Source organism: Mesoplodon bidens, assembly GCF_964165515.1.
Source record: "Mesoplodon bidens genome assembly, chromosome: 19".
NCBI lineage: Eukaryota > Metazoa > Chordata > Mammalia > Artiodactyla > Ziphiidae > Mesoplodon > Mesoplodon bidens.
Window position 1 is genome coordinate 5,053,300 of NC_138179.1, and position 60,948 is coordinate 5,114,247.

The following is a 60,948-nucleotide window of genomic DNA, read 5'->3' on the forward strand; positions in this document are numbered from 1 at the left end:
GCAACGATATGAAGAAATTGGGACACTCATACACTGCTGGTGGGAATATAAAATAGTGCAGCTGCTTTGGAAAACAGTGGAATTTCCTCAACATGTTAAACATAAAGTTACCATATGATGCAGAACTTCCACTCTTCGGTATTTACATGGAGAATTGAAAACATATATCCACATAAAAACAGCTAACTTCATATTTGGTGATAAAATATTGAACACTTTCCCGATGATTGGAAATCAAGAAGAATATTTGGTATCACAACTTCTATTTAACTTTATACTAGAAGGTCTGTCCAGTGAAATAAGGCAAAAAAACAAAAATGAAAAGCATAATTTGACAGGAAGAAGTAAAACTATCCTTATCTAGAAATAAAAGCAAAAATAAACAAATTGAACCTAATCAAACTTTTAAGTTTTGCACAGCAAACGAAACCATAAACAAAATGAAAAGACAGCCTACAGCCTGGGAGAAAATATTTGCAAATGATGTGACCAACAAGGGTTTAATTTCTAAAATATATAAACAGCCCATACAACTAAATATCAAAAAAGCAAACAATGCAATCAAAAAATGGGCAGAGGGCTTCTCTCATGGCACAGTGGTTGAGAGTCCGCCTGCCAATGCAGGGAGACATGGGTTCGTGCCCTGGTCCGCGAAGATCCCACATGCCGCGGAGCGGCTGGGCCCGTGAGCCATGGCTGCTGAGCCTGCACACCCGGAGCCTGTGCTCTGCAATGGGAGAGGCCACAACAGTGAGAGGCCCGCGTACCGCAAAAACAAAAAAACAAACAAAAATGGGCAGAAAACCTAAATAGACATTTCTCCAGAGAAGGCATATGGATGGCCAATAGGTACATGAAAATATGCTCAACATCACTAATTATTAGAGAAATGCAAATCAAAACTACAATGAAGTATCACCTCACACCAGTCAGGATGGCCATTATTTAAAAATCCACAAATAACAATTGCTGGAGAGAGTTTGGGGAAAAGGGAACCCTCCTACACTGTTGGTGGGAAGGTAAATTGGTGCAGCCGTATGGAAAAGAGGATGGAAGTTCCTTAAAAAATTAAAAATAGAGTTACCATATGATCCAGCACTCCCACTCCTGGGTATATATCCAGAAAAGATGAAAACTCTAATTCAAAAAGATACATACACTCCAATGTTCACAGCAGGACTCTTTACAATAGCCAAGACATGGAAGCAGCCTAAATGTCCAAAACAGATTAATGGATAAAGAATACGTGTTTTATATATATGTATATATATATATATATATATATATATATATATATATATATATATATATATAAAACATATATAAATGTTGATAGATAAACTGGGACTCATGAATTTACTAGTAGGAGTACAAAATGGTACAGCTGCTTTGGAAAAATGGACACTTATAAAAGCAAAACATTTACACACACACACAAAGAACCGGACTGGAAAAAAAGTATTTGCAAAACACATATCTGATAAAAGTATTTGCAAAACACAGGACTTATATCCAGAAAAACAAAGAATTTTTACAACTCAGTGATCATCAGACAAACAATCTTACATTTTTTTAACATCTTTATTGGAGTATAATTGCTTTACAATGGTGTGTTAGTTTCTGCTGTATAACAAAGTGAATCAGCTATACATATACATATATCCTCATATCTCCTCCTCTTGCGTCTCCCTCCCACCCTCCCTATCCCACCCCTCTAGATGGACACAAAGCACCAAGCTGATCTCCCTGTGCTATGCGGCTGCTTCCCACTAGCTATTTTACGTTTGGTAGTGTATATACGTGCGTGCCACTCTCTCACTTTGTCCCAGCTTACACTTCCCCCTCCCCGTGTCCTCCAGTTCATTCTCTATGTCTGCGTCTTTATTCCTGTCCTGCCCCTAGGTTCTTCAGAACCTTTTTTTTTTCTAGATTCCATATATATGTGTTAGCATACGGTATTTGTTTTTCTCTTTCTGACTTACTTCACTCTGTATGACAGACTCTAGGTCCATCCACCTCACTACAAGTAACTCAATTTCATTTCTTTTCATGGCTGAGTATATTCCATTGTATATATGTGCCACATCTTCCTTATCCATTCATCTGTTGATGGACACTTAGGTTGCTTCCATGTCCTGGCTATTGTAAACAGAGTTGCAATGAACATTGTGGTACATGACTCTTTTTGAATTATGGTTTTCTCAGGGTAAATGCCCAGTAGTGGGATTGCTGGGCCGTATGGTAGTTCTATTTTTAGTTTTTAAGGAATCTCCATACTGTTCTCCATAGTGGCTGTATCAATTAACATTCCCACCAAAAGTGCAAGAGGTTTCCCTTTTCTCCACACCCTCTCCAGCATTTATTGTTTGTAGATTTTTTGATGATAACCATTCTGACTGGTGTGAGATGATACCTCATGGTAGTTTTGATTTGCATTTCTCTAATGATTAGTGATGTTGAGCATTCTTTCATGTGTTTGTTGGCAATCTGTATATCTTCTTTGGAGAAATGTCTGTTTAGGTCATCTGCCCATTTTTGGATTCGGTTATTTGTTTTTTTGATATTTAGCTGCATGAGCTGCTTGTAAATTTTGGAGATTAATCCTTTGTCAGTTGCTTCATTTGCAAATACTTTCTCCCATTCTGAGGGTTGTCTTTTCGTCTTGTTTATGGTTTCCTTTGCTGTGTAAAAGCTTTTAAGTTCCATTAGGTCCCATTTGTTTATTTTTGTTTTTATTTACATTTCTCTAGGAGGTGGGTCAGAAAGGATCTTGATGTGATTTATGTCATAGAGTGTTCTGCCTATGTTCTCCTCTAACATTTTTATAGTGTCGGGCCTTACATATAGGTATTTAATCCATTTTGAGTTTATTTTTGTGTATGGTGTTAGGGAGTGTTCTAATTTCATCTTTGTCATGCAGCTGGCCAGTTTCCCCAGCACCACTTATTGAAGAGACTTTTCTCCATTGTGTATTCTTGCCTCCTTTATCAAAGATAAGGTGACCATATGTGCATGGGTTTATCTCTGGGCTTTCTATCCTGTTCCATTGATCTATATTTCTGTTTTTGTGCCAGTACCATACTGTCTTGATTATTGTAGCTTTCTAGTATAGACTGAAGTCAGGGAGCCTGATTTCTCCAGCTCCGTTTTTCTTTCTCAAGAGTGCTTTGGCTATTTGGGGTCTTTTGTGTTTCCATACACATTGTGAAATTTTGAGTTCTAGTTCTGTGAAAAATGCCATTGGTAGTTTGATAGGAATTGCATTGAATCTGTAGATTGCTTTGGGTAGTAGAGTCATTTTCACAATGTTGGTTCTTCCAGTCCAAGAACATGGTATATCTCTCCACCTGTTTGTATCATCTTTAATTTCTTTCATCAGTGTCTTATACTTTTCTGCATACAGGTCTTTTGTCTCCTTAGGTAGGTTTATTCCTAGGTATTTTATTCTTTTTGTTGCAGTGGTAAATGGGAGTGTTTCCTTGATTACACTTTCAGATTTTTCATCATTAGTGTATAGGACTGCAAGTGATTTCTGTGTCTTAATTTTGTATCCTGCTACTTTACCAAATTCATTGATTAGCTCTAGTAGTTTTCTGGTAGCAGTTTTAGTATTCTCTATGTATAGTATCATGTCATCTGCAAACAGTGACAGTTTTCCTTCTTCTTTTCCGATTTGGATTTCTTTTATTTCTTTTTCGTCTCTGATTGCTGTGGCTAAAACTTCCAAACCTATGTTGAATAATAGTGGTGAGAGTGGGCAACCTTGTCTTGTTCCTGATCTTAGTGGGAATGGTTTCAGTTTTTCACCATTGAGAATGATGTTGGCTGTGGGTTTGTCATGTATGGCATTTTTTATGTTGAGGTAAGTTCCCTCTATGCCTACTTTCTGAATGGTTTTTATCATAAATGGGTGTTAAATTTTGTCAAAAGCTTTCTCTGCATCTATTGAGATGATCATGTGGTTTTTCTCCTTCAGTTTGTTAATATGGTGCATCACATTGATTGATTTGTGTATATCAAAGAATCCTTGCATTCCTGGGATAAACCCCTTCATCCTTTTAATGTGCTGTTGGATTCTGTTTGCTAGTATTTTGTTGAGGGTTCTTGCATCTATATTCATCAGTGATATTGGTCTGTAATTTTCTTTTTTCGTAGTATCTTTGCCTGGTTTTGGTATCAGGGTGATGGTGGCCTCATAGAATGAGTTTGGGAGTGTTCCTCCCTCTGCTATATTTTGGAAGAGTTTGAGAAGGATAGGTGTTAGCTCTTCTCTAAAGTTTGATAGAATTCACCTGTGAAGCCATCTGGTCCTGGGCTTTTGTTTGTTGGAAGATTTTTAATCACAGTTTCAATTTCAGTGCTTGTGATTGGTCTGTTTATATTTTCTATTTCTTCCTGCTTCAGTCTTGGAATGTTGTGCATTTCTAAGAATTAGTCCATTTCTTCCAGGTTGTCCAATTTATTGGCATATTGTTGCTTGTAGTAATCTCTCATGATCCTTTGTATTTGTGCAGTGTCAATTGTTACTTCTCCTCTTTCATTTCTAATTCTATTGATCTGAGTCTTCTCCCTTTTTTTCTTGATGAGTCTGGCTAATGGTTTAACAATTTTGTTTATCTTCTCAAAGACCCAGCTTTTAGTTTTATTGATCTTTGCTATCATTTCCTTCATTTCTTTTTTATTTATTTCTGATCTGCTCTTTATGATTTCTTTCCTACTATTAACTTTGGGGGTTTTTTGTTCTTCTTTCTCTAATTGCTTTAGGTGTAAGTTTAGGTTGTTTATTTGAGTTGTTTCTTGAGGTAGGATTATATTGCTATAAACTTCCCTCTTAGAACTGTTCTTGCTTCATCCCATAGGTTTTGGGTTGTTGTGTTTTCATTGTCACTTGTTTCTAGGTATTTTTTGACTTCCTTTTTGATTTCTTCAGTGAGCTCTTGATTATTTACTAGTGTATTGCTTAGCCTCCATGTGTTTGTATTTTTTCACAGATTTTTTTCCTGTAATTTATATCTAGTCTCATAGCGTTGTGGTCACAAAAGATACTTGATACAATTTCAGTTTTCTTAAATTTACCAAGGCTTGACTTGTGACCCAAGATATGATCTATCCTGGAGAATGTTCCATGAGCACTTGAGAAGAAAGTGTAATCTGCTGTTTTTCGATGGAATGTCCTATAAATATCAATTAAGTCCATCTTGTTGAACGTATCATTTAAAGCTTGTGTTTCCTTATTTATTTTCATGTTGGATGATCTGTCCATTGGTGAAGGTGGGGTGTTAAATTCCCCTACTATGATTGTGTTACTGTCGATTTCCCCTTTTATGGCTGTTGGCATTTGCCTTATTGCGGTGCTCCTATGTTGGGTGCATAAATATTTACAATTGTTATAGCTTCTTCTTGGATTGACCCTTTGATCATTATGTAGTGTCCTTCTTTGTCTCTTGTAATAGTCTTTATTTTAAAGTCTATTTTGTCTGATAGAATTGCTACTCCAGCTTTCTTTTGATTTCCATTTGCATGGAATGTATTTTTCCATCCCCCCTACTTTCAATCTGTATGTGTCCCTAGGTCTGAAGTGGGTCTCTTGTAGACAGCATATATATGGGTTTGTTTTTGTATCCACTCAGCCCATCTATATCTTTTGGTTGGAGCATTTAATCCATTTACATTTAAGGTAGTTATCAATATGTATGTTCCTATTACCATGTTCTTAATTGTTTTGGGTTTGTTACTGTAATCTTTTCCTTCTCTTGTGTTTCCTGCCTAGAGAAGTTCCTTTAGCATTTGTTGTAAAGCTGGTTTGGTGGTGCTGAATTCTCTTGGCTTTTGCTTGTCTGTAAAGGTTTTAATTTCTCCATCGAATCTGAATGAGATCCTTGCTGGGCAGAGTAATCTTGGTTGTAGGTTTTTCCCTTTCATCACTTTAAATATGTCCTGCCACTCCCTTCTAGGTTGCAGAGTTTCTGCTGAGAGGTCATCTGTTAACCTTATGGGGATTCCCTTGTATTTTATTTGTTGCTTTTCCCTTGCCGCTCTTAATATTTTTTCTTTGTGTTTAATTTTTGATAGTTTGATTAGTATGTGTCTTGGCGTGTTTCTCCTTGGATTTATCCTGTATGGGACTCTCTGCACTTCCTGGACTTGACTATTTCCTTACCCAGACTAGTGAAGTTTTCAGCCATAATATCTTCAAATACTTTCTCAGTCCCATTTTTTTCCTCTTCTTCTTCTAGGACCCCTATAATTTGAATGTTGGTGCATTTAATGTTGTCCCAGAGCTCTCTGAGATTGTCCTCAATTCTTCTCATTCTTTTTTCTTTATTCTGCTATGTGGTAGTTATTTCCACTATCTTATCTTCTAGATCACTTATCCGTTCTTCTGCCTCAATTATTCTGCTATTGATTCCTTCTAGAGAATTTTTAATTTCATTTATTGTGTTGTTCATCATTGTTTGCTCTTTAGTTCTTCTAGGTCCTTGTTAAACGTTTCTTGTATTTGCTCCATTCTATTTCCAAGACTTTGTATCATCTTTACTATTATTATTCTGAATTCTTTTTCAGGTAGACTGCCTATTTCCTCTTCATTCGTTTGGTCTGGTGGGTTTTTACCTTGCTCCTTCATCTGCTGTGTATTTCTCTGTCTTCTCATTTTGCTTAACTTACTGTGTTTGGGGTCTCCTTTTTGCAGGCTGCAGGTTCATAGTTCCCATTGTTTTTGGTGTCTGCTCCCAGTGGGTAAGGTTGTTCAGTGGGTTGTGTAGGTTTCCTGGTGGAGGGGACTGGTGCCTGTGTTCTGGCAGATGAGGCTGGATCTTGTCTTTCTGGTGGGCAGGTCCACATCTGGTGGTGTGTTTTGGGGTGTCTGTGACCTTATTAAGAGTTTAGGCAGCCTCTCTGCTAATGGGTGGGGTTGTGTTCCTGTCTTGCTAGTTGTTTGGCATAGGGTGTCCAGCACTGTAGCTTGCCTGTCATTGAGTGGAGCTGGGTCTTAGCATTGAGATGAGATCTCTGGGAGAGGTTTCACCGTTTGATATTACATGGAGCTGGGAGGTCCCTGGTGGACCAGTGTCCTGAACTCGGCTCTCCCAACTCAGAGGCTCAGGCTTGACACTTGGCCGGAGCACCAAGACCAGAATGCAGACTATGACAAAGGAATCTAACTGTGTTACAAACAATTTACATAACCACACTGAAGGGATTGAGGAAGTAAGGAGCCAACCAAAATAACTCTGGAAAGCAGTGTTTTGATGGAAACTGAAAGCTAAAGACAAAAAGAACTGTCCACAAACACTGTACTCTGGTTGGTAAATTCATTTCTCAGAGGGGTATGGATTAGCAATTCTGAAACTACTTTATATGTATACTAAGGTTGAAGAGATAAGTAATCATACTGTAGAGAACAAGAGCAATGTTTCTCACTGTCTGAGAAAGAAGTTACAAAAAGGAAAGGAGGTAAAGTTGAGAATGAACCCTGTGGTGCTGGATCAGAGTTGGAGTTAATGATAAAACTCCTGGGTGTTTTTTAAGATATGTATAAAGACAGAGTCAGACATGAATAGAGGTATGTAAGTATGTGTGTATGTATGCATGAGTACTATCCATACATACAGTTCCCAGCTCTGTCCACCGAGAGAGTCCAGAAGCAGTCACTCTCCAGGAGAAATGAGCATTCCCAGTACCCAGACTTGGTTTGTAAATATCATCCTTCATTATAAGGGATCAGGCTGCTTGAGGAATTGTTTTATTTCCTGGAAGAAACAGAATGGAACCTCTTAGAAACCGCTGGGCTAGCTAGCTTCTGTTAGCCAAGGGCAACCCTGAGATGGGTGTACCTATGAGCTCTTAACAGTCAACATGCTCAGCAGCCCGTCAAGGGGACCTGGGCAGGGCACCAACAGCATCTGCTGCAAGTATCCTTTGGAGAGGTGATCCCAGGAAATACTTGTATAACAGTGTTATTTACAGGCCAGCTTACTCAGGACACAAAGACCATAAGCATCCTCACTTTTATCCAGCCCCTTCCAGGCAGTATGTCAACAGGTAGAACAGGTGGGACCACATGGGTATTACCACACGAATATTACCAGAATCAGTAGGAGAATAAAACAGGTCAGCAGTACTCAGAAACTCAGCCTCTGAAGCAGTTGATTTGTATGTCCTAACCAGATCTCAAATGCCTTTTCTCAAGAAACATACTCAGCTTTTGATAATTAATTGCTTTTATCTTGGGCAGCCCCATTTTCCCTGCAATGTGTCCCAACGAGTTAGCCCAGGTTTTCAGTGACACCTCAAGACTTGGAGCAGTAGGAGTGTTCTAAATGGTAGGACTCTGATGACATTGGCTCCTATGGTCCCTCCTCCTCCAAGAAGAGGTTTCAATTTTTGGAAACATGGGGACTTTAAAATTTATCTTTCATGCTCCTCCCTTTCTTGGTATTCTCCTGGAAATATGAAGAAATTCATCTCTTCAATAAATTCTAATAAATGCCAGCACTTTCTGCCAACTGCAAGATTCTTTCAAGTTTAATCTCATTAAAGTCCATTGACTCTCCCCAAATCAGCAATGACCTTTTGAAAGTCTATATCTATATCTACACAATAATTGTGAATCAAGTTTTTGGCTATTGCCTCAAAAGAATCATTTGGCTACAGTTATTAGGGTTGAAATTAAGTGGCATAGAAAGTATTTTGAGTAAGGATTCTCAGCAATCCTCTCTGAGCCCCTACCATACTAAGATATGGTAGTTATGAGTTTTCTCCACAATTTATTAATTAATTCACCTAGTTCAACAAATATTTATTGCTGGTCTTCTGTGTGGGGGCCACTGTGTAAGTCCCGCAGATATGTGATATATACTAAACATTCTCTGACCTCATGAAATTTACATTCTAGGTAGATAGGTAGACAGTAAACAAATAAAAAAGTAAAACATGGTACAATATTTGGTGGTCAGTTCCATAAAACAAGGAAGGATAATAAGAATTGTGGGAGGAGAAGAGCTTGAATTTTTTTTAAGGGAAATCAGGAAACACTCAATGAGACTGTGAAATTTAAGTAAACACCTGAAGATGATGAGGAAGCAAGGCATGTGGAGATCTGGAGAGTGAGCATTCCAGGCAGAGGATTCAGCCATTACAAAGCAGGGTCGTGGGGCATGGGACATTATATTTATTCTCAACTGTATTATAACTTATGTGAATAATTATAGTAATAGATATTGCTAAATTAAAACGAACTCCAAGCTTCCACTCAGCAAAGCTGATGAGATGTCCAGTGTCAGTCATTACTGAGCATCCTTCCCACTCCCTACACTCAGGAAAGAGTCCCTGTGCCCTGGAAAGGGGCCTCCAGTCCACTGTGGTCATTGCTGGAATGGTCATGGCCTGAGCTCACTGCAGAGTAAGCTGCTCTCTGCTCATCACGTCCATCTTCCTCATGACCAACTTGGCCCCCCAAGACTGTAGCCTCAGGGATCAGTGCCCAGTATGCATGTGCCACCCCATCAGAGGTCCTGCCCCATCTAGGAATGCTACATGGGAGCTGAAGTTCCCTGCTTCTTGGACCTACATCTCGGAACAATCCTTCTATCAACACAGGCTTCAGGAATCAAACTACTAGTCTCCTGTCTTAAGCCCTGGGGATATGTTGTATACAAAATAGTCTCTGACCTCATGAAATTTACTTTTTTTTTCCTGTGTAAAAATGTTTATTTGTACTAATGCTTAGAATACAAGAACTGAAAAAAGAAAGACCCCTCAACTTCAAAGGGACAGTGAATTAGGGCCTGCCTGCAGCCAAGAGGGAGCACACTCCAGGGTGTCCTGGTATGGACTGTCCACCCTACTACTTAGGTCACCAGGCAGAAAATTGAAGAATCAGGGTGTGAAGACCTTACCAGCTGCTAGCAAGTGTTGAAAGAACGAAAGGGAAGCCAGGATACACAGAGCAGGAAGCAAAGGCTCCCAATTCAGTTCAGGGCAGGAGCTGAATGTCCAGGTCCAAGAAGAACAAAAGGAGATTTTGAAGGTACACTTCCATTCCTCACCCCCCAATACCTCAACGGAGCTCCCCAGGCCCTGTGAGCTAGGTTTGTTTGTCCGTTATGCTGTTGGTGGCGGTGGTGGTGGTAGGCTGGTTGGCTGCTTGGTTGGTTGGTTGGTTGGTTGTTTGGTTGTTTGGTTTATTATTTCTTAGTTGTTTAAAGCAAAGGCTTATTAATTTCCTGGGAGGCAAGGAAAATCCAGCCCTCCAGGACACAAAGCTTTTAACTGCTCTCTTGAGGGAGGGTGGAGGGAAAAGTATTTTTATCCTTTCAACAGAAGAAAATGAGTTAAGATCTCAATCAGGTTAATCTACCACATAAACATCTCTGGAGTCTTCTCCAAGCTCTCCATCTCCAGGACCACCAGTCACTACCTTGTTCCAGGTTATTGTTATTTCTTACCTAAATGATTGCAACAGGTTCCCTCCTGATCTCTCTGTCTCCAGTCTTGTCCCCTTTAACTGTTCTCCATACTGATACCAAAGTGACCTTTCTAAGGCAATAATCTGATGAGGCTTAAAATTTCTTTGCCAGTTAAGAACTGAGAAAAGATTCACCAGGATTTCTGGGAAAACTGTTCTTTCTCTTCTGTGAGATTCTCTGCCTTCCTACGAAGGTGGTTGTGTGCCCTCTTGCCTCCAAAGCAGCTTGGAGGAGGCTTGGCAGGGAGAACTGCAGGGTAAAGAAATCCAGAACCACTGAATTAAATCAACCCTGAAGTCTGCCCTATCTCTGGACTTCTTGTTAGAGTTTTCTTTTTGTTTCTAATACTTCAGATGATCAAAAATATGGAACAGAGATTGCACAGCAATGTGAATATACTTAATACTGAACTGTACACTTAAAATGGTTAAGGTGTTCGATTTTATGTTGTGTATTTTACCACAATTTTTAAAAAACATTACAAAAATGACAACAAAAATATGGAGAAATAGTATAATGACAGCCTATATTGTATATGTGGATATTACAGTATCGAACTTGAAAATTTCCATTAGTTAAGCCAATCCAAGCTGAGTCCAGCAGCAGAAGCCGAAAAAGAAACTTTCCCTACTCCCCCCTCCTCTCCCAGCCTGTGAAATGCAGCCCAGCAAGGAGAACATGGGCCTTAGTTTTAGCTTCTGGCCTCCTCGGTAACTAGAGACTCAGAGGAGGCTGAGAGCAGACAGCGTGGTGTCTCAAGAACAAGTTCATGCAGAAGTAGCTGCTCACCTCCCATGACTAAGAATTCATCTCCATCCTCATCTCCTACCTGTGACTCATGCTTTCCACGTCTGCATACAGGACCTCAAGTGGCCCTGACAGAGCCCTGTGATACAGGCTGATGATATTGTTCCCATTGGCCAGAAAAGGAAGCCAAGGCTCAGAGACTGAGTGACTGTCTGGGGCCACACAGTGACTGAGCAGGGTTATCAGGACCCAGGGAGATGATCTGACCCCACTCCAAGCTCACTCTCCGCAACTCATGCTGCCCAAGCTGGCTGGACACCTCCTGGGGGAGCAGGAGTAACGCAGAGAACACAGGGCGCTGGCCAAACATGGCTCATGTTCCTTGGGATGTCCGTTTTAGCTTGATGTTAAGTAAATTTAAAATTTTTATTTAGTAAAACACACACAGATGAGTTCTGCAGTAGCACACAAAAGTGTGACTTGTTAAGTTAAAATGTGAGATCTCGAACTTTTAGTTGATAATAACGTAACAATATTGGTTCATTAATTGTGACAAATGTACCACAGTGATGTAAGATGGTAACAATAGGGAAAACTGGGGCTGGCTATGTGAGAATTCTCTGTACTATCTTAGTAATAATACTGTAAATCTAAAATTGTTCTAAAGGGACTTCCCTGGTGGCTCAGTGTTTAAGAATCTGCCTGCCAATGCAGGGGACATGGCTTTGATCCCTGGTCCGGGAAGATCCCACATGCCGCGGAGCAACTAAGCCCGTGCACCACAACTACCGAGCCTGCACTCTAGAGCCCACGTGCTGCAACTACTGGAGCCCATGCGCCTAGAGCCCGGGCTCCAAAACAAGAGAAGCCAACACAGTGAGAAGCCTGCGCACCGCAACGAAGACTATGCCCTGCTCACTGCAACTAGAGAAAGCCCACGCGCAGCAACGAAGACCCAACGCGGTGAAATAAATAAAAATTAAAAAAATAAAGCTGTTCTAAAATAAAAATTTTATTTTTAAAAATGTGAGATTGTTATCAAAGAAATTGTAGAATCTCAGTCTCCTCCAGGAATACCTGGTCACACTCCTCTTTCGTTGCAGGTATATCAGAAGCTATGTTTAAAAAGCATTGCCAGGGGGCTTCCCTGGTGGCGCAGTGGTTGAGAGTCCGCCTGCCGATGCAGGGGACACGGGCTCGTGCCCCGGTCCGGGAAGATCCCACGTGCCACGGAGCGGCTGGGCCCGTGAGCCATGGCCGCCGAGCCTGCGCGTCCGGAGCCTGTGCTCAGCCACGGGAGAGGCCACAACAGTGAGAGGCCCGCGTACCGAAAAAAAAAAAAAAAAGCATTGCCAGGAACCCTCCTACACTGTTGGTGGGAATGTAAATTGGTGCAGCCACTATGGAGGTTCCGTAAGAAACTAAAAATAGAGCTAACATATGATCCTGTAATCCCACTCCTGGGCACATATCTGGAGAAAAACATGGTTTGAAAGGATACATGCATCCCAATGTTCACTGCAGTGCTGTTTACAATAGCCAAGACATGGAAGCAACCTAAATGTTTATTGACAGATGAATGGATAAAGATGTGGTACACATATACAAAGGAATATTACTCAGTCATTAAAAAGAATGAAATAATGCCATTTGCCTCAACATGAATGGACCTGGAGATTATCATACTAAGTGAAGTAAGTCAGACAGACAAATATCATATGGTATCGCTTATATGCAGAATCTTTAAAAAATGATACAAATGAACTTATTTACGGAACAGAAACAGATCACAGACTTAGAGAACTTATAGGTACTGGGGGGAAGGGTGGGGGGATAGACTGAGAGTTTGGGATTGGCACATACACACTGCTGTATTTAAAATAGATAACCAACAAGGACCCACTGTATACCACAGGGACCTCTGCTGAATCCTCTGTAATAACCTAAATGGGAAAAGCATTTGAAAAACAATGGATACATGTATATGTAGAACTGAATCACTTTGCTGTGCACCTGAAACTAACACAACATTGTTAACCAAATCTACTCCAAGATAAAATAAAATTTTTTTAATAAATAAATAAAGAGCATTACCCATGCCCTGTTGTTCGCAGAATAGAAGGACATTCTACAGCATCTTGAAAACCCCACATTTCTTAAGAGAAGAACAAGAAAGCAGGACAGTAAGGGCTCGTTCCCTCTCCTCCCCTGGCCTCTGCCCCCTTCTTAGCGCTATGAGAAGAGTGAGAGGCAAATAATCACTTAGCCCTTCCCAGGTTCCCAGGAGAGCAGAAAGGATTCTCTTACAGCAAGTCCACTCCAGCACCTCACCCCAGTCCAGCCTCCACCACAATTTTCCAGAGATAAGTATCTTTGCACAGCCCCAAATTATCTGGGTGGAGCCCCAGAAAGAAGTAGCGAGATCTCAGCCATTTACGGTAAGTCCCAGAGCCTGCACACCCTGGCACCTAGTGGGCACCGTTCACTAGTTCCAGGGCTAGTCCACAGGGGAGGGAGGTGCCTTCTCAGGAATGTCCATGCAGAATTCCAGCCTCCATCTGGCAAAGAGACCTAAGGATGGAACTTCACAAGACTAGGGTATGTGGGTTCTGTTGCTTCTGAGAGATTCTTCCGCCATCTGGAAAATAAGCATTGAAGTTCCACCTTCAGGTTGGAAAAGGGGCTCTAGCTGCTGTCTTCACCCAACTGTAAAAGGACCAAGATCCAGATGTTCCTCACAATCTCCTGGCTCTCTCTGCTTTTGTGCAGCTTAAGATGGGCAGTTGGGCTCTAAGTTGGGGAAAACGAAAGAGAAGAGAAAAAGTCAGAAATTATACCCTCTAGTTACACTTTGAATAGCCACCGTGTTTTAGTTAAGCCAGAAGTGATTTCCAGAAACAGCTTTAGGGCCAACAGCCAAGACCTTGGACTTGAATGACTGAGTTAAGGCAAGGTCATTTTTACACCGATATCATCATCTTTATCAATCAAACAAATATCATTGATTGCCCAATACAATCTGGAGCTCTTAAGGAATTTATGATCTAATTTGGGTATCAGGAAAGATGCATAAAGAGATAATAAATAGGAAAAGCAAAGGAGAGAAAAAGAGAAGCAATATCCGATGCTCCCTGGAGGTTGGCAGATAGGGAAGTCTCCATGGACAAGAGAGGGCTTGAGATACTGGTCAGACAAGAAGGGAGAGAACCAGCCAGACATGGAGGACAGCAGTGGGAAAGGCACAGAAGCAGGACAGTGCCTGGCGTGGTAGGGAAAAAAGAGTAGGTGAGTTTGGCTGGAATAAAGAGATTGGGTGGAGGAGTGATGTCTGAGGGGCTGGGAGAGATGGGAGGGTAGGCAGGCTAGAACTGTGGCTAAGACTTGAGACTGTGTCCTCTGGGTAGTAGGGAGCTCAGGAGTGAAAACCCTGGTATAGAGGAGGAAGCGGTGTAATGGATTGGTGGCAGGGAGACCAGTGAGAAGGATGCGATCTTGGAGTAAAACTGAGGTGAGTCAGAGCAGAACCAGAATGTGGGGAAGGCAAGGAAGCAAGCGACCAATGCAAGTGACTGATGAAGAACAAATGGGCAGGAATCAGTGACTGAGATGGGAGATGGGAGGAAGGCAGAGGAAGAGAAAAGAAGAGAAAAAAGAAGAGCAAAAGGACTTGGGATGACTCCCTGGTTTCCAAACGTGAGTGACCGAGGGAATGATCACACTCCCAGCAGAATTTTTCTTCCCGTTTCTCAACAAGATTCCTCTCGTTTTTTATTCTGGTTGTCCCTCAGAACTAAAGGAAACTCCATCCTAGCTGGTCCTAACAGAGAATAACATAGGATTCTGATGTCCTTTTTGTATAAAGAGAACCTGAGGATATGTGACTCGTACAAGATTGAACAGGTGGGGAAGAAGCAGACAGGTACCAGGAGCTCCTAGATCTGATGATTCACAGGAAAATCCTAAACACCAGAGGCTCGGAGAACCACCACGAGTATTTAGTGGATCCACTTCTCTTTACAGACAAATTGAGGTCTGCAAATGAAGAATGACCTCCCCAAGGTCACACAGCCAGTAGATAGCAAGGTAAGCCTAGAACCTGGCTTCCTGAATCTTAATCCAGAGTTCCTTGCATTTCCACTTGTTGCTTAGTGTTTTATCTCTCTCTGTGTGTGTCTGTCTGTGGTGTGCACGTGCTTGCTGAGTGACAGGGGGTATTTTATTGGAATGATATTTTCTCTGTGGATTTACCACAAAACATACCTCACCTGACCTCTCACTTAATAGCAATAATAATTCAAGATTGGCTTTTGTTTAAAATCCTGAGTTCGTGACTTGTATGAGAGTTGGTTTCTCTTCCCATCTCTACCCCAACCATCTCTGGATCTATTTTAGGTCAAATGGTCTCCGCTGAGCTCTAAGATCTGTCTGTCACCTTTCCCAGCTCTGTCCCTAGACAATTCTGCCAAGGCATGGAACAGATACGACATCTTTTTCATTTGAAGCCAACTTTATCAAAATGCATCATTTGTAAGCTAATTGGGAAGAAGGAGGATTGGAGGTAAGAAAAGGAAAAAACAAGAACACATAATACCAGGTGCTCACTGAACATCTAAGAGGGAGATAGAAGAAAGGAAAGAGAGATGGAACACTGATGGAAAATAGGAGAATGGCCTTGACCAAAAGGGATTTTCGATTAATGGAGAGAAGGGAGAACATTCCACCCGCTTCAGCAGAGAGGTTCTTGGTAATTCCCTCTGCCCACCCCACCAGAGTGGTCCCTGGAGGAACCCTGAACGAGACCCAGCCCTTCCGCTCCCAACATTCTGTGGCTAGTTGGAAAAACTCATTGATACTGGTTTACCAGTCAGAACCCTAATGTTATGCCAATCTCAGAAGCCACCAAATATCCAATGAATCCTCCCACTAAAAAATACTTACAGGAGGCAGAAGACCTCTTCTTGCCTGCCGAGGAAGACACACAAACCATCCCAGACACTTTTCTCTTCCTCCTGAAGGGGGCTGCCTGGCCATGTTCCCACCCCTCCCAAGGCCCTGTGCTGCCAGGGATACCATTCAGAGAAACTTTGTTATCTCTACACCTGTCCCAAGGCCAGGATGGCTGACGCCAGAGCACCTGGGTTCCTTCCTTCTCTGGGGTGAACAGCGGATGTGTCCCAGAGATGGTAAACATTGACATGTGGAGCCATACTGGGGTCAAGAAGTCCGTTTGTTTGGTGTTCTGAGAACCAACAAGAGGAAATGCATTTTAGCCAGGAAAGAAAAAAATTAACGTGTCCAGCTGTGAATGACAGCCAAGCCAGCGGAAGGTGGGTGAAAACAGACAGCTGAGAAAGGGTCTGGCTGGGCTTCCAAGAAGATATCACCTGAAACGGTGGAGATGGCTGGAAGGCCAGGGCCCAGTGCGAAAGCTACGGTCACCTTATACACAGTGGTCAGTTTGTCACTCACTGACCATGAATGTCCCTTGATCAGCATGCAGAATTGTACTTCCAGAAGTGAAGGAGGAAAGCCAACCATGTCTGAGGCCAGCCTTGCTTATAAACTGTGAATTCTTGGAAAGTGTATGTGTGTGTGCGCACACGTGCACTACCATGTGCCAGTGGCAGACTTCATCTTCATTGGGTATTTCCTGCTGCTGCTATTACTAAAATATCTTGGACTCTCTGTGCTGATATATGAGAAGCTGTTGGCCTTTTTAGCTTTCTACTGGGCTACCTGTCTTCCAGTCCACTTCTCGGGCCAGTTCCCTCATGGGGAGACATCTAACTGTGCTAAACAGATTTAACTAAACTGAGATAAGTCCATGAATACATGTCATCACACATCAGCAAAGCTCTGAAAATACAAGTATTCAGAACCAACCAGGTCAAGATCCACCTAAAGACACAGCTTCATTAACTCGTAAAGCACAAAACCCAGAGGTGAGAGCCTTGAGAAGCATGCTCCAAAGTTCAAGGAGTGGTCAGACAAAGAAAACCTTGGCTGACAAGCGGAAATGTCTTTCAAAGAAAACAAGAAAAGCCTGATGTCTTTCACTTACCTTTCCTGGACAGCTGCCTTCTTTTGAGATGCCCAGCTCATTTGCCTGGATTCATCACAAGAGAAGCAGATTCTAACTACCTTCCATCAGCCAGAGAAAAGGAATATTACATTTTGGAAGGTAAATTCAGGGGGCTGGTTTTGGGATGATGAAGTTCTGACAGTCCCCCAGAGTATTTTCAACCCAAAGTATAATTTTATAAAGAAGCTTATGTTTCAATTTGCCTGTCTGTAAAATACACTCATGAAATTTCGTTTTCTTTAAACCTTTTTATTTCCTTCCTGTATGGATCTAATGAACTTGATGGTATATAACATTATACTTGGACTTTGAGTCAATAAGTTCCTGTATAGTGGTGTTTTTTTTTTAATGGCTCACCCTATAGAAGGTATGAAGTCATAGAATCCTAGTAATCATCTAAGCCAACCACTGGCTTTGCAACTAGAGTATACAAGGAAACAGAAGGTGGAGTGACTTGTCCAGAGCCACACAGTGACAGAGGCAGGGATCTAACCTACCCCTTGACAACAAGTCCAGGGCTCTTCTCACTTCTCTGGTGGCCAAAAAGGGGCAGTATTTTGAAATTGTGATGCCCCCCAAAAGGGAACATTTGAAAACTATTGCAAATCCCAAAGATGAATCTAGTGGCTTCCACAAAGATTGGGTGAAAAGTAAGGGAGGGATCAAGAGGCACTGAATAAACAAATGGGTAAGAAAGCCATTTAATTGTTCCTAATTTTAAGAGCTATTCAGATCTCATTAAGGGCGTAAAAGGGACAAGCCTGCTCAAAGATTGGAGGTTTGCCTTCCATGACTGCAGCAAGACCACGTAGTTCACCTGAAAAATAGGAAGAAGAGGATTTGCTTCATCCAGGATCAGTGATAGTGTATCAACCAATCTCTGTCATTTGGCAGTTTCCTCGTGCATCTGCCCAGAGTCACAGGGTATTTCCTGCTGAACCTGAGATCCTCGTCCAAGCCACATCAGCCCCTCATAATCTTTCTTTCTGGGCCTTTCCCTGAAATTAATTCCTGATAGACGGTATAAAAGACCAGCTCCTCCAAGGACAGAAACTCCCCTGGCTGCCACAGGAGACCAAGGCACTTGGCAGGTAAGACTCATTAACTGGAATCTGCAAAGTTGATGATGAAATTTCCTAAAGGCTTCTCAGAAAGCTTGCTACTGCATTTGGACTTGTCTTCCTCAGGCATTTTCTGGTGTCAGATTTGGCTGCCAACCTGGCAGGTCATCCCTGTTTGGGAGAATGTGATTGAATCCATAAGGGACAATGTGATTGAATCCATAAGGGAGAATGTAATTGAATCCATTGTGGGGCAAAGAGGCTTTTCTGAGTCTGAACACCGAGCCATAGAATCATAAACTCTTAGGGCTGGAAGGTACCATATTCCTCTCATCCATCCTGTTTAGGAACTAAGGTCTAAGAGATATCATGTGTCCAGGTCGCACAGAAAGTTGGGGGAAAATAGTAACAGAATGATGCTCCATGTGGTGTTCTTGAGACTGATGCAATTATGATATGAACGCTAATGAAAATTCACTCTAGTGAAAATTTTGCAGTGTTTAAGGGGTCCCCTAAGCCAGGGATCTCAGATCTTCAACCTGTTTCTAGTGTCTCGTGCTATTTACAGCAGACCTGAACATCTAGTTGGCCCTGAATGTCTAGTCCCAGGTGTTTCCAATGTCCTGTGGACAGTATGTTCTCCATCAGATTTATGAATTGCATCAATATTTAAATGGGTTTCATCTTGGGAAAATTGAGTGATTGAATCGTATTGTTTTTTATGAAATCACATATCCTAAACCCTGTGGCTCAGGGGGATTTTCTCTGCTGTAGAGAGCTTGATAAGAGCTTGTCTCTTCTCTATTTTCCTCTTGATACTGGAACTGCTCAAAAGATCAAATAGAACATTCTTGGGGGTGATGGTGAGTTCATTGGTTTTCTTTCCGGCTCATCCCACTACCCTCAACAGAGCGTTCACCATTCACGGAAAAGAATCCTACGGATGCCTTCCCTTCTCAGGCCTTCCTGAAGCCCCCTTGGTGACTTCTCAGCAAGTCTGAGAGCTGGACTCTGGGAGATCATGGTACTCAGTGTGGTCTGTAGACCTGCAGCATCGGCGTCACCTGGAACTTGTTGCAAGTGCAGGCTCTCAGGCCCCTTCTATAACCTTCTGAGTTAGAGTCTGCATTTAACAAGGTCCCCCGATGATTAGTAGCCACATTAAGGTGGGAGAAGCCTGTTAAGGGACCATCACCACCCTCTCCTTCTGCACCATCTGGATGCTGAACTTCTCTACCGTGGGAGTTTCATTCATTCAGCATGTACCCAACACCTATTATGTACCAACACTAGGCTTGGGCAGTGGAAAAAACAAAAATAGGACGTAGCTCTTGAGAAGCTTATGATCTGATGGGGAAACAGACATGAAAACAGTGACACGAGATGTGAGTAAAGTACTGTGGGAAGAGAGAAAAAAGAATGACCTAATTTTCCCTAGATCTGGTACACTTCACAGAGAAGGTGGCATTTGGCCTGGGTTTTAAAGAATGAATAGGAGTTCACTGGGCCAAGAGGGCATTGCATAGGAGAGTGTGAGTTAGAGGCAGGGGATTGTGGACCAGACTGGCATTTGAGAGGCAGAGGCTGTGCTTCTGTCTCCAGATAACGCTTCATGTCTCAGGGAAGGCTCCAAGCCTTGATGCAAACCAAAGGGCTTGGGAAAGGGTTTCTGCACTGAGCATGAGAGCATGATGATAAGAATGTGGGAAAATATCCAAACATCCCAGAAGCCTCTTGGCTCTGGCTGCAGATAGAGTCCTCCAGGATCTTTCTGAACACCCCTTTCCCAGCAGCATGACCTCGTGTTTGCTTTTCTCTGCTTTCTGTCCCACGTGTTTCCTTCATACCTACCAGGAAAGATGGCAGAGACAAGGAAAATAATTTAGCTTTTGCCTGAGGTTCCCTCCCACCACTTTTCAGTGATGGAGAGTATTAAAGAGGTTCCAAGGGAGCTTCCCTAGTGGCGCAGTGGTTGAGAGTCCGCCTGCCAATGCAGGGGACACGGGTTCGTGCCCCGGTCCGGGAGGATCCCACATGCCACGGAGCGGCTGGGCCTGTGATCCATGGCCACTGAGCCTGCGGGTCCGGAGCCTGTGCTCCACAACGGAAGAGGCCACAACAGTGAGAGGCCCGCGTACCGAAAAAGAAAAAGAGGTTCCAAGGAAAGGGGAAGAGAAATGTGTATCTAAGGACTTTTTCCTGTTCAGATTTCTCAACTTTTATTTCTTCGGCTATGATATTTTTCTTCCTCAATCTATTTCAGATGATGCCTATTTTCATAGACTAACCTTTCACTTTTTGTTTTTGATTTATCATGAAACACACTAGTCATTGAAAGAACAATATAATGAATACTTGTGTGCCCATCAGCTCTCTTTAAAATCAATGATATGGTGGTTGTCAGGGGCTGGGCGGAGGGAGGAAGGGGGAGTTGGTGTTTAGTGGGTAGAGAGTTTCAGTTTTGCAAGATGAAATAGTTCTAAAGATCTGTTGTACATCCATGTGAATGTACTTATCACTACTGTACTGTCTGGTTAAAATGGTTAAGGTAGTAAATGTTATCCTGTGTGTTTTTACCACAACTTAAAATAATATCAGTGATGCTTTTTACTCCCAAACCATCGTATTTGTTTGCTTAAAAGGGCAGATTTCTGCTGGCTCAGTGGTCTCCTCGAAGCACAAAGAGGAGGACTATGCGGGGCCATAGAGGTGTAAGGACAGGAGCCCACTGAGGGGTCAAGCTGTTTTCCTCTTGGGGAAAAAAAAAGTGCCAGGGAGAATCTTGGCCAGAGAGGTATTTATTCACACCTTGGTTTTTTTTTTCTACAGTTAGCTTACAAGAAGTACATTCAACAAGATAAAAATTATTAGGGGGATCATCAAAGTTCAGAGGAAAAGATTGGGGGAGTGCAAGGGAAGCTGATATTACCTGTCCAGATACACAGTTCTCCTTTTCTGGAGATTATCTGGAGAATATCTGGAAGACCTCCTGGGTGGTCTCTTGGGCAAAACTCTAGAACCATGATTTCTCTTAGGGAGCTTTGAGTAGATACAGAGGGGGCAGCCAATCTGAGGACGTTTCTGGGGTCCAACCAGTGAATGCACACTATGGGGAGAACCTGTGCCCTCTTGTGAAGACCATGGTCTAGACGCATGATCGTTCCATCTGTACAGCATGGGTGCCTCCTGGGCTGGAACTAGAATCTCCTCAAAAGACATTTTGGGTCTCTTCCACCAATCCTAATGAACACTCTGAGCCCCAAAGCCCCTCGTCAGCAAACAAAGCTGCACAATTTTAATCTGATGATTTAGGTTCAGAGTTAAAGCTCATGATGACGGCGTTGATCTAAGAGCAGGAACCTCTTCAGGCAGCCTGGAACACGGCTGTGGGCTCTGGAGAGCTCTGAGCTTTGCCACAATTTTCATTCGTGTTTTCCCATCATGTCGACTCTTTGAGGGAGGGTGGAGTTCCTTGCCAGTTCCCATAGGAGGAACTGAGTGTCTACTTCTCAGGCACACTCCCTGGTGCTGGGCCAGAGGAGGATGGCTTTCAGGGAGCAATACATCCTGAGGGGAAAAAGGAAGAGGAACTCCAAAGTTGTGTTTTGGGTTTGGTAAGAGCATTTGTCACCGGTGACAGGACAGGTACAGGAACTTGGGTCACGGGGTGTCAGGGCAGAATCAGACATCCTGGATCACTTGGTCCAACCCTCTCACTCAGTCAGGCTGGGGCCCAGAGATGTCAAGTAACCTGCTTATTGTCACAGAGCTAGTTAGAGCAAATGCATAACTACAACTCAGGACCTTCTGACCACAAAGCCTGTCTCTTTCCCTCTCCCAGGACCTACCATGGGCCTGCACAAATGGTAGATGCTTAGTTAGTTACTGTGGTTTCCCCTCCTCTGTTCTAATGTTAGGGTGTCTCATGTTCTCTGGGCTTTCTCTGCTTTACCACCCCCTTTCTGTGATTCAGTCCTACCCATGGGGACTCTACAAGGCTCACATCCTGATCCTGGTCTCATTTCAGCGATGAGGGCTCTTTTCCATCTCCCAGTCCTTTTGGCTTCCCTGAGCTTGTTCCAGGTTGCAGAATCTGACACAAATGGTAAGTACCACCTTGTATTGGTTTCCTGGGGCTGCTGTAACAAAGGACCACAAACTGGGCGGCTTAAGACAACAGAAATGTATTCTCCTACAGTTCAGGAGGCTGGAAGTCCAAAATTGAGGTGTTGGCTGGGTCATGCTCCTCTGAAGGCTCTAGGGGAGAATCATTCCTTGCCCCTTCCAGCCTCTGGTAGCTCCCAGCAATCCTTGGCTTATATGTGCATCACTCCAATCTCTGCCTCCATCTTCACATGGCCTTCTTCTCTGTGGTGTCCTCTGTGTGTCCTCTCCTCTTGTTATAAGACCACAAGTCATTGGATTTAGAGCCCACTCTAATCCTGTACCTGTATGACTTCTTCCTAATTAGCTACATCTGCAAAGACCCTATTTACAAATAAGGTCACATTCTCAGGTGCTAGTTGGACAAGTATTTTGGAGGGACGCTATTTAAGCCACTACACTCCCCTTGTTCAAAGACTGCATCCTGATCCCCCCACCATTCCAGACCCCAATTCGAGTAAAACGAGGAATCCCACCTCTACTCTACACCGTCCCCTTCCCTACCTCAGGGTCCTTGTGATCAGCTAAGCCCTTTGAGGGACTTGTTTTCAGGTCCACCTCACCAAGAACCAAAAAAAACCACACAGCCCAGAGCCCAGAGCCAACCTGAGTGGTCACACACCTTCTTAATCCCAACACTGGGTCCAGTCAGACCTCTGTATCCACAGGTTCTGCCTCAGCAGATTCAACAAGCAGTGGATTGAAAATATTTTTTTAAAAGATTCCAGGAAGCTCCCCCCCACCAAAAAAAACCCCACTGTGGCAACTATTTACATGACATTTACATTGCATTAAGTATTATAAGTAATCTAGAGGTGATTCAAAGTATACAGGAAGATGCGCATAGGTTATATACAAATACTATGCCCTTTTACATAAGGGACTTGAGCATCCTGGGGGGTCCTGGAACCAATCCCCTGTGAATACTGAGGGACAAATGCATTCTACTGGACTTCTAAAGAGTGATATTGACACCTTATTGAGTATCAGAGAGTATTCTTCCCATTCTGGGCTTTTCCTCCTGTCGAACGTTTCCTAATCTTGATCTTCTGTCTGCTCAGGTTTGAGTGGTGGGGATAATGGTGGAGAAAGAGGGAGACAGACCAAAGGGCTTCTCCAAAGAGGGGTGTCTGATACCCTGCTCCTTGTTTCTCCCCCTCCAAGAGCAGGCCACCCGCACCTTCACCATCTCTGATGCTGTGAGTCAGGTCAAGATCCAGGTCAACAAGGCCTTCCTGGATTCCCGGACCAGGTAGGTGAGACACACATACCACATGCTTCTCTTCCTAGGCTGACGAGTACCTCTAGGTCAGTCCTGACAAGCCAATGAGCCAAAGCAATTTTACAACCTGCCCTTCCACCCCCAGCCCCTGCCCACCTGCGAGTATGGGGCAAGTATGGGTAAAAGCCAACAGCTCCTAAAATCCTCAGCCTCTAAGTTACCTTGAAGGGGATGTGGTCTCATCCAATCCTAGAAGCACTTTCTTCCACGTGGCTGAGCGATTCCTTAGGTCATGCATTGCAGAGTCTCAGAAAGCCTGTCCCTAGAAGTTCTCCATTCATTCAACATGTCTTAGGTCAGGTCCCCTTGAGGCAGAACCTGAGACCTGGATTCACATGCGGTGGCTTACCGGGGAGCACTCTCACGAAAGCTGTAGCAGAGTGAGGGAGTGAGCCCAGATAGGTAAAAAGAAGGGGTTAAGCAGGGATGTGGTTTAAGGTCTAGCCCCAGCTGACCCCACAGGGAGATCCGGAGTGTAGGCTGCACTCAGAGCCTGTCCTACCCCAAGCAAGAGAGCAGAGGTTTCACCTGCCAAAGGGGTCCTTGATGTCAGCCAGACGTGCTGCAAGCTTGGCACTGGGGGTGGGGGTGGGGGGCGCGGTGTAGCACACTGTGTGACTCCCAGGCACCTCCAGCCAGGAAGCCACCCTGACTCAGAAGCAATTGCCCAAGAAAGTTACGGGAGTGAGCCATCAGCGGCTAGGGGAGGGGCACGCCAAAGCTATAAATGGGCCCAAATGAACTTGAGAAACGTGCAGGACACCAGCAGAGTCAGCCACCTCCCGACCATGTGTAGGGCCTGGGTTTCCTGAAATAAGCAATGCAGACTGGGTCCCTGCCCTCAGGAAGCCCATGCTGGAGCTAGAGAGGCAGGAAAACAAGAGTAACCACTTCACCGAGCAGAAAACAACCTCACTGGTGCCTCTTGCTGCCCCTCTCCTGGACTTGGGGTTTCATTCCTCTCTGGCCCTTGCATAAACTCTCAAGAGGTCCCATAACTTTTCTGCCGACTTTTAGATGACAAGATGTGCTCTGATCACTTCTAGTCCTTTCAGGAACCCAAATGTCAGCAGAAGAAGACAAAGCCCAGAGCCTCTCACTTTCCTCCCCTCGGAGCTGCTTTAGGCTTTCATAGTGTGAGAAGGGCGCGTGGTCCGTCCGTCCGTCTTTCCCGAGCTTCTCCTCATCCCCCAGCCCAGGATTGTCACTCTTAGGGGTCAAGCTGGGGGAGGTAAGAGAGATACAGGATGGCAAAGTCTAAGTGGCCTGGACAGCTTAGTGCCTGGGTGTTGGGGGTTGGGTCAGAAGCTCCTTCCCTCCTTGGGTGCCTTTCGGCTCTCAGAGATTCTGCTGCCAACTCTCCGACCCAGAGAAGTTTCTGATCAGTAGTTCACAGCTCCACCCCTCAGCCCTGGAGCTTGTGGCTCCCTCCCTCACCCCTCCTCACACCATCTTGAGCCAGGTCCCCTTTAAAGATGCTCCAGAAGACTAAAAGCTTTGCCCTGCTGCTGGAGGATGTGCCGATATGGGGCCGAGGGCTGCCCTGTCTGGCTTACTCTGCTGTTAGGCGCACAGCACGAGCCACGTCTGCTTTTCTTGTTTTCTTTAGGCTCTTTGGGCAGGGGTCAACCACCAGCCATAGCTCCAGGACACACAGCAGGGCCCTCCTCTCAAGGCCCTTGTCACTAGGCTGAGTGCAAAGAAGAAGCCCCACAGTGGCAGGAGGGAAATGGCTGGTATTTCAGCAACTACCTGCAGATGAACATTCTCTCTCCCTCCTTAACTCAATCCTTTTATAGCCCAAGGTCGGGGTAGGATAAAAGCCACACAATTGGTTTTCATCACCTCCTCTGCAAGTCGTGCTGCACAGGACGACCCAACCCTGCCTTGGAAATCATCCCCACCGATTAGTTCTTGGATTTAGGGGTCTCATGGAGACATCAAGAATCACATTTAAACATCTTGTTCACAAGCACACACACAATCCAGTGACTCACAATCTGTGATAAGGACAATGAAGGAAATAAACAGGGCAGTGGCTGCTACTCTAGGCTCAGGGAGCAGGGAAGCCTGACGGAGGATGAGAAGGAGCCGGCCATGTAGAGAGCCAGGGTCTGGGAGCAGCAAAGGCAAAGGTCCTGAGGCAGGAAAGAGCTTAGGGTGCTCAGGACACAGAAAGGAGGCCCACGCTGGTGGCGGCAGTAGGAAAAGAGGCCACACAGGTGGAGCCTGAGGGCCAGATAGTCAGAGGCACAGCAGTGGCTGACAGGGGCTGGGGGAGAAGGGAGGGACTGGGCTGGCTGTTCATGGGTGCGGGGTCTCCTTGGAGGGTGATGAAAATGTTTGGGAACTAGATAGAGGCAAAGATCCCACAACGTCACGAGCCCGTACACAGTAAGCCTGTGGATTCATGCACGTCACAGGGAGAGCCAAGAAAGTGCTTCAGTCAGAGTGGCCTGGTCTGCATTTCGTTCGAAAAAGCGCCTTCCTGCAGCCGGCTGGAGAACGGATGGGAGAAGGACAGGAGAGGAGGCATGAGTCGCATTAGGAGTCTGCTGTGGCCATCCAGATGGGAGAGCATGGGGGCTAGGACAAGGGGGTGGGCCTGGAGATGGAAAAAGAGCTCCTCCGAGGCCCTGCTTGCTCCCGTGGAGCCCGGCCCTGAGTCAGAGCAGGAGGTAAGTCCCCGGTGAGTCAAGGTCAGGCAGGAGACCGCGCAGAACGCTAGCCAGGGGAGAAAGGCAGGAACAGGTAGGGCCTTGCATGGGACCTTTGGGTGGAGCCCTGGGAGGCCCAGCAACACACCTTCTCTCTTGGGTGGGGGGGCCCTTTGGGACCTATGATGATGGTGATGGCGCTGATGCTAACACGTGTGAGTGTTTACTCTGTGCCAGAGACAGCTCTCAGCACTTCACATGCCTTCCTCCCCCAAATCCTAGAAAGTGCTAAATCCAACTATGTGAAATAGCTGGTTTTGAAGTCAAAATGATCAAATAACGTGATTACGATCAGTATCCTCGTTTTATGGGTAAGGAAATTGGGTACAGAGATGTTGAGTAACTTGCTCAAAGGCACCAGCTACTAGGTAGCAGCAGGAGTCAAACCCAGCCAGCGTGCTCCAAAGGCCCTGATGTAAGTAACACAGTGAGTCCTAGCTCACTCAGAGGTCATGTCTGTAGACCAATCCTGGGGGAACCAGGGTTCAAACTCTAGGTCAGTGCTGTCCAATACAGGAGCCACTGACTACATGTGGCTACGGAGCCCTTGAAATGTGGCTAGTGACACTGAGGAACTGAAGTTTTAATTGTATTTAATTTTAATGAATTTCCATTTAAACAGCCACATGTGGCTAGCGGTTACCATATTGGACATGCCGTGCAGCAGTCTGGGCCACTGGGCCATGATGTCTCTTGTAACAGCAACAAAAGGCAGTCTGGCTTTTCTTCTTGGGTCTTTTCTTACCGAGGTTGGGGGGAGGTTGGAAGGGGTCAGGCCTGGTGATTACAGCTCAGTCATCGCCCATTGTTGCCCCTCAGGCTGAGCACCAGGCCCCCTCATGCTTGAAGTAGAATCGATAACCTGATCCACAGGGACAGGCCAGGAGTTACAGCCTGTGACGCATATCCCCGAGCAGGGTTGCCTTTGTGAGAATTTGAGCCACTTCCAAAATTTCAGTCTTAGAGCTGTAAAGATCATCTCATAGGACCCCTCATCTCACACACAAGAAACTGAGGCACAGGACGGGGGAGAGGGTTCTCATGCAGCGGCTTTTCTGACACCACCTTGCCCTTGGTCACCAACTTCTTAGTAGTAGAAAGGGTTTTGGCTTCTCTTTTTATAGATAGGTAATTAAGACAAAGCCCGAACATCTGGCCCAAGAAATGGTCAACAAGAGGCTAGATGCTACAGCCACAACTAAACAAACTCTGCACTAACTCTAGGGCCAGATGGGATGAAGGATGCTTTCATGGGCAGACCTGGGGCCCATAGGCATGTTATTTCCAGAATTCTCGGTGCACGAGGCCAGCTCCACGGTCAGGGGTTCCTCGGTCTGAATCGGTACGTCCTGGGACTTAGGTGTTTTTAGGGTTCCCCAACGGATTCGGAAGCAGCCAGCACAGCTGCAACCCTCTGACTCTAATTCAGGAAGTGCTCATGTCCATCTGTCTGCCTTCCTTCAGAACCAGACTTAATGAAGCTTAAAGACACACGGTAGCTTCCTCCTCCCAGAGGAGATTTCCCAGAGGCATCAGAGGAGAGCTAAGAAAAGATCCTGAGAGCACAGAAGTGGGGGTCTCCTGCATGCTGCCCACTGTACACACACAGCACCTCACACCCCTGCTACAGGGTCGGAGCCGAGGGCCCGGTCATGACTCCCCCGTTGCTCTCCATTGTAGCCTGAAGACGGCCATGAGCTCTGAGGCACCCACCACCCGACAGCTCTCCAAATACCTCAAGCACGCCAAGGGCTGGACCCGCGTGGCCATCCGCCACGGGCAGGTGTGGGAGGAGTCCTTAAAGAGACTGAGGCAGAAAGCGACTGGGATCAATGTCACAGGTACAGAAAAACCCCCCAGCCCTCTGATGGCAGGAAGCGGTCATCTCTCCGCAGGAGAGAACACAAGCCACCAAAAGCCACAGTTCGTACTGGGAGCCACGTCCTCTCTCTCCGTCAGAATCACGGACTGCAGAGCAAGGAGGGGCTGGGAGGACAGCCAGGCCAATGCTCCTTTTGCAGAGAAAGGAACTTGGGCCCAGCAAGGTCACATTGCCAACTCCAAATGAGGGGACATTTGTGCCTTTTGTTATAACACCATCTGTAAGGCCTCTGTCCAGAGGAAGGGCTAAAGTTAATAAACACGGGCTCCCTGTCCCAAACCACAGTGTCACCATTTCCGCCTGTGGAGGGGACATTTCAGCCACCTGTGTCAGGGGGGATTTCCTGGGATTACGTCACAGGTGATGAGCTGTCTCGCCTGTTCTGGGTACCGTGGAGCTGAAACAATGAGCCGATGGATTGATCGTGACCTCCTCAACCCCTCTCCCCCAACCCCTACCAAATGTCACTGTTCACGGTGGGTCACGGAGGAAGGGGATTGGTCTTGACGGGAGGAAGAGGCTGCACGTTCTCCCTGGGGAAACCTCAAGCGGGGGAGGACACCTGGCCTAGGACTTGGGCAAATTCCAAAGCTCCAAAAGGAGGAAACCAGGACAAGGTAGGAAGAAGTAGGAAGCACTTTGGACCCTGAGACTCTTAAGGTGCTGGGGCCTGAACCTCGGCCCCTGCCAACCTCCGCAGGTGAGCCCCCAAAGAAGGCCCCCAGAGCCGGATTCCCTTCAGGCTGCATTAGGACGTTGGCGGCTCTTCCCATTCTGCGCCCACGTGGAGGTCTCTGATGCCTAAAGCTCCCCACTCTGTTACTCCCGCCGAGATCACGGCGCCCCTCACCTAAAAATGCCCTGTCCGTTCCCAACATCTTTCCTATCTAGATCCCTGCGTGCTTGGGACCTTAGACGTCAGTGGAGCTTTAGAAGAAAAGCAATCTTCTCAAACTAACTCATACTAACATGTACCTGACCTCTCAGGGGTATTGTTCTAAAAGAAAGATCTGTTGATTCAAAGGGTCTGATAGACAAAGAACTACTAACAATTCTGGAGACCGTTACTATCTGTGTGGCCTTGGGCAAGTCTCGTTCTCTCGTAAAATGAGAATTTAAATTCTTACCTTAATGAGTTGTCAGGATTCAATGCGAAATGCTTACTTAGAACGTAAAATGTATTCCCCCAAAAATCAAGTTCAAAAAATGAACCTCCCCTCAGGGCCTCAGAATGGAGAAAGAACTCAGCCCTTTGGGCATCCCTTCTCTTTCAGACCCTAGCCTGGACTTGACTGCGCTCTCTCAGGAGGTGGGCTGTGATGCCCCAGTTCCTTTGGTGAAATGTGATGAGAACAGCCCTTACCGCACCGTCACGGGAGACTGTAATAACAGGTGAGTGGCCAGTAGGAGGCAGGTTCTCCCGATCACCACAGCCAACCCCTCTGCCCAGCCCACCTGCCCTGCTCAGCCCAGCCAGGGGCTTTGCCACTTGGGCATTACAGGCATAACTCCCACCGCCTTACCCTCCTGGACTAGCGTCCCACTGGAATCTGTTCTGTTGGAACCCCGCTAACTTCCCCACCTTCTAAAGAGACCACTGCATCCCACTGGAAGGAGCACCTTTCCCCAGGGGATCCCCGTGGGGTTTGCGGAGAAGCGGACCCCGGAGCGAACCCACCGCCTAGGCTGAGGGCCGATCTTGCGGTTTCAGGAGGAACCCCGCGCTGGGCGCGTCCAACAGGGCGCTGGCGCGCTGGCTGCCGGCGGAGTACGAGGACGGGCTCTCCCTGCCCTTCGGCTGGACGCCGAGGAAGACGCGGAACGGCTTCCCTGTCCCGCTGGTGAGGGCGGACACGGGGTGGGGGCGAGCCCCGAGCAGGCGGGTGAAAGATGGGAGTCAGAGGGGAAGGGATGCCCTCCCACAAACACACAAGGAAAGGAAGAAGAAATAGGTGCGAGGACAGGCGCGCGGTAGAACCGCATCCGGAGAGAGATGGAGATTTGGACTTCCTCCCTGGTGCTGTTCCGGAAAATGCCACTAGAGAGCAGCAGAGTCCAGGTCCCGGATCCCAGCCACGTGATGGTCATGTCCCAGCTGCCGTCAGGCCAAGTACCCTGGGGTCTCCCAGGCAGATGGCTTCCCTGCCCCATCCTGTTCGCGCTTGCCCTGCCCCAGCCCCTGGAGTGCATCAGCTGGTGCTTGCCGGGACCTCCTATCTGTTGGCCTCATCTGAGTTGGCGGGCCCTCCCCAGAGCCCCTCTTCTATCCCCGGACACCTGGCACCTCCGTGGCACTTACTTCAGGGACAGCCTGTCTTTGTTTTCCCTCTTTGAGTGGAAAGGGCACTGGTCTTGAAGCCAGCAAGTCATACAGACTTGGCCCTTTGTAGCGGCAGGACCTTGGTGAGTTGACTTCACCTGTCTAGTCCTCAGTCTCCTCATCTACAAAATGGGGTAATGCCACCTACCTCATAAGCTTGTCATGAGGATGAAGTGTACCTGTTACATCATAGGTACTCTATAAACTGCAGCTGAATCTGAATCCTCAAAACACCTTTTCCTCCCTGTCCTCTCTCCACCTGTAGGCCCGTGAGGTATCCAACAAGATTGTAGGCTACCTAAATGAAGAGGGTGTTCTGGACCCAAACAGGTCCCTGCTCTTAATGCAGTGGGGTCAAATTGTGGACCACGACCTGGATTTTGCCCCCGACACGGAACTGGGGAGCAGCGAGTACTCCAAAGTGCAGTGTGATGAGCATTGTATCCAGGGAGACAACTGTTTCCCCATCATGGTACGTCCTGCAGCTGCGGGTCCCTGGCAAACCCCTTGCCTCCCTGATGTGGCAGACATTCCCAGCCTGTCAGCCAGGACCTCTTGGAGATCTTGAATGTTGATTTGACAGGTTCCCAAGCCTCACACATCTATTCATTCACTCACCTATTTATGTATGTATGTATGTATGTATGTATGTATGTATGTATGTATGTATGCGGTACGCGGGCCTCTCACTGTTGTGGCCTCTCCCGTTGCGGAGCACAGGCTCCGGACGCACAGGCTCAGCGGCCATGGTTCACGGGCCCAGCCGCTCGGCTGTGGGATCTTCCCGGACCGGGGCACGAACCCGTGTCCACTATATCGGCAGGCGGACTCTCAACCACTGCGCCACCAGGGAAGCCCACCCACCCATTTATTTAGCAAATAGACATTAATCATCTACTCTGTGCCAGGCAGTACACTAAACACTTAGAATTCAAAGGTGAACAAGACACTGTCCCTTCCCTCAAGGACAAAGAACCTGTGTGGGAAATGGACAAGTAATCACTAAGGGCAAAATTGGGAAGCTCTGGGGAGTGTTGTCTTCATCCCTGGCCCAGCAGCACTGATGTCACCTGGGGTCTTATTAGAAAGGTAAAATCTCAAACCTCATCCCAGACATTGGGAAGCAGAATCTACATTTTATCGGAATCCCCAGGAGATTCATTTTATAGACAGTGAAATTTGTGGAATGCTACCGTAAGTCATCTCAGAGTCGAGAAGGCTACTCCCAGAATGGATGAGTCAGGATGAGTGGCAGGCATTTGTGGGCATTTCCAGCAGGAAGGGAAGGGAACTTGCAGTGGTGCACCTTTCTTCTTATTCATGATTTTACAGTTAGAGAATGATTTATTCGCTCACACACATCGGGACTCTGTGTTGTGGTATAAAGAGCATAAGGTGTGAAGTAAGGTCAGCCTCGATCTGAATCCCACATCTTCACCTTTCAGTTTGTAAGATCTTGGGCAAATTACTAACCTTTCTGAGCCTCCGTTTTCTCACGTGTAAAATGGGACAGAATTGTCTACCTTACAGGGTTTTATGAGGACCAAAATGAGATAAAGTATGCATAGTGCCAAGCACATGGTAGGTGCAGAATAAATAAATGGTAGCTGTTGTTAGTAGTAATTATTAACAAACCCTTTCCTGCCTCATGTCCTGCTTCCTTATGCCAGGATCTCAGGACTCTCTCTCAACCAAAAATTTGGAGTTTTTGCTATGAAAGATTGAATGATTCCCCCTCAGCCCTTTTACCCAGCAGATGTAGTGACCTTCAGGGAGTTGGGGGCCCAGGATTTATAGCATCAGCAGGAGGCATCTGGAGCCATTGTCTGGTACCAGGGTCCCAGGAGGGCACCATCAGCATCTTTGCCAGCTGCATCCAGACCTACCCTGGGGAGAGGTTGTCAGCTGTACCACCTCTGCCCAGTCACCCACCCCGATCTCTCTGCAGTTCCCGTGCAACGACCCCAAGGTGAAGACTCAAGGGAAATGCATGCCTTTCTTCCGAGCCGGCTTTGTCTGCCCCACTCCACCTTGCCAGTCATTGGCCCGAGAGCAGATCAATGCTCTGACCTCCTTCCTGGACGCCAGTTTAGTGTACAGCCCTGAGCCCAGCCTGGCCAGCCGCCTCCGGAATCTCAGCAGCCCACTGGGCCTCATGGCCATCAACCAGGAGGCCCAGGACCATGGGTTGGCCTACCCGCCCTTTGACAACAAGAAGCCGAGCCCCTGTGAGTTCATCAACACCACTGCCCGTGTGCCCTGCTTCCTGACAGGTGAGTCTAGGCTGGCAACGGAGGGACCAAAGGACAAGGGGATTATCCAAGGGAATTATCCTGGGGCCTGAGAGCAGAGGAAGGCCAGAAAAGCTTCTCGAGGCCACTGGGTGGCTTCCAGGGAGGCTTTACCATTGCTTCTTCTCATTGTCTTCTGGAAAAACACACACCAAGCCACCACTGCTGTGGGCAGTGGTCCAGGACTGGCAGAAGGGTGCAGATGAATACAGAATCTAAGAACATGTGTTCACTGTATTAATAAAAAAATATTAAGGAAGTCCAGTAAAGCACAAAGAAAATAAGAAAATCCACACAGTCCCACCACTCACAGATAATCATTGTTAGCATTTTAATGCCTATGTTTCCAGTTTTTTTCTATCCTAGATCTAGTTCTACCTTGTTTTACACAATTGGGGTCATACTAGAAGTAATTTTCTGTAAGCTGATGTCTTCTCTTAATGTGTCACATCTTTAAATATTCTTCTACATCATGATCTTTAATGGCTGCCTGGTATTCCATGACATATATTTATCATAATTTATTTTATCAACCCTACTTGGAGACATTTGTGTCATTTCTAGTTTTTCTGTGATTTTTTGTTTGTTCATTTTTGTTAAGGTCCTGAGCATCCTTGTTGATGAATTCTTGTGCTCATTTTTAATAATTTTACTAAGATAACTTCCTAGAGGAGAACGTTCTAGATTAAGAGGAATGTATATTTTTAAGGCTTTCTATAAACTTGGCACAAAGTCCCCACTCCACGTAGCCTGTACGCAGCCAAAGCCCTCCACTTCTCCTCATTCTGGAGGCTCATGCCCTCCTGGTCTTCTCTGCCTTTGGCTTCTGGAGGCCTTCTCTCTTCCAAAAATCCACTCTCCCAGGACAAACCCCCAGCCCACCCAGACATGGCAGAAGACCCAGATCTCTTGGTAGAGCTCTTGGATTCTATGTCCATACACATCTCACATCAGTCCAGACACAAAACTAAACCCTTCCTGTTTTCCATTAAAATATCCAGTAAGACCAAGCATTCATGAATTTAATAGACTTTCCTGAAGATTAGAGGACACAAGGAGAAGTCCCCTTATGAAACAGCTGGTCTTTTACCATCTATATGACCCTCTCCTCCCAATAGCCTCCATCTCTAGATTCTTCTCCCTTATTACACAGAGGAATTCAACCCTACCCAAGCTCTTACCCTCAAACTTGCATTCCTAAAACCATCCAAATTGTTCCGCACAATAAAAAGCCCCTCGTTTATTTGTAGGTCCCGTCTTAGAAGGCAGTTGGGATTTAATTAGCAAAATTTTACTTTTTAATGTCACCTGTATGTAGTCTTTCTTTACCACAGTCTTGTGGGTTCGACCTTATTAGCCCCATTTTCACAGATATGAAGACTGAGGCTTAGCAATGTTAAGTAACTTGTCCAAAGTGACAGAACTAAAAAGTGTGTGTGGAGACCTGGGATTCAAATCTATGAATCGCAACCCCGATCTCTCTCCACCTTAAACTAACTGGAAGGAGGGTCTTAGGAGAGCTTCCCTCTGGGACACCACATTTATTCTTTGTGCAGTTACTGGGTTCTGGGGCTGCTCAGGGAGGGGCACACCCTTCTGCCTTCTGGGCTTTCAGGAGATCCCCGAGCCTCAGAGCAGATCCTGCTGGCCATTTCCCACACCCTCCTTCTCCGAGAGCACAACCGGCTGGCCAGAGAACTAAAGAGACTCAACCCTCATTGGGATGGAGAGAAGCTCTACCAGGAAGCCCGGAAAATCCTAGGAGCCTTCATGCAGGTAAGAGGCTCAGGAGAGCTGCCTCATGTGCCAGCCTCACTTCTGCTCCTGGCTCTGCCCTCTGCCCGCGGCCACGCGGCCAGTGACCTCCTCGGCTTTCCACACCTCCATTTCCCCCTCCTCTCCTCTGCTGCTTCTTTCTCACTGTCTCATTCTTTTAAACCCTCCCTTTTGTTTCTTCAGCTTCTCGGCCCCAAAATGAATCCCTGGATTCAGGGTGTTGGAGAGTCATTCATATGCCAGTCCCTCAGTGTGCCCGCCCAGGGGCCACCACTGGGACCACAGGCACCATCACTCCTGGGACCGTTACGTCACAGTTCTTTTGATTGTTTTGATTGGATTATCTTCTAAAAGTTTCCACACCTAAGCCACATGTCACAGGCATAGTCCATTGCTATTGTTGATTGACTGATTGACTAACTAGAAGAGACTTAGAAAAGTTGATATGTCGATATTAACCATACACATATTTTTTAAACATTTTATTTAAAAATAATTGTAGATGCTCAGGAAGTTGTATCAAAAAAAAAAAGCACATGCACCTAGTCTCTCCCAGTGCTAACAGTTTGCATAACTATGGTACAATATCAAAAGCCAGAAGTTAACATAGATACGAACCATAAAGTTTATTCAGATTTCACCAGTTATAAGTACAGTCAATTCATGTGAGGGGTGTGTGTGTGTGTGTGTGTGTGTGTGTAGCTCCATGTAAGTGTATCACATATGTAGTTTCATGTAACCACCACCACAATAACGACACTTACCTCTACCATCACCACAGACTCCCTTGTGCTACCTTTTTATAGCCACATCCACCCTCCCCCTTCCCACATCCCTAACCCCCCGCAACCACTAATCTGTTCTCCATCTGTACAGTTATGTTATTTCATGAGTATTATATAAATGAAATCATGCAGTATGTATTCTTTTGAGACTGGCTTTTTACTTTCAGCATAATTTCCTTGAGGTTCATCCAACTTGCTACATACATCAATTGTTCATTTTTTTGTTCAGTAGTATTCCATGTTTTGTTTAACCATTCACCTATTGAATGACATTTGCATAGCTTCCAATTTGGGGCTATTATGAATAAAGCTGCTATGAACATTCATGGATAAGTTCCTGCATGAAAATAGGTTTTTATTTCCCTGGGATATATGCCCAAGAGTGCAATTGCTGGGTTATATGCTAAGTCCATTTTTAGTTTTAAAAGGAACTGCCAAAGTATTTTTCAGAGTGGCTGTACTGTTTTTTACATTCCCACCAGCAATGTATGAATGATCCAGTTTCTCTGCATTCTGGTCATTATTTGGTGTCATCACTTTTTTTTTTTTACCCTTTCTGATAGGTATGTAGTGATATTGCATTGTGGGGTTTTTGTTTGTTTGTTTGTTTTTGTGGTATGCGGGCCTCTCATTGTTGTGGCCTCTCCCGTTGCGGAGCACAGGCTCTGGACGCACAGGCTCAGCGGCTATGGCTCACGGGCCCAGCCGCTCCGCAGCATGTGGGATCTTCCCGGACTGGGGCACGAACCCGTGTCCCCTGCATCGGCAGGCGGACTCTCAACCACTGCGCCACCAGGGAAGCCCTGCATTGTGGTTTTACTTTGCATTTATCTGATGGCTGATCATATTGAACTTCTTTTCATGTGCGTTTTTGCCATCTGGATATCCTCTTCAGTAAAACATCTGTTCATATATTTTGCCCATTTTCAAAATGGATTTTGTCTTTTTGTTGAGTTTTGAGAGTTCTTTATATATTCTAGATATGAATCCTTTGTCAGATATGTGACTGTAAATATTTTCTCCCAGTCTGTACTTTGTCTTTTCATTTTCTTAATAAGGTCTTTTGCAGAGTAAGAGTTTTTAATTTTGATGAGGCCAAATTTATCAGTTTTTTCCTTTCATAGATTTTGTTTTGATGTCAAGTTTCAATTCTTTCCCTAGTCTTAGGTCCCAGAGGTTTTTCTCCTGGTTTTATTTTTCTAGACATTTTATAGTTTTATCTTTTACATTTAAGTCCATGATCCATTTGAGGTTAATTTTTGTATAAAGCGTAAGGCTTAGGTCAGGGTTCATTTGGGGTGGGGGGTATGGTTGTCTAATTGCTCCAGCACCACTTATTGAAAGGCTGTCTTTCTTCTTTTGAATTGCTTTGGCTCCATTGTCAAAAATTATTTGGGCATTATGTGGCAGCCTGGATGGGAGGGAAGTCTGGATACGTGTATATGTACGGCTGAGTCGCTTTGCTGTGCACCTGAAACTCTCACAACATTGTTAATCGGCTACACTCCAATATAAAATTAAAAGTTTTAAAAAACTATTTGGGCATATTTATGTCCATCTATTTCTAGGTTGTCCATTCTATTCCACTAGTCTATGTGTCTATTCCTACACCAGTACCACAGTGTTTAATAACTGTAGCTATATAATAAGACAACATTAGGAAGAATGACTCCTCACTTTATTCTTTTTCAAAATTATTTTGGCTATTGTAGGGTCTTTACCTTTCCATATATATTTTAAAACATGCTTATCTATGTCTACAAAGAAATCTTGCTGAGATTTCGATAAGAATTGTATTAAAACTATAGATCAATTTAGGGACAATTGACATCTTTACAATGTTGAGTTTTCCACTATATAAACATAGTATGTCTCTCCAAGTATTTAGATTTTCTTTATTTCATCAGCATTTTATAATTTTAATCATACAGATCCTATACATGCTTATTACATTTATACCTGAGTATTTCATTTCCTTTGGAGGAATTGTAAGTGGTATTACATCTCTCATTTCAGTTTCCACTTATTCATTATCAGTGTATAAAAATATAATTGATTTTTATGTGTTGATTCTGTATCCTATGACCTTGTTGAACGCAATTAGCTCCAGGAGTTCTGTAGGTTCCTTGGGATTTTCTACATAGATAGTCATGTCATCTACAACTAATGTCAATTATATTCGTTCTTTTCTAATTTGTATGTTTTTCATTTCTTTTTCTTGCCTTGTTACAGTGGCTACAACTTCCATTACTATACTGAATAAGAGTGATGACAGCAGACGTTCTTGTCTTCCCAATAGTAAAAGAAAAGCATTCAAGGTTTCACCATTAAGTATAGTTAGTTGTGATTTTGTTTTGTAAATGCTCTATATGAAGTTGAGGACGTTCTGCTCTATTCCTAGCGTAGTGAGGGTTTTTATCATGAATAGATGTGGAATTTTGTCAAATGGTTTTTCTGCATTGATGTAGATAATCATATGACTTTTCTTCTTTAGTTTATTCTGCTTGCTTTAGGTTTACTTTGCTCTGCCTGCTAGTTTATTGAGGTAGGAGCTTAGATTATTGACTTGAGAGCTTTCTTCTTTTCTAACATAAGTATTACAAGTGATATAAATTTCCCTCTTAGCACTGTTAGTTGTATCCCACAAATATTGATATGTTGTATTTTCATTTTAATTCACTGTGTATGTTTTGTTGTTGTTGTTTCTTCGTTTAAGACTTTCTCTTTGACCTATGGGTTATTGAGAAGTATATTGTTTTACTTCCAAGTGTTTAGAGATTTTTCTGCTGCCTTTCTGTCACTGATTTCTAATTTGATTCCATCATGGTCAGAGAATATACTCTTATGATCTCGATTCTTTCAAATTTGCTAAGGTTTATTTTATAACCCTGGTATGGTTACCTTGTTGAATGTTCCATAGGTCCTTAGAAAGTATTTGTATTCTGCTGTTGATGGGTGTAGAGTTACACAGTATATCATTCTTCTTTCCTTTCTGGAGGTCACACGTCTTTCCCCTGTGCGTGCGTCTCTCTCGTCTTATCAGGACACTAGTCTTTTTGGATTAGGACTCCATCCTTATGACATCATTTAACCTTAATTACCTCTTTACAGGCCCTATCTTCAAATACAGTCAAATGAGAGGGTTAGAGCTTCAACATATGGATTTTCACCCATAATAAGTCTTCTTGGACCACAAGAAAAACAAACCCATGCAAGCTAGTTCAGATGTTCAGTACAGGTTCACCCTATACATGTATCAACTGGAAGCTAGTAAGGGTTTCTCCCGGAACCCCCAGGCAGGGAGTGTAGTTGGGCCTCAACTAGGGTGAGAGCCAGAGACTGGAAACCATCTGGAATTACGCAGCTACTCTCACTCTCTCTCTCCCTCCTCTCTGCTCCTCTCTTCACTTCTCCACTCTCTTTCTCTGCAGATGGGTTTTCTCTGCTTTTCTGCACATGATAGAAAATGACAGCCCATATCACCCCATCTGTCCCCTCAGATAGAGCACCGCCAGAAATAGCTTGAATAGCTATTTCTATTCAAGCTATAATTTCTTGAATAACTGCATCTGAAATCTAAGTTCCTGAGAGAGAGAATCTGACTAACCAGCTTAGTCTGGTGCCACAGCTGGGCCCGTCCACTGTGGCCAGAGGTAGGGCTTCTCACACCCTTTTCTCATGACTTGTTTCTCCTTCCAGATTATCACCTTTAGGGACTACCTACCCATTGTGCTAGGTGATGAGATGCAAAAGTGGATCCCTCCATACCAAGGCTATAACAACTCTGTGGATCCCCGAATTTCCAATGTCTTCACCTTCGCCTTCCGCTTTGGCCACTTGGAGGTTCCCTCCACTGTGTTCCGCCTGGATGAGAATTATCAGCCATGGGGTCTGGAAGCAGAGCTCCCCCTACACACCCTCTTCTTCAACACCTGGAGGATAGTCAAAGATGGTATGTCCTTTCAGGGAAGCATTGTCACTAGCTGTCTCACTCTGTAGCCTGCTTCTAGGGAAACCTGTCTTGGAAGTCAGACTCCAGGCACTTCCTGTGTGACCCTAGGCAAGTGAATTCACCTCACGGAGCCTCAGTTTCTTCATTTGTAAAATGGGGACAGTAATAATACCTATCTCATAGGATATAAAAAAATAGAAATATATGTATAAAGCGCCCTACAATGGTTCCCGACACACAGGAGGTGGTCACTAAATATTAGTTACTATTCTTTCTTTCTTCCGCTGGCCTTTAAGATGCTGAGTTTTCCCTGTTTTCTTTCCCTGCCTCAGGTTTCTCTGATCCCTGCAGAAATAATTCCTGGGTCTGGTAAAAAAAAAAAAAAATTGCTCTTTTGTGCTCTCCTCTACGGCTTTCCACCTACATTAAGTGCCAAAGGTTGAACCCAGCTCCCCTTTATCCTGAGTTGGGCTGTGTTGAAACTGGCTTTACTTAAGGCCTGACAAGTCAGGGCATTTTCCAGAGATTTCTGACATCTCTTCCCAAGCTGCACAGTTCATTGGGGGAACATATGGAGGAGGAGGAGCCAACTCTCTGAACTGGAGCTTGAAAGAAACCCTAAGTTTATGCTCATGCCATCACCCCAGGACGGCAGGTGGTCTGGACTGACCCCCAGCCCTCAGCATACCCTGCGGGCTGCATTGTGCTCCTCTCTCCCCACTTCCAGCCCGAGAGGTGCAGTTGGCCCTTCTTTCACCTGAGAAAGAGAAAATGTCTGGTGGAGGGAGGATCCAGCAGTGGAAGATGTCCCCAGCTGCCCCCATCCCCAACGTGGCCTCTGGGTCTCCCTTGCAGGTGGAATTGACCCTCTGGTGCGGGGCCTGCTGGCCAAGAAGTCCAAATCGATGAATCAGAATAAAATGATGACCGGCGAGCTGCGCAACAAGCTTTTCCAACCCACTCACAGGATCCACGGCTTTGACCTGGCTGCCATCAACATACAGCGTTGCCGGGACCATGGGATGCCTGGTGAGTGGGCCTAGGGTCCTGCCAGGCCTGGGGAACTTTTAGCTACTTTCTGGGGTTCCAAGGGACTCTCGTCTGTAGCCCTGAGGAGCTGATCACTTCTAAAACAGAAGGCAGAGATGCCCTTTTTTTTTTTGACCGCGCCACGCAGCATGTGGGATCTTAGTTCCCCGACCAGGGATAGAACCCGTGCCCCCTGCAGTGGAAGCACAGAGTCTTAACCACTGGACCACCATGGAAGTGCAGAGATGCCCGTTTTTAAAACTCACTTTGCTCATCTGTGAAGTGGAATCTTCCATTCACCTTAATGCAGAGGCCAGAGAACACATCTGGTACTTTCTTTGAGCTCCTCAAATGAAAGAAATCAACAACTGACTTGTAAAACCAGTTTAAACGTCCAGAAAATATGAAGAAAAGGATAACAGAGGGAAAACAACGACAATCGGATCTTCCTAAATGCAGTACTTAAGAGCCAGACTGCCTGGGTTCGAATTCCAGCTATGCCCTTTCTACTTATGTGACCTTAGGCAAGTTACTTGACATCTCTATTCTTCAATTTATGTTTGTGTACGGTGCTTAGAATAGTTCCTGGACCCATAGTAAGCACCATATAACCTACAAGCCCCCTCGAAGCTTAAGTGCCACAGTATAAAACAATGGCTCACTGACTCCCTATTCCAAGGGCTGTGAACACAGACTTTCTGGGGCTGATGGAGCTGGAGTGGGCATGTCTGCAAGGGGGACGAGACAGCTCCAGCCTCTCTGCCCTAGGGTACAACTCCTGGAGAGGCTTCTGTGGCCTCTCACAGCCCCAAACACTGCAGGAGCTGCAGGCTGTGCTGAAGAACAAGGTGCTGGCTGAGAAGTTACTGGATCTCTACGGGACCCCTGACAACATTGACATCTGGATAGGGGCCATCGCTGAGCCCCTGGTAGAAAGGGGCGAGGTGGGGCATCTCCTGGCCTGCCTCCTGGGAAGGCAGTTCCAGCAGATCCGTGATGGAGACAGGCGAGTGAGACCTCAGCGGGGAGGGCGTGGAGGGCATCCCTTCTCGGAGGTGGGCCGTGGGCGTCCTACAGGAGGACTGACGCCAGACCTTGGCATGTTCCGGTGACCTCCTTCCTTCCCCTCTGGCGGACTGGGGAGGGTCCAACAGCTGGGCTGTATGGAGAGACTCTGCTTCTGTCTCTGCAGGTTCTGGTGGGAGAACCCTGGGGTCTTCACTGAGGAGCAGCGGAACTCTCTACAGAAAATGTCCTTTTCACGCCTTGTCTGTGACAACACCCACGTCACCAAGGTCCCGCTGCACCCCTTCCAAGTCAACAGCTACCCCCAAGGCTTTGTGGATTGCTCATCCATCGATAAGCTGGACCTCTCACCATGGGCCTCCAAGGAGAATTAGGGGCCTGGGCTCCACGGCCTCCCAAACTGTGCAATAAAGGTCCCCTTGGTCCACGATGCCACTTCAAGCAAGCTCAGTGACCCGGTCCCTTAGAGCTCCATACCTAGTCTTCTTTCCAGCCGGGTCTCTCTACACTCCCTGGATGCACACCTTGCTCAAGCCCGAGGCCAGCCCCTCGGCCTCTCCAGCTCTTCCTCTTGACTCCATTCTCTCTGCCTGTGGAAACCCACCTTTCTGTCAAGACTCCGAGATACCCTCTGAGATACCTTCCAGTCTAGCTTGCTAGATGTCAGCCATCCTCTCCCCTGGACAAGTCAAGGCCTTTACACCCTTATCTTTCCTCCCCGTGATTGTAAACTCCCCGTGATTATAAACTCCCCGAGATTGTAAACTCCTTGAGCTGGGGACTTCAGCCCACTTCCAAGCGTGTCCCGTGGCCCCCAGCATGGTGCTCAGCACATAGTAAGTGCTCAGTAAACATCTGGTGATTGACTACAGGTGCTGGCAATGACCTTGTTTCCCTCCCAAGGCAGGCCTTGGAATCACTGCCAAATGAGTAACTGGATATTTACAGTTCAGACATGTCTCAGCACCAACAGGTCGTGTGCACGAGTCTATGGGGTGACAGAGCACAGTCTGGTGGGATTTCAAAGTGCTCTCAAAGAAAAGGAGGAGGCAAGGGGCTCCTGGGAAAAGAAGCCACGGTCGTGGGGTGGCAAGAGAGCACTCAGTGCCACGGGGTCAAAGAGGGAGGAAATCCAAGCCTGGATTCCCCCGGAGCTAAAGTTAATTTCCCTTCCAGGGGCCCTTCAGGGAAATAGCCTCTTCTAGGCCAGTCCTTGGAGCCTGCGAGGCCTTTGATGGGCAGCTCCAGAACATTGCTAGAGCTGCCACCCGATACATATTCATGATTTGTTTTAAAATGACCTTCCTGGGCTTCCCTGGTTGCGCAGTGGTTGAGAGTCCGCCTGCCGATGCAGGGGACACGGGTTCGTGCCCCGGTCTGGGAAGATCCCACATGCCGCGGAGCAGCTGGACCTGTGAACCATGGCCACTGAGCCTGCACGTCTGGAGCCTGTGCTCCGCCACGGGAGAGGCCACAACAGTGAGAGGCCCGCGTAGGGCAAAAAAAAAAAAAAAAAAAAATGACCTTCCTGGGTAAGGTCAGCCCAGCTGGGGCCTCCAGATCCCCAGACTGGTGGGGAGGGGGTGGGAGGCACTTAGCCATCCTGTGGGGAAAGCCCAGGAGCCAGAAGGCCTGGGCCGCAGCCCCGACTCTGGCACCCTCTTCTCTGAGACCTCAGATGAGGCCCTTAACCTCACTGAACACCCCTCTCGTCATCAGTGAAATGGAGCCGAGTAGTATTTATCCTGCTAGGGTGAAGTGCCGGGGGCTCCTATGGGCATGGGAGCCCCAGCATCCTGCATGCTTTCAGGCTCCGGCTGTGGGTGCCCCTGCCCAAATGTGGGAAGAAGGGAGGGAATCCACCAGTCAGAGGGATTAAGCTCCAGGCAAGTCTATTAGGGAACTGTCCCAGTCTGGGAACCCGGCCCCGTGAAGGCAGGAGTGAGAAGGAGTCTACTGTCCTAGGGCCTCCGAACCACGGTGCCAGCTGCAGGGATGCAGGATCCAGAGGTGCCTTGCTCTCTGGGGAAGGAACTACCTTCCCATCACCCCTCTGCTTTTCCTCTCCTGCAGGAAAAGTGTGTGTCCCCTCTATTTCCCAGCCTGACACAGAGTGAGCACGTAGCAAATACTTCCCAGAGCAATGCACGAACAGAAGGGCTTGGTGACCGCAAGTCCCGTTCCCTGGGGAAGGTGAGGGAAGAGGGTCTGCTTGGTTTGGCCTGGCCCCTAGGCTTCTAAGAACTGACTGCCTTCCACGCATGAATCAGCCAAAGGAGGACTCCTGGATGTCCTGACCCCCAGTTCAGAAAGGGCCCTGAAGCACTGACCACCCTGGTTCAAGTTCAGAGCCCAGAGCAAGCCTCATGCTGAGGGTCCAGCCCCACTGCAGACAGAGCAAAGATCCCCATCAGTGATGTTTTATTATCAAAATCATCAGGTACAAACAAATGGTACAAAAGGGCCAATGGGCCCCAGTCCCTCTCCAGGCAGAGGCTCCTGTGAAAAAGCAAGAGAAGAGGGTAAGGAAGAGAAAAGGCAGCCAGGGGCGGAGCCGGGCTCGCACGGGCCCATAACTCCACCACCACCCACAGCCCAGCCGCTACTAGCCACGCCTCTGGGGCCGCTGGTTCACCTCTGCTACCCGGACACTCTCCAGGTATAAGCTCCGTGAGGGCAGAAACGGTGTCTGACTTTTTCTGTATGTTTCCCATGCCTAGCACAGTGCCTGGCAGGTAGTAAGTGCTCAATAAACCGAGTACTAGAGAATGCAAATGGACCTTCTAAGGAGCCGTGAGAGCTGTTATTTACAGAGAAGAAAATTCAGGCTTAGCAAGGTTGAGGAACTTGTTCAAGGTCACATAGCTGGTGAGCTGCAGAGGCAAGATCTGAACCCAAGCAGTCTGGTTCCTGAGCTTGTGTTCCTCACCAATCCACTCTGCTGCTGTCCATACTTAGTAATAAACAGCAAACACACACTCACACGTACACACACACAAAATACTACCCATGTTCACACACTACACACACACACAAAATGCAGTTTATATTCATTGTGCACGTACACACACACACACATACACATGAATGAATGTCTAGTCATTGGTTTTTCTGGCTGGCACCCAGAACAGGGATGGGTCCACCTAGGGAAGGGAGATCTCTGTGGTTCCAATTGGCCAGCCCAGGTGTGCCCAACCTTCACCTCACCACTGCACCCCCTTACCCAGCCTCTAGTCCCTGTCCCTCCAGGAAGCCAAGTCCAACGCAGGGAGCGCACTGCAGTTGACAAAGTCCCGAGGGAACGTGTTGGACTCGAAGATGTTGTTCTTGGACACGACGGTGATGCCTGTGTTGTCACAGATGATGCGGGGCAGGGAGATCTTGGCCAGGGCCTGCTGCTGCTGCGGGCTGAACACGCCTTCGTGCTGCCACCAGAACCTGCACGGGAACACCGCCGGCCACTGTGCCTGAGGCCCTCCTGGGCCGGGAGGGCGTCCGCTGGCTAGAGCTGCCCCCGGATGACACCGGCCCCACAGCACGGGGGAGCTCCAGGCCCTCAGGCAGCCCGGGGGGGTTCAAACAAGTAGCGCCCCGCTCACAGCTGCCGGACTGCCTCCCCCGGCCACGCCGCAGCAGCCTCCGGGCACCGCTGACGACAGACCGGGAGCCAGGCCCACACTCATTCACAGTGTAGCCAGGGCTACATCCACGTGGGGAGAGAGGCTCTTGGGGGTGGTGTATAATTTGTCCACCCGGAGTGGGACACCTTTGAAAAATGATCCCAAAGGCGCGATTCAGGCTACGGTAGACCTGGCTGTGATAGAGGTCAGGACCCCAGGGAAAGGACAGTAGGAGCAGCCGTGGGAAAGCGAGGAGGGGACCTTTCAACAGAGACCGGCGGTGCCGTGGCAGCGGCCCGGGACCCGGAGAAGAAGTGACTGCGAGTGGCATTTTCTCTCTTCCCTCCTTTACCACCAGGGGTCCAGGTCCCTCCTTGCTGCGCCCCCAACAGATTCAGGGCGCATTAGGGATGACCCTGAGGCTCCCCAGGACGGACTCCCTCTAGCAGGAGGAAGCGGGGGCCCCCGAGGGTCGGGGGCAGGCCCACCGCCGCACAGCGGAGCCCCTCGGCCTCCGTCCTCACCGATCGCCATCACGGAGCTTCCTGAACTGGGTCCCGATGAGACAGGCGAGGAGCAGGCCCACGCGGCCTTTGCTGTTCAAGGGCTCGGCCACACCCCCCATCCAGACGTCGATGTTGTCGGGCGTGCCGTACTGGGCCAGCAGCTTCCTCGCTAGGTCCAGGTTCTCCAGGACCGTGCCCAGCTCGCCCACCGTGCTGGGCTGCGGAAGCCCGCAGAAGCGCCTCCAGGCATTGTACCCTGTATGGGGGGGACGGGAGAGAGGCCCGTGGGTGGGTCCCAGAAAGGCCACCTTCCCAACACAGCGAGGCCACGTACTGAGGTGCCTGAGGGAGGGGAGGACACAGAGGGGCTGCTACCAGGCTATAAACCCCACAGGGAGCCCTCCGGCCTCTCCAGGGGCCTGGGGACAGCTGGGTCTCTCCAGGAGCCTCTCTGTCTTCCCCTTGCCCTCCCGCCCTACGGGATAAATCCTAAATTGCCATAACTCCTGCTGGGTCCAAGAAGAGGAGCATCTCCCGGCCCCCTGTGGAGATCTCAGACCCGTGATGGGCGCAGTGTGTCTAGAAGGATCGGCCACACCAGCTGTCCTATAACACAGGCACGGGCGTGGCGTGAGGCTGATCTGGGCTCCAATTCCAGCTCTGCCATGGACTTGGCTGGAGGACCTGGGCAGATTCTGAATTTCTCCAGGCCTCGGTTTCCTCATCAGTAAAATGGAGGTGATAACAATCTCTTCCCCTCAGAATTCATGTAAAATGAAGCAAAGTGAAATGAGATGGAGACAGATTTTCAGACTGTGGGCGGGGGCTTGTGGTTATTACGATGATGCTCTAAGTTGGAGGGTTACAGCAACACAAAGGAGGCGGGAGGTGCTGGAAACGGGGCAGATGGGCCCAGGGAGAGGTAGGGGCCTGACCTCAGACCGCATCCTAAGAGCAACGTTCTGGGGGGTTCGGGGGAGCCCCGGGCAGCTGGGGGCCCTGGAGAGGGCAGGCACTGGAGTGGGAGGTGGGGAGGGGCGGGGCCGGGGAGACTCCTACAGCCCCTCACCTGGGAGGCCGTGGTCCCGGCTGCGCTGCATGTTTAGAGCGGGCAGGTCCAGCCCGATCCTCATGACCTGCTCAAACAACCGCTCCCGGATCTCATCCACCGCGATTTGGTTCTGGAGATTCAGCTTCGCAGGGGTGGCCATGAGGCCCCGGAGGATGGGGTCAATGCCACCTGGGGCGAGAGGAGCAAGGTTGGGGGAAGGATCTGGCTCAGTATCAGTGCTCAGACCGGAGTCAGGTAGAACTGGGGGGATTGCAGAAGAGGGCTGGGCACATGTGGCTTCTGGTGCCAAGGTGTCCCCAGCGGGCAGGTCCTCACTGAGGCTTTGAGGTCTCCACGGGTAATACCATTCAGACTGGCAAGGCTCAGGTGCTCCCAGCCCCTGGCCTCCTGGGTCGCTGAGAATTATTCAATACAACACACAGGAAGGAGCCAGCTCCTTACAAGCCATCTCCACCCCACTCTTTGTTATCAGATGTGCAAAAGCAGAGTCAGGTGAACTCTGCTTGAAAGTCAGAGGCTGGAAAGTCAGATCAGATCCCCAAAGACGGAAGGAAAGAGGATTTGTTCCACCCCAGCTCCCTGTGACCAAGCCCACCCCCATCTCACCCTCGGCTGCCCGCTCACTCCTGGCCTAGGTCCTGCTCACCTTCCAGCACAACCCTCCAGCTGGCAAAAAAGACCTTGCTGAGCGGAACACGAGGGTTGGGCTGCATAGGCTGGTACCGATTGTCCAGGCGGAACATGAAGGGCTGGATGAGGGTGTGGCCATAGCGGAAGGCGTTGGTGAAGACGTTGGCGATGCGCGGGTCCACCGAGTCATTGTAGGAGCGGTACTTGGGCAGGTACTTCCTCATGGCCACCGGCCCCAGCACCAGGGGCAAGTAATCCCGGTAAGTGATGATCTAAAGAAAAGTCACGCAGAGCAGCCTCTCCACTCACCCCGCCCAGCAGATTCTTCGCCTGCTCCTGACTCGGGGGATCCCTCCCTCGTATATACGGCCAGGGACTTGCCTCCTACAGCACTGGAGCTGAGTCTCACAGAGTGGCACCGAATGGCATAAACAGAGCTCTGCTGTGTGCCCTTGGGCCAGTTATTAACCTCTCTGAGCCCCAGTTCCTCAAATGTAAATTACAGGTAATTATGCTGCTCTCTGCCCTAAAGTATTACATAAAAAAAGGGCTTTGTTAGTCCTTGCAATAGCTCCCTTGCCCTTGTGACCCATGGTCCCATTTCTCCTACAAACTTATTAGCTCCTTGAGGGCAAGGGTTGTATCTCATTTCTCTTGAAATTACTCAGTGCCCAGCAAGTGCCTGGCTTACAGTAGGGTTCAATATATTGCCTGTAGGAGGAGGGGAAGCAAAATGGAAAAGGGCCACCCTAGATGCTTTCTCCCAGTGAAAACAGAAGAGATGGAACAGTCCCACTCTAGATTCCAGACTCTGGAATTTCCTCTGAGGTTTAAATGAATCTCGCTTACTTTCTCAGTGCAAATTGAAAACTCACCCTCAGCACCAGCAACTCTCTCCCCTCCAGGGTCAAGGAGTATTAACAAGGGGTGTGCATGTGCATGCGTGCGTGTGTGTGTGTGTGTGTGTGTGTGTGTTTATGTCTTGGGGAGACAATGGGGATGCTGGAGCATCAAAAGTTGGGAGAGGGCTTCCCTGGTGGCGCAGTGGTTGAGAGTCTGCCTGCCGATGCAGGGGACACGGGTTCGTGGCCCGGTCCGGGAAGATCCCACATGCCAGAGCAGCTGGGCCCGTGAGCCATGGCCGCTGAGCCTGCGCGTCCAGGCTCCGCAACGGGAAAGGCCACAACAGTGAGAGGCCCGCCTACCGCAAAAAAAAAAAAAAAAAAAAAAAAGTTGGGAGAAGGGAAATCCCCTGGCGGTCCAGTGGTTAGGACTCTGTGCTTCCACTGCAGGGGGCGCGAGTTCGATCCCTGGTCGGGGAACTAAGATTCCACAAGCCATGTAGTGCGGCCAATAAATAAATAAATAAAGCATTTAAACATTTCAAAAAAGGTTGAGAGAACACCCCCCACGGATGAGCGAGGATAAGGAGAGCAGGTGAGCTGTGATAGAGCTATAAAGAAGAGGGAGGGCTTCCCCGGTGGCGCAGTGGTTGAGAGTCTGCCTGCCAATGCAGGGGACACGGGTTCGAGCCCTGGTCTGGGAAGATCCCCCATGCTGCGGAGCAACTGGGTCCGTGAGCCTTGGCCGCTGGGCCTGCGTGTCCGGGGCCTGTGCTCCGCAACGGGAGAGGCCACAGCAGCGAGAGGCGCGTGTACCGCAAAAAAAAAAAAAAAAAAAAAAAGAGGGAGCGTGCAAAGGAGCTAAGGGTGCTGATGAGATGAAGGAAAGGAGAAGCATTTACTGAACAGCTACTGTGCGCCAGGTACTTTAGAACCACCTGCTTAAACCTCCCAGTACCATTCCCGGTGGACAGGAGAGTATCCGTAGAAATGTCAGCAAGCCTGGGAAAGGGGTTGGAAGGCAAGTGACCCTCGTCAGGCACTTAGTATCTGCTAGGTGTTTTCATATGTGTCCTTTAATCCTTACAGTATCACGGATGAAGAAACTGAAGCTCATGAGAGTTCATTTGCACTGCTAAGATGTGGCAGAGGCATGTCTGGATCCCAAGCCTGCCGACCCCTGGCATCACTGATGCGCAGGACTGCCTACCTGGACCATGGCTCCCACGATCTTTCGGGCTTCCTGATAGAGCTTCTCTCCATTCCAGCAAGGGTTCAGGCGCTTGAGCTCTGTGGCCAGCCGGTTGTGCTCCCGCAGAAAGAGTGTGTGCATGGAGGTGAGCTCAGGCATCTCACTTGAGCGGGTGTCCCCTTGGGGAAGCAAAAGCTACTGTCGTTCCTAAGACCTCCCTCCCAGAAAGGACTCGCTCCACTGAAACCCTCTCCCAAGCCAAGGCCTCAAATGCTCCTTACCCAGCCCTCCTCTCCACCCATCTTTCCACGCCATGCTCAGTTTACACCTCCTCTAGGAAGCCTGCCTTGATGCCCTGGTCCACCATGATAGCTCTTCCTCTCTTTAGTGGCACTGCTGGTCAGAGATGCTCATTCACTAAGCACCAGATCTGACACAAGACTTGCCACCTTCCCACACCTGAGACTGGTAGCACCTTGAGGACAAGGACCATGGCTCGTGCCTTTTTGTATCTGACCCTCCCACCCAATGTATACATAGACACATGGGGTTTAACACAGTGCCTGGTACAAAATAGGAGATCCATGAATACAGCTTGATTGACTTATTCTCTTGATTCAGGGAAGGCCAAAAAGTAGCATGCACATTGGCTCTCCCTATTTTCCTGTCCATGTGAGACACAGTGAATGATCACAGCCCTCTCTGCTTCTAAAATTGGATACAGCCTCAGAATCCTTCTTAACACAGGACTCTAGAAGGCCAGTACCATCTGCTCAGAACTGCCATCCGCACCTTACTGCATGCTAATTGTGCAGCCTGCTCAGGGCAGGGAGCCAGGGCACAGGATGTTTGAAGTCCACCCCTGAGACTGTGCAAAAGAACAAAGTGTGACCCTCTGATCCCTCAAGTCCTCCCCTAAACCTGCTCTGGAAGTACCAGAGGGTTAGGGCCAGGCTCATTTCTGCAGGACACTGGGTTCAGTCCTCCACAGCTCTAAAGTTTGTTGAGAAGGATATTCTCTGAGAGCAGCTTTTCCTCCCCACAACCTGACAGAGGTCATGACCATCCAGGCTGGGAACATGTGGCTCAACACCATGTGGAGGCCAAGGAGTGCTGCTCTTCCCCCACTAGCCCAGAGAAGCCCACACTGGTGCTGACCTTGATTCTCCTCCCCAGGGCCCAGCCATCAGGAGCCACCAGGAGGTGAGGTTGGGAGGCCAGAGAGAAAGGCCTCAGACCCACCGTTGGGTTTAAAGGTAAAAGCGTAACATTTCTGGGCACTACCCCCATCATTGCCCCAACCATATCCCCAGGAATGCCAGTTGTTTACATCGAAAATCCCACCCTCTCTTATTACAGGGAATCAAGGTGGATAGGTGGTGATGTGCTGGAGCAGCAATAGAACATGAAGATGGAAACGTTCTACATCTGAGCTGTCCCATACGGAAGCCACTAGCCTACAAGGCCGTTGAGCACCTGAAATAGAGCTAGCACAGTGGAGGAATCTTGTTTTTAATTTAAGTTCATTTAAATTAACTTACACGTAAATGAAAATAGCCATGTGTGGCTAGTGGCTACCAGATTGGATACTGTGATTCTAGAGGGTGAGGGTGCCGCGGTGCTCTCTGCCCTTCAGTGCCCTGTCCCTGGAGGACTCAAGTTGCCTCTCTCCCAGAGTCCAGAGGGAAAGAGAGCGACAGAGAAAGGGCTGAACAGATGGACAGAGGCTCGCTCCTTGGCCATCCCTGAGTCTCCTTCTTAGGTTTGGGGTTATTGTTTCTGTTGGTTTGGGGTTTTGTTTTTGTTTCGCCTCTCTGGCTCCATCCAACTCGTTACCAAGGCAACTGGATTAATATCATGAGGTTGATGAGGACAGTCTCTCTAAATGCAAACCCACAAGGGGCTCTCAAACAGGCCCGCTGTGGCTCCGGTAGGGGGCACCCCTGCGTCAGCCCAGGTCCCTGCCCAGGACTGACCTGCCAGGAAGCAGGGGATGTTCGCGGTGCGGTTGGTGAGCAGGCAGGGGTCATCGTGCAGGTTGTCAAAGGGCAGCAGGGCCCGGCCGTTGTCATGGAAGCGGGTGTTGACGGCCAGCAGCCCCAGCTGGTTGGTCAGGTTGCGCAGCTTCATGGCCAAGGGGTCCTCGCTGCCGTAAACCATGCTGGCGTCCACGAAGGAGGTGAGCGCGTTGATCTGGTTGCGGATGGTGATGTTGCTCCCTTTGCAGGCCGGGCTGGAGCGGAAGAAAGGGATGCAATCACGTTGGTTCTTGATGCGGGGGTCATCAGGCGGGATCTGCGGCACAGAGAGAGGCCCGGCGGGCTCGCCGAGGGCAGGGACAGCGATCAGGAGTGGCTTTCTCCCGCCCACCCTCCTGAAGGCCTTAATTCCCACCTCGGAAGCAGCCTAGAGCCCAGAACCAGAGGGGGCAACCCAGACACTAAAACGGAGCTCCTCGGCCCCCTGGGCGGGCAGGAAGGCACCTCAAGGCCCCCAGGGGATCAGCCTGAGGTTCCACTAGCAGCGCACCTCCGAGCTGGAGGGGTGAGGAGTCGGGCGCTGGCGTGGGGGATGTGGGGCCCCCTGGAGGGGGAGTGGCCAGTCCTCTGACCCCTCCCCCCAAACCTCCTTTCTCTCCTCTTTTCTGTCTCTGCTCCTCCCTCCTCTGTTCTCTAGATCTGGTCTCTACACTCTCCGGGGGCCTCCTCTTCCTTTCCCCTTCCTCTCCCGTCTCTGTCTCTTCCCTGTCCCTTTCCCCTCTCTCCCGCTGGCCCCTGTGTCTCTCTCCCTCTGGCCCCTGTGTCTCTCTCCCCCCGGCCCCTGTGTCTCTCTTCCCCTGGCCCCTGTGTCTCTCTCCCTCTGGTCCCTGTGTCTCTCTCCCCCTGGCCCCTGTGTCTCTCTCCCCCCGGCCCCTGTGTCTCTCTCCCTCTGGCCCCTGTGTCTCTCTCCCCCTGGCCCCTGTGTCTCTCTCCCCCCGGCCCCTGTGTCTCTCTCCCCCTGGCCCCTGTGTCTCTCTCCCCCCGGCCCCTGTGTCTCTCTCCCCCTGGCCCCTGTGTCTCTCTCCCCCCGGCCCCTGTGTCTCTCTCCCTCTGGCCCCTGTGTCTCTCTCCCTCTCTCGGATCCTCCTTCCTTCTTTCTCCCCTCGTCTACCTACTCTGCACGTGCCTCGACCAAACAGCCCACCTCTCAGTCCTGCTCCAACCCCAAAACCCAGCCTCTTTGTGATGTGGGCTTGGGGAGAGGGAGCCCGTGAGTGGGGAGGGAGGAGGACTGAGCCCCGCACCCCCCCCCCGCACCTGCACACAGAGGTTTGAGGGACGGTGGGAAGGTCCCTAGCCCAGAGTGGTGGGGGATGGGGGCTCAGGGCCAGCCTTGCTGGGAGCCAGGGAAGGAAGGCTGAGCACGGAGGGAGGTGGTCCCTTCCGGGAACGCCGTCCCTCCCGCGACCCGGCAGGCTGGCCGGTGGGGCAGGGAGGGCGTACCTCGAGCGGGAAGCAGGGAGGCTGGCGCAGGCAGCTGGTCTCGCAGTTGACGCCAGTGAGGAAGGAGACGCGGGCGGCCGGCTCGGGGGTGAAGTCGAGGTCGTGGTCGAGCAGCTGGCCCCACTGCATGAACATGAGCGAGCGCTCCTGGTCCGTGGTCAGGTTCTCCGTGGGGAAGCGCACGATGGCGTTGGAGACGGCGCGAGCCTGCGGGACACGGGGAGTCAGGGGCCCTGGCCTCGGCCGGGCCTCTCCCACTCCGCGGGCCCGGGCTCACCAGGGGCACCGGGAAGCCGTTGCGCTTGACCCCTGGTGTCCAGCCGAAGGGCAGGGAGAAGCCATCCTCATACTCCGCCGGCAGCCAGCGCGCAAAGGCGCGGTTGGAGGCCCCCAGCGTGGGGCTGCGCCTGCAGGGGTGGGGGAACAGGGCGCTGACGCCATGTGGCCGGGACCAACCCCCTCTAGCCACCGCCCGCCCGCCGAGGGGCGGTCCCCAGCGGCCGCACCTGTTGTTGCACTGCCCGGTGATGGTTCGGTACTTGTCCTCCCCTGGGCACCTCACCCCCAGGTCCTGGTAGGCGCAGCCGCTAGTCTTGGACAGCAGATTCAGCTGGGCAGGTGTCAGCACGTCTGCGGGGCCGGGAAAGTAGGGGGCGAGTGGGAGCTGAGACCCTATTTTCTATCCTCTGCTGGGGAGCCTCGGTTGGGGGGTGTGGTCTGAGGACATGGAGGGGAGGCTAGGATGCCCGCTGAGACCCCCTGGAAAGAGGGGTTGGGGGAACCACTGGGATTGAGCGAGGGTCTGGGATGTAGAGGGAATGGTACCCGTGACATTGAAGCGGCCTGGCCACAGCGGCCGCAGCTTCCTCTCCAGCAGGCCTAGGGCCACGTGCAGGTAGTCAGCAGCCCTCACAGCTGTCCTGGTGGCTGCCACTGGCTGCTTGAAGTAGGACAGGAGTTCCATGGGGCTGGCCGAGCCACTGTGAAGCCGCTGCTTGATGCTGCTTGGGGGAGGGAGCGGTGAGGGCAGAGAAGGGAGGCAGGGACACTCAGCAGAGCCCCAGCCCGGGGTTCTGGACACAGAGGACAGTGTAGACAGGCCCCCAGTTAGGAAGCAGGTTTCTCTTTTTAAACAGGGTTTGGACCTGGGTGCCCAGAGGCCAGGCCGTGGGAGGCATGGTTTGGAAAATGTTCTCACAGCCAGAGATAAAAAGACTGACAGACAGAGGGCCCCACGCCCAGCCACAAATTCCCCACTGCCTGATCCTTCTCTGAAAGGCCTGGGACAGCCTTGCCCAGAGCCACGCCGTACCCCGGTGCCCCACCTTTCCCGCCGCTCCTTGTAGGCTTTGTCCACTAGACGCTTGGCCTCCTCCATGCAGGTCAGCACCACCGAGGTCTCCACTTCCCTCAGGACGGCTGCCCAGAACAGGGGTCACGAGGTCAGGAATGGGCCCAAAGGCCCCATCAGGCCCTAGAGCCCGGGTGGCTTACACCGAGGAAGGGCACCCCGGGGACTCAGAACCTCCCCCGACACACCACCTTTTCCCTTCCTTCTGAACTGTTACCTGGAGCGGCACCCTCAGAAGGCTGGGGCGTGGCTAGAATGACCAGGAGTCCTGCTAGGCCCAGGGGCAGCTTCATCTCTGCATCAAGACCCCAAGCCCAGTAAGTGTCCAAAGCCCACAGGGCATTTAGGGAGAAGAGAGCCCCACATCCCTCTCCTCCCAGGCTGCTCACCCCCACCTTCACCCCCCAGTGCCCCCTCAGTGGGTTCTGCCAACAGACAGTGTCCAGGACCCTACCTCCAAAGTTCCAGTGCTCCACCTGGCATTGACATCACCTCTTAGCTAAATCTGGGCTTTTATGTCCTCCAAGCTGGGGGAGGGGCAGGGCAGATGAGGCCCGCCCCTGGAGACTGAACTCTCTCTCCTCCCCTCCTGGGCCCGGGGTGCCTAGAAAGAGTTCTCTGATATGGGTGACACGGGCAGGAGAGGAGGGGCCAGAACTGTCTCCAGCCTTTGAACTTAGCACCCCCAGAGTTTCTCAGCTCCCCACTGTGTGCCTAGACCAGTGCTGTCCCCAGGGGGTGCAGACAACTAACCGCCCCCCTCCAACATCCTGGTTCAACGGAGTATCCAAGTTTCCATTGAAAGGGACAAAAGTTAGGAACTGACAACCTAAGGAATTATGGGAAACAGAAGGCGAAGGGGAGACCTGGAGTGATGATGGCCAGACCTGCCTCAGGGCACCATGCCCCGCCCCCAACAGTAACCCGACCCCTGTGGCCAACCTTGATGGGCAGCCCTCCATTCTTGGAGAAGGCTAAAGGGACAGGAAATCTGGCTGGGGACCGTTGGGCTTCACAGGAAAGAAGACCCCGGGGGCCGTGGGCTGAGGACCAAGGTTAACTTCCTCTATCCCTCTCTTCATCCCCTTTCCTCTTGGCTTTTGGTAGGGGGCTGTCTCCAGCATCCCCACCATCTGCCCCCAGATTTCAGGAACCAGGAGAGAAGCAAGCTGGTTGTGGTTAGTGATCAGTTGGGTGACACAGCCCAGTGCCTCCCAGGGACAAGATCAGTGTCGTTAGGATTTGCATTAAACTTTTGAAATAGAAGAGGGGAAGACCGGCAAAGGGACTACCATTCCGCAGCAGGAAAGGTACCCTACGACTAATGACTGTGTCTGTCCACCTCCCTGTGCCCTCGTCAGGCTGGGCACGTGCCAACCGTGGCCCCCATGCCCTGTTTGGTCTACCCACACCTCCTACCTTCAGGTACCCTCCTGCACTCACTCTCGCCTTCTATGCCCAGACCACATCTTGGCCAAGGAACAAGGGACAGTGACATCTTCCCCATGTGCCCAGTGATCCTGTCATCTGCCAGGAAGCAGAGTCCAGGGGCCCGTGAGAGAGGAGGCCATTCTTCCAGCCTTGTCCTGCCAGAGACTTGCTGTGGGTGAACTTGGACGAAAGGCTCTTTGTGAATCAGGTTCTAGAATTTTATAGGCTTTTGAAAATACATTTTTTTCATCCTGTAACATATATTTCCATGCATGAAATGTTATAGAATAAGTAAATAAAATATGTACAATCAGGTGAGGTTATGGGTAATTTTTTTTCTTTCCAGGTTTGCCATCTTTCACATAAATAAGAAGCAGGAAGGAAAATAATTTCCCATAATCCCACCACTCGCCAATAACCCCATTTCATAATTTGATATCCTGTATGTAGATATAATATGTATTTTAAAGTGATAACATACTTTAGGGGAGTTCCCTGGCAGTCCAGTAGTTAGGACTTGGCGCTTTCATGCCATGGCCCAGGTTCAATCCCTGGTTGGGGAACTAAGATCCCACAAGCCACGTGGTGAGGCCAAAAAATATATTATTTTTAATATTTAATATTACTTTAAATATTATTTTACAATCTACTTTTTAAATTTTATTTATTTATTTTTGGCTGTGTTGGGTCTTCATTGCTGAGCATAGGCTTTCTCTAGTTGTGGCAAGCGGGGGGGCTACTCTCCGTTGTGGAGCACGGGCTCTAGGCATGTAGGCTTCGGTAGTTGTGGCTCGCGGGCTGTAGAGCGCAGGCTCAGTAGTTGTGACCCAAGGACTTAGTTGCTCTGCAGCATGTGGGATCTTCCCAGACCAGGGCTCGAACCCGTGTCCCCTGAATTGGCAGCTGGATTCTTAACCACTGTGCCACCAGGGAAGCCCCTACAATCTACTTTTAATACTTAATTTAGCCTGGACATCTCTCTGTCAATAAAAAGAGATTTATTTCATTCCTATGTCTGCGTAATATTTGGTATGAAATACTATGTTTTATTCACTAATCCTTTCTTGTTAGGTACTTGAGTCATTTCCTATTTTCACTGTTATAAGCAATACTAGGGTCATTATCCATGGAGTTAAATCTCTAGTCACATCTTCAGTTATTTCTTAGGCAAAAAGTCCTAGAAGTAAAATTGCTGCATATCTGGGTATCCACATTTTTAAGGCTTTCACCCTCCCATCAGCCATGCGTGGGAGCACCTGTTTCCCATAGTCTTCATCAACTCTGACAATTAGTGTTCCCTTACTCTTTTTTTTTTTTTTTTTTTTTTGCGGTACGCGGGCCTCTCACCGCTGTGGCCTCTCCCGTTGCGGAGCACAGGCTCCGGACGCGCAGGCTCAGCGGCCATGGCTCACGGGCCCAGCCGCTCCGCGGCATGCGGGATCCTCCCGGACCGGGGCACGAACGCGGGTCCCCTGCATCGGCAGGCAGACTCTCAACCACTGCGCCACCAGGGAAGCCCTCCTTTACTCTTTTAAGGGAATTGTCGGAGCCCAAGAGGTAAGAGAAATTTAATACAAGTTCCTCATGGCACAGATGAGAAAGATGGCGGTCTGGGAAGGAAGTACCGTTGCCTAGGGCAGCAGTGCGGCACAGCTGAGAACAATCCAGTTGTCAGGTGTCTTGACTTACAAACGAGTGCACTTTACCCAGTGGCCTCTGCAGGTTTCTTCCTGACCTTTCACTCAGGCATTTATTCAATGAGTAGGTACCGAGCCCCCGCACACGACAGGTACTGTGCTGGCCACTGGGTGCCCTCCATTGAGCAAAGGCCTTTTCCTCCGTGAGCACAGAGGGATGCAGACCGATGGCTGCCCAACAACCTTGTGCAGGGTTCTTTGGGAGCATCAAAGAAGGCTTTTTTGAGGAACTGGTGCTTCAGACTGTCTTGAAGGATGTTTACAAGTTGGACACAGGGAGGAAGAGCATTCTGGACCCAGAGGATGACACAGCAAAAGCCTTGACACAGGTGGGCTTCGTCCAGACGGTTCCAACATGGGGGAGAGGGTGGGGCAGGATGAGGCTGATAAGGCAGGCAGAGGCCCAGGACACAGGGCTCTTGCTGACCTCCCGGGAAGTTCTCGTCCTGAAGGCTCCAGGGAGCCATGAAGGCCCTGAAGTGCGTGGTCAGAGCTCATTTTAGAAAGCTCACTTGGGCTGCCAAGTGGAAGGTGCACTGAGGGGAGAGGCCCAGAGGCCAAGTACCAGGCAGGAGGCGTTGCAGTGACTCATGGGCGTCAAGAGACCTGCCCTGATTTCTCACGGGCGGTGTCGAGGCAATGAATGAAAAAAGCCTTTTCAAAGGATGACGTTAAAATGCGCTTCACTCTCCATCCATGTGGAGGGGGTAGAATTCTCAAGATTTATAATCCCCAAACCACCTGCCTTTGGCTCAGGGCAGGGGCTGTGGGTCTCCATTTGTGTGCAGAGGTTTGAGATGCTCTGTGATGATGTGAGATGCTCTTTATGATGTTTCCAGCCAATTAATAATGGCCCAGGTGGGATCACTGTAAGGCTGCCCAGTCTGTATCTCTGTTGATCCCTCATCTAGGCCCTATTTGTCTGGCTCAGGTGTAATTGAGGCTCAGAGGGCTTCTCAGCATGCAGAATAACCAGAAGGAGAATATGTCTGCCAGAGGAGATATTTCAGACAAGCCTTGTCCCACAACTTACACCCTAGCTCCCTATCCTGGGGGCGGCCTCTGGAGGGCACTGCTGAGACTGCTTCATCTCATGACTCTAGTCCTTTGAGGGAGCCCCTCCACCCACCCACACCCACTGCCCTCCTTCTCTCCATTTGCCTTCCCAAACATCCCCACTCCTAGGGTGAAGTCCAACTGTCTGTGGGATAACGGGCTCTCTCTGCTACTGCTTGCAAAACAGCTTGTTCTTTCTTAATGCTGTTTAGGAAACAGTTCAGTTGGGATTACAGCCAGATTTCCTGTGTGTATGTGTGTGGTTGGAGTAAAGGGGGCTTATGGAAGCTGGGGAGGGGACGGGGGCAGTGATTCCTCAAATACCCCAATTGCACCCAGTCCAAAGTCCTTGTTTTCTCTCTCTTTAAAGTTTTAAAAGTTAATTTAGAATTAGGCAGGTAATTAATACATGGATATCTTTTGAATAGAATTAAAATATTACAGGTCAGTTTCAAGCTCCCTCTAGATTAGGTTATTACATCATTTCCAATTACAGTCCCTTTCCCCCAATCCTGAGACATAAACACTTTCGTCATTTTTGTGTTTGTCCTTCCAGACCTTTTTACTTTACATTCATTTATACATACGGATCTGTGGGAAATATTCTTTATTTTTCCATAAATGATATCACATTATACACATTGCTCAGCAGCGTGCTTCTCTCACTCAATAATACCTCTCGCAGATCTGTTATCATGTGCTACTTAGAGAACTATCTCACTTTTTTAACTGTTACCCAGTATTCAGATGAGGTGTACCTCCACTATGCCACCCTTCCTCTATTGATGGAAGCTGACATTTTTCCATTTTTCACTATTAAAAACAATGCAGCAAGAGCCTCTTTGTGCACACACACGTGTTCTCCTGGGTAAAGATTGAGAAGTCGGTCATAGGTTTTGTGCATTTAAAGTTTTTAATAGATATTACCAAACTGTCCTCCAAATGGTAAAATTCTCATAGGCAAAGATTAGAATCACATTATTGGTTCAATTTTTATTTATTTGATTAAGAGTGAGATTGTGCATCATTGTATGCATATTATCTCCTCTGTAAATTTCCTGTGCTTGGTTTTGTCCAGTTTCCTATTGATTATCACTCTTTTTATTGAAGTGCAAAAGTTATTATATGTTCTGGATGAACAGTCATCTGTCAGCTGTCATATACGTTGCTAGTATTTTTTTCCAGTCTTGTCACTTTTCATTTATGTTTTTTGTAGGGTCTTCATTTTGAGGTGGTCAAATTTATCAATCTTTTCCTCTATGGATCTTCCTTTTCAGACTTTTAAGAGGATCTTCCTTTTTTCAAAAATCATATGTATATTCTTCTAAAACCTTAATACTTTGATTTTTCACATTTAGATCACTAAATCACCTGGCATTTGTGTGTGTGAACAGTGCAAGAAACCAAGCTACCTTCATTTCTTTCCAAATGGAAAACCGGTTGTCCCACTGCCTTTAACTGAACAATCTGTCATTTCTTCCCTGAGCTGAGATGCTACTTTTATCACTCACCATAAATGTGTGTGTGTTTCTAGATTATTCTATCCTACTGATCTACTAGTCTAGCTGTCAGTTCCGATGTCGACACCTAATTGTCGCAGTTGCCACAACTTTCTAATATGTTTTGATTTCTCGTGAGATAAATTCTCCCTCCTCATTCTTCTTTTTCAAAACAATCTTCAGCATTCTAACATATTTTCTCTCTCTTGTGAATTTTTGAGTGTCTAGTTCCATGAGAAATCCAGTTGAGATTTTTACTGATACTGTATTCAATTTATACACAAATTTGGTGACAATTGGCATCTTATGATATTAAATCTTCCTATCCATGCACATTCATCCATTCAACATGTATTTACTGAGCACCTCTGTGCCAGCACTGTTCTGGGCACTGGGGATATAGCAATTAACAAATTACTTGGTCTCACGGAGCTTACATTCTTGAATAATACAATATACCATTTTATTTGTCTACTTTTATAGTCTTCATTGAAGTGTTATTGTTTTACCCTCATTAGGTTTATTCCTAAGTACTCTCTTTTTGAAAAATGTATATACATTTAGCCTTTGAGTTTCTCCACAGAACTTGTAAAATCTTATAAATATTCTCTTTCCCTTAAAAGCTTTCAAGGTAAGGATTTTTTAAAATTAATTATTTATTTGTTTTGGGCTGTGTTGAGTCTTCGTTGCTCCGTGCTGCTTTCTCTAGTTGTGGTGAGCAGGGGCTACTCTTTGTTGAGATGCATGGGCTTCTCATTGTGGTGGCTTCTCTTGTTGCGGAGCATTGGCTCTAGGTGCGCAGGCTTCAGTAGCTGTGGCACGCAGGCTCAGTAGTTGTGGCTCGCGGGCTCAGTAGGTGTGGCTCGCGGGCTCTAGAGTGCAGGCTCAGTAGTTATGGTGCATGGGCTTAGTTGCTCCGCGGCATGTGGGATCTTCCCGGACCAGGGCTTGAACACGTGTCCCCTGCATTGGCAGGAGGATTCTTAA

At 48.1% G+C, this 60,948-nt stretch overlaps 2 protein-coding genes across 3 annotated transcripts; one reads left to right on the forward strand and one right to left on the reverse strand.

Annotated features, from left to right (window-relative positions):
- Nucleotides 1–22,388: 22,388 nt before the first annotated feature.
- On the forward strand, nucleotides 22,389–42,118 carry LPO (lactoperoxidase; the record flags this gene model as incomplete). Of its 2 annotated transcripts, XM_081219573.1 has the most annotated exons (12): nucleotides 22,389–22,464; nucleotides 23,688–23,775; nucleotides 28,203–28,363; nucleotides 29,679–29,796; nucleotides 30,116–30,245; nucleotides 30,990–31,196; nucleotides 32,673–32,997; nucleotides 34,631–34,791; nucleotides 39,276–39,528; nucleotides 40,384–40,557; nucleotides 41,326–41,563; nucleotides 41,750–42,118. In XM_081219573.1, the coding sequence occupies 12 exons, from the start codon at nucleotides 22,389–22,391 to the stop codon at nucleotides 41,955–41,957; spliced, it is 2,139 nt and encodes a 712-aa protein (XP_081075699.1). In that variant the 3' UTR covers nucleotides 41,958–42,118. The 2 variants fall into 2 exon arrangements, with proteins under 2 accessions (XP_081075699.1, XP_081075700.1); XM_081219574.1 differs by lacking the exons at nucleotides 23,688–23,775; nucleotides 28,203–28,363.
- Nucleotides 42,119–44,813: 2,695 nt separating this feature from the next.
- On the reverse strand, nucleotides 44,814–54,589 carry MPO (myeloperoxidase; the record flags this gene model as incomplete). The annotated part of the gene is made up of 12 exons (XM_081217934.1): nucleotides 54,496–54,589; nucleotides 54,253–54,346; nucleotides 53,753–53,928; nucleotides 53,434–53,557; nucleotides 53,205–53,334; nucleotides 52,928–53,134; nucleotides 51,422–51,740; nucleotides 49,464–49,624; nucleotides 47,428–47,683; nucleotides 46,779–46,949; nucleotides 45,728–45,965; nucleotides 44,814–45,021 (listed from the first exon to the last, which is right to left on the reverse strand). Exons 1-12 carry the CDS (start codon nucleotides 54,569–54,571, stop codon nucleotides 44,814–44,816), a joined length of 2,160 nt encoding a protein of 719 aa, XP_081074060.1. The 5' UTR covers nucleotides 54,572–54,589.
- Between the last annotated feature and the right edge of the window lie 6,359 nt (nucleotides 54,590–60,948).